The 72,089-nt window shown below is 41.4% G+C and overlaps 2 protein-coding genes and 1 pseudogene across 2 annotated transcripts; all 3 read left to right on the forward strand.

Moving 5' to 3' along the window:
• The first annotated feature begins 2,354 nt into the window (after window positions 1–2,354).
• PHAX (phosphorylated adaptor for RNA export) lies at window positions 2,355–15,946 on the forward strand. Its single transcript, XM_059916980.1, has 5 exons — window positions 2,355–2,605; window positions 4,260–4,873; window positions 6,955–7,075; window positions 9,410–9,493; window positions 14,673–15,946. The coding sequence occupies exons 1-5, from the start codon at window positions 2,510–2,512 to the stop codon at window positions 14,940–14,942; spliced, it is 1,185 nt and encodes a 394-aa protein (XP_059772963.1). The 5' UTR covers window positions 2,355–2,509; the 3' UTR covers window positions 14,943–15,946.
• Window positions 15,947–17,262: 1,316 nt separating this feature from the next.
• Window positions 17,263–21,430, forward strand: SPMIP10 (sperm microtubule inner protein 10). Its single transcript, XM_059916981.1, has 3 exons — window positions 17,263–17,348; window positions 17,921–18,029; window positions 21,221–21,430. The coding sequence occupies exons 1-3, from the start codon at window positions 17,263–17,265 to the stop codon at window positions 21,428–21,430; spliced, it is 405 nt and encodes a 134-aa protein (XP_059772964.1).
• Window positions 21,431–27,163: 5,733 nt separating this feature from the next.
• LOC132363754 (large ribosomal subunit protein uL24-like) lies at window positions 27,164–27,602 on the forward strand (annotated as a pseudogene).
• The last annotated feature ends 44,487 nt before the right edge of the window (window positions 27,603–72,089 follow it).

Here is a 72,089-nt window from a genome sequence, read left to right on the forward strand (position 1 = left end):
GAGGGATTTGATCTGATAATGCATGCTTGCCCCAAGGCAGCAGTAAATTGGAGAAATCACCAAGGATAAAATTTCATTATTGTAAACTCAGAATCTGATTTATCAGGGCATGAGTGAATGACACTAACTATTGCTCTGGGCAGGCTCATATTAATCAAGCTAACCAAAAAATGATGCTGCAACTAAAATGCTGGCTTATTACTTGATGGGGAAAATTATTCTCAGAAAGGACCAACCATTCACATTCTCTAATCACTGCATTCTCTCCCAGGGTACATACTACCTATCTAGTGGTTTAGGAGCCCAGAATTTAGAAGAAGAAGAGTTATTGATTAGCAGTATATGATTCCTGCATTCAGTGGCATCAGGCTAAGATAGTCTCCCCAATGTCCAAATTAAACTGTAGATTCAATGCAATCCCAACCAAAATACCAGAATTGGCAAGCAGAGTTTAAAGTTTAAATGGAAGGGCATAGGATCTAGAATAGCCAAAACAGTTCTGGTAAAAAAAAGAACAAATTTACATTACCTAATTTTAACAATTATTATAACAATTTTACAATTGTTATAAAGCTACAGTAATCAAGAAAGTGTCACACTGGTGTAAAGATAGACATAAAGATCAATGGAACAGAATAGGGTACTCAAAAATAAACCTTCATATATATAGTCGATTTTCAATGAAGGTGTCAAAGAAATTCAAGGGAGAAAGAATAGTCTTTTCAACAATTAGTGCTATATTATTTGGATATTCAGGCACACACAAAAAAGGAACCTTGACTTTTACTTCACGCTAGATATAAGAATTAAGTCAAAATGGACCATAGGCCTAAAGGTAAGAACTAAAACTCTAAAACTTCTGGTGGAAAACACTGGAGAAAGCCTTTAGTGTGAGGGGCTGTTCTGTGCATTCCACGGTGTTTAGCTGCCTCCCATACCACATAGTAAAATGTTAATAATAACATGAAAATGCACTCCTACCTCACACCACGCACAAAAATCAGTTGTAGGGGGATTGTAATTCTATGCAGAAAAGGTACAATAATAAAGCTGTCTACGAATTAGGAGACCTGGAATCAAGACGCAGGTCTTCAATAGCTTAGCTGTGTAAACTCTCTTCAGTTGTCAAAATAAATTGGACCAGGTGACTTCTAAATTCCTGTATAGGTATTAAATTCACATTTCAAAAATCTAAATTCATTTTTTTCATACAGTCTAGAGACATATCCTAAGGAAATAATAAAACAAGTTTGTAAAAAGACATGTTCATTGCAAAACACACCATCAGAGACTAAAAAATGAGGCTACCTTCATGCAATGGAAAACTAGGGAGTTATTAAAAAGGAGCTAGATCTTTATATTCTGGTATAGAAAGGTGTCCAGATAAACTGCTATATTGTTTTTTTTGGCCGCGCCTCGCGGCTTGCAGGATTTTATCTCCAGACCAGGGATCGAACCCAGCCTCCAGTGGAAGCGCGGAGTCCCAACCACTGGACCCCAATATTGTTTCTTTTTTAAAGTAGATTGCAGAATAGGAAAAGGTACAAATAACAAGATCCCCTTTACGCAAAAAAAAAAAAAAAAAATCAAATATTTCTTGACCATCTTTGCACACAAGAAGTCATGTATGTACGCAGATAGAAACAACAGTGAATAAAACTGACATTTTAGTGGGGAACTCAGACAAAAGATTTTAAAAATACACATGACTATTGATGCCATGAGGGGAAAAAAAGGGTTTGAGAGTGACAGGAGAGACCCTGTTTTAGTGAGGGTGGTTGAAGAAGACGTCTCTGAGAAGGTGGCATTTAATCAGAATCCTGAATCATGAGACAGCATAACCTGTGCAAGAACAGGGTGTCGGGGTGTTGGAGAGTCTGCCAGGCAGAGGGAACAGCAACTGCAAAGCCCCTGGGCCGGGAAAGGACAAAGGGTGCCTGAGGAACAACGTGAGCAGCGCCAGCGTGGCTGGAGAGCCGGAGGGGGACACCAGACAGAGGCACACACCCGCGGCCCTGCTGGCCGTGCTGAGAACTCAAGCCTTATCGTGCGGAGGAAAGCCCTGGAAGGTCTGAGCAGGGCGGTGACCTCACGTCCCGTCTGCAAGGCTCCCCGGGAAGCTACATGCAGGGTGGATCGCAGAGGAGCAAGAATGCAAGCAGGAAGGCCTGTCCAGAGCATCCAGGCGAGGGTTGTGAGGCCGAGGGACGAATCCCTCATGGCCGCCATCCGTGCGCATCTTTAGGTTTGCCGGAAACAGGTCGGTAGGGAACGCGCCAGAGTGCTGAGGCAGCAGAGGACTCATTCTCCCAGAGTAGCGTTAAGCGAGCGGGTTGCAATGATGACGCAACATCTGCGAGCCTCGACCCAGGCGTCTGGGTCCACCGGCCGCCGGGGCGGAAGCAACCCCCTCGCGGGGGCGCCCGACCAGTCACAGCCAGCCGGACCAGCCCGCCGCCCCGCCGGAAGTGCCCTCTCGGCCCGCTGCGCCGCGCCGCGCCGCGGGAAGATGGCGCAGGAGGCAGGAGACATGGAAGATGGGCAGCTTTCTGACTCGGATTCCGACATGACGGTGGCACCCAGCGACAGGCCGCTGCAGGTGCCGGTGAGTGCGGAGGCGGGGCGGGTGACTCTGGGCCGGGAGCGCGGAGCGTGGAGCCCGGGCTGCGATGAGGGGCGGGCGTCCCCGGGCCCGGCGCGCGAGCCGGCGCGGCGGGGAGGGTGAGGGGCGGGCGGGCGTGCGGGCGGGCGTCCCGTGGCCCGGCGCGAGGAGCGGGGGAGGCTGCCGGGGTAGGAGGCCGTACGAACCTAGCCCGGCGTCTCGCTGCGAAGCGGGGCCCGCGAGACGGGCTGCCTCCCGGAGGCGGGCTTGCGGCTGTCTCTTCCCCGCCTCCGGTGCTCCGCTCCTCGTTTTCTAAACCTACGGGCTTCCCCACTTCGGCGCCGCTGAGTTGTCCTGGAAGGGCATTTTTTTGCCGAAAATGTAGCACCTGGGGACATCGGCCCGCAAACAGCCTGTGGCGCTCATGTGCATGCTGAGCAGAAAGGGAGTGAGGACCAGGGATGAAGTTCATCACTTGCTCAGAGGCCTGGTCTTCCATATTCCCCTGGAACCTAGCTTCGTCATGCCATAATGTGGCACTGGGTTTTGTGTTAGCTTCCCAGGTTTCTAAATAGGTGTTTGTCTTGGCCGCCCTACTAAGTAGCAAGCTCTTTTGAGAAGGCTTTAGTGCCAGGCTACCCGCGTTCGAATCCTGGCGCCGCCACTGTGTGACCTGTGACAGGGTATTTAGCCTGGTGCCCCCACCTTAGAATAGGAATGATAATAGTACGACAGTAATAGGGTAGCTGTAAGGATTCAGTGGAGCCTGAGTAATGGCTGATAAGCGTTAGTGCCATTATGATTTCAAAATAGGAGGACTTACCTTCTAGACTTAAAATACCCCACCCCCATTTCTAGCACATATTAGGAACTTAACAAATACTTTGTTTAATGTTTAGTTGAAAAAGCAAAGGTGATTCCTTTTGCATAGAAATTTCTTAGGAAATCGGTACCAAAATATTTTGTTTTCAGTTTGTTTTACATAGATTGACCCATGACTTGGTAAACTTAATGCCACGGACTCTGCAGTTTTAAAAGTAATAATGTCGGAGATTCCTACACATAGGAGTTTACTGTCTAGTCTAAAAGGAACATAGTCATAAAACCATATAAAGGCAGTTGATGTAATCACATGCATAGCAGGCATCTTTGGAAAGGAAGAAAACAAGTTCTAAGTGCTGGTAACAATTATCATGTATGTCATTTTCAAACATTCTGACAATAACTGAAAAGATTGAAAATCTTCTAAAGGTGAGAATTAAAAGCTTTGGTAATTTTTTAAAGGGGGTCTTAGAACTAAGTGCTGCATTAGCTATGTAGAAATATGAATTTGTGGCTTTTAAAATGGAAATTCCAGGGAGTTCCCTGGTGGTCTAGTGGTTAGAATTTGGCGCTTTCACTGCCCGCCCAGGTTCGATCCCTGGTCAGGGATCAGGGATCCTGTAAGCTGCACGGCGCGGCCAAAAAAAAGGAAAAAAAAAAGGAAATTCCATGTAGACCTTTAGAAATGCAGGGACTCAGTTGGTTTCAGAGATCTTTGAAGATCATTTCTGCTTCAGAATGGTCCAGCTGAATCCCTAAATAATTTTTTAAAAAGCACATGGTGTGTGGAGTTAATGTGTTTTATGGAATTGATTGTATTTTCTTTCACTTGCAGAAAGCACTAGGTGGGGACTGTGCAGTGAGGCCCTTCCAGAGTACTGCAACAGTGTGTGCTCCGGTCTCACATTATCGGACTGTTAAAAGTGTGGATTCAAGTGAGGAGAGTTTTTCGGATTCAGATGATGATAGCTCTCTCTGGAAACGCAAACGACAAAAATGTTTTAACACTCCTCCCAAACCAGAGCCTTTTCAGTTTGGCCAGAGCAGCCAGAAACCACCTATTGCTGGAGGGAAGAAGGTTAACAACATATGGGGTGCTGTGCTGCAGGAACAGAGTCAAGATGCGGTGGCCACTGAACTTGGTATCTTGGGAATGGAGGGCACTATTGACAAAAGCAGGCAATCCGAGACGTACAATTATTTGCTTGCTAAGAAACTTAAGAGGGAATCCCAAGAGCATACAAAAGAATTAGACAAAGAGCTAGATGAATATATGCATGGTGGCAAAAAAACGGGATCAAAGGAGGAGGAAAATGGGCAAGGTCATCTCAAAAGGAAACGACCTGTCAAAGACAGACTAGGAGACAGACTAGAAATGAACTATAAAGGCCGATATGAGATCACAGAGGACGATTCTCAAGAGAAAGTGGCTGATGAAATTTCTTTCAGGTGAGCATTTAGATTTGTCTACAAGTGAGCACTTGACCAACTGTCTTCCATTTATGAGAAGTAACACAGATTCCAAATACACTGACGATGGTGTTCCTTTTTGAAATTTTTAAATTCAAGGCATGAACTCTAGGCTTATGTGGTTATATGAATATAGCTGGGTGTTCTTAAATTTGGGCAGACCTGATAGAATAATTTTGCAGATTTTTATGAACTTTTGAGCAACTCTTTCCATTTAGTGCTATAGAACTCTTCAGGTAAAAACATATCCTTTTAAATCATGTGGGTTTTTTGGAGTGTTTTCAAGCATTCATGATTTTTTTTTTTTTTTTTTACTTTATTGAGGCATGGTATACATGTGGTAAAATTCATCCATTTCAAGTGTTGATTTTTTTAGTAAGTTTATCAGTTGTACAACCATTACCATAAAGCACTTTTAAAACATTTCCATCACCCTATAAGATCCCTCATACCATTTGCCCATTTAAACTTTGTTCCTGTTCCTATTCCCATGTAACTGCTAATCTACTTTCTGTTGCTATCAATTTGCATTTTTGGAAATTTCATGTTAATGTAATCACAATATGTGGTCTCTTGTGCCTGGCTATTTTCACTTACTGCAGTGTTTTTCAGATTAGTCCATGTTGTAGCAGGAATCAACAGTTTATTTATTTACACGCATATGCATGCACACATCCATATCGGCTGTTACCCTTTTGGGAAATTATGAATAATGCTGTTATGAACTTTCACGTACACATCTTTGGACACAGATTTTCATTTCTTTTGGATAAATAGGAGTAGAGTTGCTTGATGTATGGTAAATTTACATTTCATGTAATTTTAACAAGAAATATTAAAAGTTAAAATTTTGGGAATTCCCTGGCAGTACAGTGGTTAGGACTTGGCACTTTCATTGCCATGGGCCCGGGTTTGATCCCTGGTCGGCAAACTAAGATCCTGCAAGCCGCTCAGTGAGGTCAATAAATAAATAAAAAGTTGAAATTTTGTTTACTTTTTATTAGTTCTAAATCACTAGTGAACAGTGTCACAAACCTGAAAACAGGTAAGGTTCAAGAGTAATATAGCTAGTAGGAAAACAAGTATTTACTTTCCAGGCAAGCCTGTCAATACTCGTACTGGATTTTTTTTTAAATACTGAGGGAGTTTGGAATTTGAGTGCTGGAAAGGAACTTAGAGATTTTGTAAACCAAAGCCTTCACTTTACAAATAGGAAACTAAGGCCCAGTAGTTGTGTGGCTTGCTCAAAGTCACAAATTTAACAAGTGTCAGACCTGGAACTAAAGTCTAGCCCCTTTGTTCCTAGTCTACTTCTACTGCTCTTTCCACAACAGAGAAGAAACAAAAGAAGCCAGGGCTGGTTAGGGAACTGGTAAGACTTCTGTAATATTAATGCTCCTTCATCTCTATGGAGTATGGGCTCTGATGTCAGAAGTGCTACCTACTTAGGCTCCCTGTGTTTTTATCTCTCAGTGGTAAAATGAAAATAATATCTGCTTCATAAGGTTTTTGAGAGAATTAACATATAATGCATATATAGTTCTTAGGATTGTGCTTATCCCATAATAAGCCTTTGGTAAATATTAGCTATTTCCTTGTTCTGAGGCACGGAGCCCATGAGGGAAAAATCCAATCCATTTTAAAGCTCTTACACATCTCTAAAGTTAGGAGAGCTAACTTTTAGAAAGCATGGTATATGTTTGCTATTTGTTTTGATGAGAGTAGACTGGTCGTATCTTCTTTTGCTTTTAGGCTTGCATTCCCCTTGCTGTGTGTGCATATTTCTTTTGAAATATGCCATAATCCAATAAGGCAAAGTGAAGATGCCAGTTATGAGACTTGAGTTGGAACCTTGAGGGTACGATCTCCTTGGGTGACCCAAGATAGGAATGTTTCCATGTCAGTGATTCCAAGGTTAAATATTGGGGATTTCGGAAAGCAAATGTTATTAGAATGAGAAGTTAATTCTAGCTAGGAACTAAATTGGAGACTAAGGTAGATCTCCTCAACTTTATGCAACAAATAAAGAGTTTAATATTACTTCATTTGTTCCTCATCAGGTTGCAGGAACCAAAGAAAGATTTGATAGCCCGAGTAGTGAGGATAATTGGGAACAAAAAGGCAATTGAACTTCTGATGGAAACTGCTGAAGTTGAACAAAATGGTGGCCTTTTTATAATGGTAAGACTAACTGCTTCATTCTTTCTGGTTTTGTATTATTTCCTGTGATTTTTTAATAAAATGCCCTTGTCTCTGATTGTTGGTTCTCTTATTTATAAGTTATTACAGTGTGTTTCAGACTTTAAAAAACCTTCATTAATAATTTAAAACTTCAGGGCTTCCCTGGTGGCGCAGTGGTTAAGAATCCGCCTGCCAATGCAGGGGGCAAGGGTTCGAGCCCTGGTCCGGGAAGATCCCACATGCTGCAGAGCAACTAAGCCTGTGCGCCACAACTACTGAAGCCCGCGTGCCTAGAGCCTGTGCTCCGCAACAAGAGAAGCCACCACAATGAGAAGCCTGCACACCACAACAAAGAGTAGCCCCCGCTCGCTGCAACTAGAGAAAGCCCGCACACAGCAGCAAAGACCCAACGCAGCCAAAAATAAAAATAAATAAAAAATAAATTTATAAAAAAAAATTTTTTTTAATTCAGTATGGTCAGTTTTTGCAATTAATACTTTACTTATAAAAAATATACCTAAATTGTAGCCTGTTAGTGTGCAATCAACAACAGATCTCTTACAGGATTCATTAAGGCTGAAATTTTAAGAAAAAGTTCTGGAGGGGGGAACTGGAAGCTCAGATTTTGAGAATATGGGTTTTGGAATTTGGGGTGCCTTGTTTTGAATTTTGGGTGTGCAGCTTACTAGATGTGACATTTGGCTAAATTATTGATACTTCTCAGACCTCAGTCTTAGCTATAAAATGGGATTAATCCTCTATTATAAGGATTAAATGAGATAATACATATAAAGTACTTATCACAGTGCCCAGAATTTAGTTAGTGGTGGTGAACAGAAATGTTACTTTTGGGGCTTCCCTGGTGGCTCGGTGGTTAAGAATCTGCCTGCTAATGCAGGGGACACGGGTTCGAGCCCTGCTCCGGGAAGATCCCACATGCTGCAGAGCAACTAAGCCCGTGTGCCACGAGGACTGAAGCCCACGTCCCGTAGAGCCCGTGCTCTGCAACAAGAGAAGCCACCACAGTGAGAAGCCTGCGCACCACCACAAAGAGTAGCCCCCGCTCTCTGCAACTAGAGAAAGCCCGCAGGCAGCAACGAAGACCCAGTGCAGCCATAAATAAATAAATAAATTTATTTTTAAAAAAAAAGAAATGTTACTTTTGGTTCATTTAATTCATGCATTCTTGGAACAGTTTCTTGGGAATAAAAAAACCAAAATTCTTGTTATGTAAAAAGCACAGATAAATACAAAGTATATCTGTGAGTATTAAAATTTCATGGGTGGTAGGAGTGAATAGGAAACAAAATGTCTAAAGAGGCCTCTGGGGTTGAGGAAGCAAAAATGAAAAAACAGTTTAAAAATACTTCATTGCTCCAGAATGGCATAAAGAGCACTCGTCTGGTTGGGGCCAGATCACAAGCAGTAGCAGTTTATCCCATAGAATGAATGGTTTTGCAAATCTCATTTAATTGAGCTTTCAGCACAGGGTGAGGATGAAGATTGAATGGCTTCCTTCTTATTTGTTCCTCATGAATTTGAATAATAACATCACAAGAGACTAAATATTATACTGTGGAAATGGAGAGAAAAGAAATCAGTTAGAAGTGATAGCACTGGGTGAGGAAACAGCCTGTGAACATTGGTTCCAGAAGTTAACAACAAAACAAATTATAATAATCATGAATGTACTGGCATCCCTGTTTGTGTCACTGTTTAAGGTACCTAGATTTTCATTCAGTTGAGCACGAAGTTATAGATTATATCGATATTTTACTTTTAAAAAAATTTTTTCTTAAATTTCTTGCTGTGCCACGCAGCTTGTGGAATACTAGTTTGCCAACCAGGGATCAAATCCAGGCCCCCTGCAGTGAAACCGCCAAGTCCTAACCACTGGACTGCCAGGGAATTCCCTATATCAAAATTTTAATACTGTAGTAATAAAACCAGTGAGCTAATGGAAATCTACTGAATGTTGGGAAGATGCAAATCCAAATTCACTTTCTTTTGGTGCATGCATTCTTTCCTTGTACAGTTATTTATTGCTGTGTGCCAGGCACTGTTCTAGACACAGGAAGCTTATGTTGTAGTAGGGGGTGGGAGGGAAACAGTCTGTAAAGAATAAATGTAGTATCTTCAAGTATGCTAGGAAGTGATACATGCCGTGGGAAAAGAAATAGAGCAAATGGAAGTATGGAGAGGAGAGAAGGACACTGTAGTTAAACTGGAGTGGTACTGTAGACCTTAATAGCTCCTTAGGAATGTCTCTAAAAGTTGCTTTGACCATTCACTGGAAGAGTCTTCACAGGATAATTTTTCTGTTCCTTTTTGTAGAATGGTAGTCGAAGAAGAACACCAGGTGGAGTTTTCCTGAATCTCCTGAAGAACACTCCTAGTATCAGTGAGGAACAAATTAAGGTAGAAACAATAATGTCCTTGACTTTTAAGATCCATCATAATTTAACTCCCACTCAGCCTCTAGCTCCATTTTCTACTGATCTCTATTACTGCTCTGCCTTGTACTGACCAATTTTTCATTGTCTCTTTTCAAGTAAACCTTGTGCCTTTGGTAAAGCTCTGCTGCCTCATTTTCTTCCCTTTCAGAGCCAAGGTCAAGATTTCTTTTATGGCAATTTTTCCTGGTCTCTTAGCATGTAATTATTTTTTTCTACTCCTACAACTTTTTATTAATGAAAAATTTCAAACGTGGAATAGATGAAAAAACAACAGGATGAATACCCATATATCCTTCACCTAGGTTCAGGGGTGGTTAACATTTTGACATTCCTACTTTACCTATACAATTTTTTTTCTGTACCGTTGGGAAATAAGGAGCAAACATCATGACATTCAGCCCTAATTATTTCAACAAGCATCTCCCAATAATGACAATATCCTACACAGCCACACCTAAGAAAAATAACAGTTTCATAGCATCATCCCAGTACCTATCTAGCCCTTGTTCTAGTTTCCTGAATTGTTCCAAGAATGTATTTTCTAGCTTTTTTCCTCCCCAAATCAGGATCCTATCTAGATTTCCATATCCCATTTGTTATATCTCTTTTGATCTTTTTAATCCTACATTTTCCTCCATGATTTAGACCTTTTGATGAGTCCAATATGGCTCTCTTATAGAATATACCACATTCTGTTGTCTGCTCACGCATTTGTTTTGTTTATTCCTCTATCTCCTATATTTCTTACAAACTGGAAGCCGGGCATTTTAGTATCATTTTTGTATTACCAGAATGTCATATGGGAAATCTTATACACTGTGGGTTTTTCACAGCTCAGAATTTAGTCACCTTTTAATTTGTTAATTAAGGAACATGACTCGCATTTAGCACATGTGATCAAAATTGAGAACTGTCTTCTTGCATAGGAAGGAGGTGGTACACATGCAACACAGCTACAATATTGGAGAAATTTTGTATTCTCTTTATTGTAACAGTGGGTGATAAAGGTCATAGGAATGTGCTTTAGCCGTACTAATGTAATGCTAATGATGACAGAAAAATAAAAACCTTTTCTCTTGAGCTGATGCTACATGTGAGCATATTTTACATTTGCTCAATGTTTTTCTTTTTTCTGGCTATTCACTTTTAGTCATTTTTTAAAAAATCTGTTACTGCAGTTCCTACAGGAAATGTTACTGTTGTTGCACATTTGAAATCTCTACTCTGTAACTACTTTTTTTCCTCATTGGAACAATTATTTTGATAATAAATTTCTAACAATGTGAATTTCCTTGGGAACACAACTTTTGAGTGGTAGAACAGAGCTTATACCTTAATGATGTTCTCCCTCCTCCCCCAATATAACCCCTGATCATAGTGTGTACTTAGAAGGAACATTCTTCTTGGGTCTTTGTTTGATAGCAAAATGTCACTCTTTTCAAAGATATAGCATGATGTGATGAAAAGAATTCTCTAAGATTCAAAATCTAGGTTTTAATCTTAATTTTGCCATTTAGTGATTATATGACTATGAGCAGATTGCTTACTCTCCCTCAGCCTTGATTTTCTCATCTATAAAGAGAGGACTTTAATATGTGCCCTGCCTATTTAATATTGCTATAAAGGAGTTAAATAAAATGATGTCTAGAAAAGCTGTTTGTTACCTAAACTTGGACAATTTCCAGAAGCGGGAGAGATGAAAATAACATTTATTCACCGTCAGCCTGGCACTGTCTATCATTGGGTATTACCCTGGTATGCAAATGCAGAGCAATAAAAAGGATAGGTCTGAGATCACACAGGAAGGACTCTGACTTCAAACCCATGCTGCTTTCACTGAATCACCTATCTTTGAAATTCATTTCTTCTAACTCATTATGGAGAAGGGGATTTAATGTTAGTAGATTTTTATCTTAAGCAACCAGAAACATTGCATTATAATAAACAATAGAAACATTTGTAGTATCTAATAATAGTGGAATGTTAACTAATAGGGACATTCTTAAAACAACTATCCTGTAGCCTCTATTTTTGTGAAGCAATTTTAAGAAAATTAGAAAATGCAATAATAACTGAATTTTTTAAAATGACAAAGTACAAATTTATAAAGAAAAAGAGGCATGGGACAATAGACTGGCAGTTAAAACACCAAAATGTTACCAATGATTTGGTCTGTTGTGAGGGGTTATAAATGTTTTGGCTTTTAAGATTTTTCTGGGGGTTTTTTTTGCCAAATTTTCTGTATGTGCATGGATTGACTATCTTTGTTACTAGAGGGAAAAACCTAAGGCAGATATAATTTTATTATAGGTAATTTCATGTGCCATCCAAATAATGGTGTTAAAATTATTCTTTTAGTCACTGTATTGCTAACAATCACAGTCTGTAGAACTTGGAAGCCAGAACTGAACTGAGTGGGCTTGTTTTCAACTTTTTCTCATTTGATTTTGTTTTGGTATGTGGCCTTATAATTTGTTTTAGAGAATACAAAGTTTGTGAAGAAAGAAAAAGTAAGAATAGTGAGAAGTTAATTTGCGAAGCGGGGGCCCCTGGAGTGCCTGGCCAAGGCCCCCTCGCCCACACCCACCCCGCCACCGACCCCCTGGGAGACCTCGGCCCCCAGACCAGCACCTCCCCGGGACGCTTGTCCCCAGATTTTGCTGAGGAGCTGAGGTCCTCGGAACCATCTCTGAGCCCCGATCTTCTGGGGGAGGATGGAGAGGTGGCCGTGGTGCTTCTGGGCAGGCCCTCTCCAGGCGCCGCGGACCCTGAGGAGGTGGCGCTGTGCAACGGCTGCTGCGGCTGCGGCGCCAGGGCCTGGCCCGGTGCCCTCCTACAGGGTCGGGGTGCTTCCCCCGACCTGGTGTGGGGGCCCTGCCAGCTGGCTGTCAGCATTTGAAAGAGGCCCCCCCACCTCAGGAGTTCAGCATTTTAAAGAGGTCCCCACCCCCCTCAGGAGGAGTTCTGGCCGCCAACTAACCGCCCCCTCCCCAGCCGGGACCTCCTGGCAAGACTGTAGCTAGTGGTGTTTGTGCAACCAAAGACTTTATTTTGTGGTTTAAGGAGAATAAAATTGACTATGTTTAAAAGAAAAAAAAAAAAAAGTTAATTAAGTCCACCTATAACGTTCTCCCTCTGAAAATAGTGTACACTTCAGGTTCTTAACTTGCAGAGTTAATTATACAGAGATATGGATGGGAGAAAAAAATTTGCTCTCAGATTATCTGTTGTCTGCATTTGTTGTAACAACATTAACAATATGCTACAAAGACATTTCTTTGGGTCATTCCCCAGTTTGTTCTGTTTAAATTCGTAACCCATGAGAATGACATTCCTTTTTAATAAGGATTGCCGTATTTGGAGGGAAAAGGGGAACTTCATAATTTTATTTAGTGTTGCCAAGCGTTGTACTAGTTAGAATTGTTTTTATCAAGTTGTTTGGATGTGCTTCCATATAAAATGAAAATACTTCTACTATTGCTCCACTTGAAGGTAAGTAGACTCTTGAAAAAATTGTGAATTATCACACTGTTGCTAAGGTTTAAGAATATGGATTTGAAGAAATCACTTATGAGTTTAGACTTTATACCTTTACCTGTTAGCTCTAATCTTGAGCCTCACTTTCCTCATCTGAAAACAAGGATAATCCCCACCTCATAAGGTTCTTGTGTGAATGAAAAGAGTTCACACCTGTGTAAAGTTCTCAACGTAATGCCTGGCACATAAAAGTGCTCATTCAGGAATTGGTAGTTGGCCTCATTTTCCTCTGAATTCACCCTTTTTGTCCTTCCTGCACTTTTTTCTCACATATGTACCCTCCTTCTCCACCCCCGTCCTCCTTTCTTTAGCAAATACTTTTATTCCTTCTCTTCATCAAAGCTCTTATATTCTGAAGCTTTCCCTTATTGCATTCATTTCATGGTTCCTTACTCCTTCCTCTGCTAATTCTGTGTGCTGCTTTTAGTATTTAGCGAAGCAGAGGACCCCCTTTATCTTACCATCCTCCATATTGTTTTTCATAAACAAGAAGGGATTTGCACTTTAAGAATGTAATAGGAACTGGCTTGGCTACAGCTTTTAAGAGTCACTTCCTAGAATATAATAGGATGTCAAAAGTGTGTCCTGCCTGTACTAGCTTCTCTTTTAAATCTTTGAATCTTTTTTGTATTAGCATCATCATTTTTGCCTTCTCTTTAGATCCCTGACCTTTTTTTTTTTGTACCCTCTAAAATTATATTTATCTATCTGTATCAAGGTTCCCAGAAGTTATTTTGTTTTTCCATGTAGTGTTTTAATGGAAATGTATTTTCTACTTGAACCATTCTCATTCACTGGCAGTTTTGCCTCTCGGAGGACATTTGGCAATGTCTAGAGGTATTTTTGGTTGTCACTGTTTGGGGGTGGGATGGGTGTGCTAGTGGGTAGAGGCCAGGTAGGCTGCTAAACATCCTGCAATGCACACAGCAGACTGCTACACAAAGAATTCCTTGGCTTGCAGTTTTAGTAGTGCCATACTTGAAAAACCCTGTACTAGAAGATTCTCATTTTCATGCTATAAAATCCTTTTTCTGGCACCCTGGAATCCAAGTGCTGACTATATCATTTTTATGCCTTGTGATAAAAGTTTTTGGCAGAGATTTACAGTCTCACATGTTAATTACAGCAGTGTTTAAGGGCTGGCATTTTTCTTGCATTGTGTAGGTTACATGATCATATTTAGTCACACAGTTTGGGCCTGGCCAGTTTCTTAGCATATGCAATCACATGTGGTTATGATGACATTTCAGAGTTAGTAAATTATCATACCAAAGACTTCTGTTTTGTTGTGATAAATTATATATTTTTAAAATCCTAAACAATATGATTCTCCTACTGTATATTTCTGTTTAGAAAACCTTTATAGATTGATGTATATGGTACAATAAGCATGGACCCTAGACCTAACAGTAGGCTGAGTTTGAATCATAGCTTCATCCTCTCCACTTGCAATGAGGATTTATTACATATCTTGGACTCTGTGTTCAATTATGAATCTAATATTTGTTTTTTGTGGAAAATGGAGATAATGTAAAGAGTCTGCCTTACAACAGGTTTTTAATAAATGGTAGTTCTTGTTTACTAAAGTTGTTCCTTCATCATAGGACATTTTTTACATTGAAAATCAAAAGGAATATGAAAATAAAAAAGCTGCTAGAAAGAGAAGAACACAAGTGCTGGGAAAAAAGATGAAACAAGCTATTAAAAGCCTAAATTTTCAAGAAGATGATGATACATCACGAGAGACTTTTGCAAGTGACACAAATGAGGCCCTGGCCTCTCTTGATGAATCACAGGAAGGACACGGAGAATCAAAGTTGGATGCGGAGGAAGCCATTGAGGTTGATCATTCTCATGATTTGGACATCTTTTAGGACATTTTGAGAAATAAGCCTTTCTAAGATAACATTGTAATAAACCATTTCTACTGAGATTGCTTTATTTTACTTTGCACTGATAAACCCAAAAATCTGGAGAGAACTGTTGTCTTGTTTTAAATAAAATTGAATATGTGGGAGATGAATGCAATAAGAACATTTAAAACTTTCTCATGTCTGACAAACTACTTAAAAGTATATAGCAGAGGATTTAATTTCTCAATCTGTTGCATGTGCTAATCATTACTAGTTGATAATCAGTTTTGTCCAGGTCATATAACATGCCATTCAAAAGTTTGTTTTCTTTTTCTGATTTATCTTTGCAGTGATTTATGATCAGTTTCAAACATTCCATTAAAAGATCCTAAGATATAAATTGTTAAGCTATTACAAATGCATTCAAATTTAGTTTTTCTGTGTTCTAAGAACTCTTAAGCAGTTTTAATAATAGAGACTAAAAATAGGTTTATACCAGTGGCTCTTCCCACTTGTTTGTCCAGAAGTAAATAAACATCAGAAGCTTTTCAAAGAAGTATCTGTTCTTAACTTTAACTTTGTTTTTGACCTCTTATTAGTTACCTTGGTCATATATTAAATACTGAATATGATCCATACCTGCATAATTACCATGACATTTAAAAAATTCCCAGTGACAGCCTAAGACTGTTTTACCTTATGTTAAGGAAGTTAGGTATTAAAAATGTTTCATCTGCATGATGTTTAAAATTATTCATTTTTATTTAAGGAAATAAAGGTAGTTTACTTAAGATGTTCCAGGAGTTGACTACACTTTACAAAATAGATTAAGCAAAAATATGTAGGGAGCAATTATTAACAATTCTTTGCAGCAATGTACTTGAAGTCTTTCAGTAGTTTCTGAAATACATGATCATTGAAGTTGGAGCTAAGTATCTAAGCAGGGAAAGAAAAGGAAATGGTAATTGGTTACATTTTATTCATAAAGAATGCAAAAATAAAATTGGAGTTCTGGCAGTCCTTAATGAGTTTCAAGTGATTTTATTTTTTAATCTCAAATGTTCTTTCATAAAATTGCTATAACCTAGGAAAGAAACATTTTAAATAGGTAAGTATTTAAACATTGTCCCTGAGATTTTTTAACCATTTATTTATTTACTTAAAGAATTTTTTAAAATTGAAGTATAATTGATTTACAATATTATATTAGTTTCAGGTATACAACATAGTGATTCATTATTTTTATGCCTTGTAAAATGATCACCACAGTCCCTGAGATTATTTTATGTAAGGTGATTTTAAAGGTATAGTATATCAGGAAAGATAATCAACATTCAGAAATCTAAATGCCACTTACTCATGTAAATACTGCTAATTTTTCTAGTGAAAGCTACAGTTTTTGAAGGACATTAATGCCTCAGGCTACTTCATCTTCAGTGGATTGCTCCTCCCTCATTCCCCCCTTCCCGGATTGTTTTCATCAATTGTTACTTCCTTAACATTTGCAAACCAGGTTTCTGGATTGTAGTACGTCCTAATGTTACATGTAGAAACCAATGCTTCAGTTTTTAAGGTTCTGTAAAGTTTTGTGTATTAACATTACTCTTCTCTAAACCTTTCTGACTATCCAGATCTAGGAAGTTCTCTCCAGACTGTTGCCAGATATGTATTCAGTTAGTACTCTCACCAAGGCAGTGTACATTGCAGTCATTCTTCCTGCTCAGCCTAACATTTTTCCTCCTTCTGGCTAGGAGTATTAGCAGTAATAACCCTCCATGTCTCTGGCCTAGTAATTAAGGTGCTCATCCTCACTCATAACCTTTCTTTATTAAAATGAGTTTTGTTACCTAAAATATTCTGCGATATAACTCAAATCTTAGGAGATAAAATGGGTTGGATTGGTTTGGGTTTAGGCAAGTTTGATTTACACCTTAAAAGTGTGTCTAAGTAATGGTGAAACATAAATGGGACACATATCAACCACGTGCAGTATGTAAAGAGGAAAATCAGCTAAGGATAAATAGTGTTAATTTGAAGTGACTATTTGTGAATAATAATTCTTTAGTCCAATATATTTTCTAGTATCTGTCAAATTTGTAATATATCTGCAAGCATCCTTATTTTTTAAGTGTTCATGATAAGAATGATGATGTACTCAAGGTGTATTAAAAACACCGGAAATAGCTCTAAGTGCCACACTCTTAATTAACTGCTAAAGTAACTGCTATGGGTTGCTATGAAATTAGCAAAACATTGTTAGAGCTGAGGCAGCAATGACATCATAATTAGACTAGTAGACTAGTGAAGTTCTAGATGAGAATTCCTGTCACTACTGGCAGTGATGGCTTCAGGCAAAGACACTTGTCCTATCTTACCTAAACTCACCAACAACTGTTCTGATGAGAATTCATATAAGCCTGCTATTAAGTGAGGACTTAAGGGTTCTGGGTTTTTGGGTGGTTTTTTTGTTTCTTTGTTTTCAATCTGGGAGCTACATAGATGAGGACGCTAATTCTGTGCTTCCCCTTGGCATCTATATAGAAAGCTTTATGTTCCAGAACAAAACAATGTGTGTGCAGAGAAAGCAAGTCTGACCTGAGTGTAGGGCATGTACTAAATTCAGAAGCTAAATTAGTTACTGATTTTTGTGACTGGCCAGTGATTCCTTTAGGTAATGAGTAGGCCTGTGGTAGATCATGGTGTGCTGTCTTCCCCCTTAAAGTCAGGCCAAAATGAACATCGTGAGCAAATTGTAAAGGACAGCGTGCAGTTAGAGCTACAGATACCCAGCCCAGACTCTTGATCTTGGTGATACTCGGGGATTTAATGGGTTGGTTATCTGCTAGGTGAGCCTCAAACAGTGACACAGCTCTGTCCTGCAACTGCAAGGGTCCAAACCTCACAGACACAACACAACTGCTTCCATTCCATAAAATGAAGCTAAAATAATTGAATTTAGCTCACAAGATATCCTTTCTTCTTGCTTTCCTAATCTTCAGGTGTAGTGAGATTCATTTGCCACGGTTTTCATTAAAGCAAGGGATGATCCCAAGACGTTATGTAATGCCTTGGAAACAGAACATGAAATTCAGGAATGTGAATCTGAAGGTATTTTCCTATAGGTATTTATAATAATAAACCTATACTATTTAATATATCTGTGAATAGATATATATAACTCTACAAAAGCTGCTTTGAAATTTATTTTTCATTTTTTCAGCTTTATTGAGGAATAATAGACAAATATGATTGTGTACATTTAAGGTTACAACGTGATGCTTTGATATACATTGTGGAGTGATTACCAAGATCAAGATAACACATTCATCACTTCACATTGTTGACTCTTTTTTTCTTGCAGTGAGAATGCTTCAGATCTACTCTCAGCAGCTTTCAAGTATTTAATACCGTATTATTAACTGTAGTCGGCTGTGCTGAACACTAGACCCTTAGAACTTACTCTTCTTAAAACTGAAAATTTGTACCCTTTGTCTCGTTTCTTCCTCCTCCCAGGCCATGACAACCACCATTCTATTCTGACAAAAACTATTTGATGCACCTTCACATAAACTTGCAAACAAAAGTTAAATAGCAATATCTATTCAAATAACCCAATTACAAACTTAAAGTAGATAAACCAAAAGATTTCATAAATACGTGTCTACCTTTTTCTCTACATAATGGCAACTCACAGCTGTTAAGAAGTTCATCAGAAGTAGGCGCCATTATCATTAAAGCTACAGTACAGAGCATGTATTTTTTTTTAATTGAAGTATAGTTGATTTACAATGTGTTAATTTCTGCTGTACAGCAAAGTGATTCAGTTATACATATATATATGTATATTTTATATTCTTTTCCATTGTGGTTTATCACAGGAAATTGAATATAGTTCCCTGTGCTATACGGTAGGACCGTGTTTATCAATTCTATATATAATAGTTTGTATCTGCTAACCCCAAACTCCCAATCCAGCTCTCCCCCATCCACCCTCCCCCTTGGCAACCACAAGTCTGTTCTTTACAGAGCGTGTATTTTTACAGTTGTACTGCACGCTCAGGTTGAGAGCTATGGGAACAGTTTGGCTAGATTTACAGATAAGACTCCTTGCCCACTCAATGCTCTGATTCAGTAGTCAATAGTTTCAAAACATTTTCCAAATTCAGATTGATTGACCATTCACTTGTGAAAAGGTAAGTTGTTTCTTTAAAGGTGATGATAATATTTTGTAAGAATCAGTAAGAGGAGATTTCATGGTAGGATTCCTAGGAAGAAATGTGTTTATATAACTAATTTCCAAATTTCTAAAGGATAAGCAATGTTGAATAAGAATATACTTTGTGAAGACAGAGATATTACAAAGTGTGAATATTATATGATATATAAAATATATCAAAAATATGGCTCAATTATTTTTTTATAAAATGCATACATACAATGTAATAAATGAGGCTGCCATTTGCCTTGAGATGATTATTTTATATGTATTTTTATCTGATATTTTGAAAACAAATATAAAACTAAGGAAATAACGATTCAAATAACAGACTTAGGGCGTCCCTGGTGGCGCAGTGGTTGAGAATCTGCCTGCTAATGCAGGGGACACGGGTTCGAGCCCTGGTCTGGGAAGATCCCACATGCCGCGGAGCAACTAGGCCCATGAGCCACAATTACTGAGCCTGCGCGTCTGGAGCATGAGCTCCGCAACAAGAGAGGCTGCCATAGTGACAGGCCTGCGCACCGCGATGAAGAGCGGCCCCCACTTGCCGCAACTGGAGAAAGCCCTCGCACAGAGACGAAGACCCAACACAGCCATAAATAAATAAATAAATAAATAAAATTAAAATCTCAAGCTAAAAAAATTTAAAAATAGAAATAACAGACAAACATCAAATTTGTATGGTTATTAAGACTTTCTAATATCTTAATATTGGGCTGTATTTCATGTAACTTAGTGGCTTATCAAGTCATTTTCAATGTCCTAACTAGCTTTAGCATGGTGACAACATTAGTACTGACTTTGTATTTTTCATTTACTAGAACTATAGGGTATAAACTTTGAGTTGAAGTCAATAATGAAGAACTGTTTTGAATGCATCAAAACACTTCCGTTAGTCTTGCCCTTACTCTTTAGAGCTATAAGTCAGCATAATTTTTTCATTGTTATTTCACTTCTGTAATTTAGTTGACAGTGTTCCTAACAATTTAAAAAATATAATTAGCGACTGGTGCATGGAATATTCTACCTTACAGAGTAAAAGTGAAAATTAAATGAGAATTACAATGAAGTGAATGTGCACTGAATAAATGCTAGCTATGCTTTCTTTTCATTTTACCATTTTTCCTATAGGAGATGATATAGCTCTTTAACAACATAAAAACGAGAACACAGCATAGGAGAGAGGGAGCAGCAACCCAAGACCAGGCCAGACTGCTGTTCAGCAGTAAAACAGAGTCAGAAATAGATGTACAACTAAGATAATCTTAAGTAGCTGTTATCTATGCAGCGCAGGTGCAACAGCAGCCGCATACTGTATAGCTATTTCACTTAGTAGTTGGCGAAAGTTTTTTCATTCACATAGAATATTTTATTCAACACTCAAAGAATCCTTTAAAAATTCCCATTTTATGTTTGAGGAAACTGAGTCTCACGGTAGGTAAATGACTTGTACAAGAACACAAAAGTAGTGAAGCTAAAAGCCAGTGATCTGACTCCAAGTTTATAGTCTGCAGCCCACACCACTGGCTCTTCCTGTTGGTCGGAAGACACCAGTGAGAGAGCACTGCTTTTAAAAAAGGGATATTGCTCTGCCCACTAGACCTTCCTTCTCAACAGGAACAGTTAGAAAAACTATTGGGCAACTTCCATCTTAATCTAATAAAGTGTTTTTTTAAAAAAAATTAATTAATTTATTTATTTTTCTCTGCGTTGGGTCCTCGTTGTCGCACGAGGGCCCTCTCCAGTTGCAGCAAGCGAGTGGGGGCCACTCTTTGCTGCGGTGCGTGGGCTTCTCATTGCGGTGGCTCCTCTTGTTGCGGAGCACGGGCTCTAAGAGCGCAGGCCTCAGCAGTTGTGGCACGCGGGCTCAGTAGTTGTGGCTCACGGGCTCTAGAGCGCAGGCTCAGTAGTTGTGGTGCACAGGTCCAGTTGCTCTGCAGCATGTGGGATCTTCCTGGACCAGGGATTGAACCCATGTCCCCTGCATTGGCAGGCGGATTCTTAACCACTGTGCCACCAGGGAAGTCCCTAATAAAGTGATTTTTGGTGTGATATACAGCAGATTTTTTTTTTCTTTTAGCATGCAGAAGCATGTGGGATCCATGCCGGCCCTTTGGAAGACTCTCTGTTTTTGAATCACAGTGAAAGGCTTTGCCATGGGGAAGATCGTAAAGTTGTCTTGAAGAAAGGCCCACCAGAAATAAAAATTGCAGATATGCCTCTGCATTCACCTCTCTCCAGGTACCAAAGCACTGTGATTTCCCATGGCTTCAGGAGGCGACTGGTCTGATGAAAGAAGAATAAAATGATAAAGTATTTCAGTCTCTCCCTCTCTCTCTCTCTCCCATAATGTTTAAGTCCTTGTACATTTGTATTTTGTCTATAGGTTCAATTTGTTCAAAGGCTATAAGTCAACTGCATACTTTTTTATATTATAATAGCTTAGAAAGAAAATAGGCTCTGAGAATATCTTGAGATGACGTGGGGGAACAAGGAAAACTGTCTCACTGAAATTAATTTCACACCAAGTAGTTAAGAAACAGCAGACGGATCCAGTCCTACCATCTAACCTCACCACACTCCTCTACCTTTCTCTCCTTCTCATTCCACCCTTATTATTCATCCCCTCCAAAACTCAGTGTCAAGAAAGCCAAACTGAAATAGAGTTGCAGGATGTGGGATTATTTTTGCTTCTTTTCTAACTGCTCCAACACCCTTCCTTCTGCTCCACTGCACCAACACACACCCCTAAGGCTACAGAGACCAGCAGCTAATCAGCAGTTATTAGAAGTGTTCGGTAGACAACTCTGTGATACATCATACAATTTTAGCTGAGACATATGTTTCCATATTGGTTCAGTGTATCCAAGTGTCAATTTCCTATAGTGAAGGATTGATTCACATAACTTAAGACATAATAATCAGTGTATGCAAAAATGATACACCACTGTGGAAGACAGTATGGTGGTTTCTCAAACAATTACACTCAGAATTACCTTATGATCCAGCAATTTCACTTCTAGGTATATGCCCAGAGGAATTGAAAGCAGGGATTTTAACAGATATTTTTACACCAATGTTCATAGCAGCATTATTTATAATAGCCAAAAGGTGGAAACAAGTCAAATGTCCATCAACAGATGAATGGATTGTTGGGGAGGAAGAAATTTTCCTCTACCCTTCTAGATTCTTCTTACTGGCTTAAAAATTGAATTGACATGAGACAGATTAACAGGAGAAAGTCAAACAAAAGTTAAACAACATGTATACATGGGAGAGGTCCAGGAAAACTGAGTAACTCACCAAAATGACTGAAACCCTCACTTTGTTTTTAAATTTTATTTATTTATTTATGGCTGCGTTGGGTCTTCCTTGCTGTGCGTGGGCTTTTCTCTAGTTGTGGTGAGCAGGGGCTACTCTTTGTTGCAGTGCGCGGGCTTCTCATTGCAGTGGCTTCTCTTGTTGCGGAGCAAGGGCTCTAGGCGCACGAGCTCAGTAGTTGTGACACACAGGCTCAGTAGTTGTGGCTCGCGGGCTCTAGAGCACAGGTTCAGTAGTTGTGGCGCACGGGCTTAGTTGCTCTGCGGCATGTGGGATCTTCCTGGACCAGGGCTCGAACACGTCTCCCTTGCATTGGCAGGCGGATTCCCCACCACTGAACCATCAGGGAAGTCCCTGAAACCCTCACTTTAAATACCGTCTTCAGCTAAAGACAGAAGAGGATTTGGGAATAGTGATTTGGGACTTCAAAGGGAGGAAGGCAATTGACATGGAGATGGAAAAGCAAACGTTTGCTAAATATTTCTCTGGGCCTGCAGAGGCAGTGGGACACAGGGTGGCCTGTGATCTCTAAGAGTTTCCCCCACCACATCTAGCTCATGTTCTTTGCAGACATCTCTGGTGATAGCTCTATTCCTGTAATAGGCCCTCTATCTAAATTCCTTTAGGTACTTAGGGGCAAGGTCAAAAGTTCTTCCTGAGTCTTTTGGGCCTTGATTGTTTTCAGCTTGAAATAATCCACATGCCAGAGACATTTTAGGGTGGCAAATTTTGTTTCCTACAGATAAACAAAACATGGTATATGAATGTAATGGAATGGATTATTAGTCAGCCATAAAATGAAATGAAGTTCTGATACATGTTCTAACATGGGGAACCCTGACAACAGGCTAAGTGAATAAATCAGACATAAAAAGACAAATATTGTGTGATTTCACTTATACGAAATAACTAGAATAGTCAAATTCTTAGAGAAAGAAAATAGAATGGTAGTTAGTTACCAAGGGCTACTGAGGAGGGGAGAATGGGGAGTTATCATTTAAAGGGTACAGAGTTTCAGTTGACATGAAAAGTTCTGTAGATGGATGGTTACACAACAGGGTGAATGTATTTAATGCCACTGAATTGTACACTCAAAAAGGGTAAAAATCATTAATTTTATGTCATATATATTTTACCAGAATTTTTTTTTTAAAAAAGACCATAGGGCTTCCCTGGTGGCACAGTGGTTGAGAATCTGCCTGCCAATGCAGGGGACACGGGTTCGAGCCCTGGTCTGGGAAGATCCCACATGCCGCGGAGCAACTAGGCCCGTGAGCCCCAACTACTGAGCCTGCGCGTCTGGAGCCTGTGCTCCGCAACAAGAGAGGCCGCGATGGTGAGAGGCCTGCGCACCGCGATGAAGAGTGGTCCCCACTTGCCGCAACTAGAGAAAGCCCTCGCACAGAAACAAAGACCCAACACAGCCAAAAAATATAAATAAATAAATTCCCTCCGAAATACCTGGTGGATTCTGTTTAAAAAAAAAAAAAAAAAAAAAAAACCATAGTGGGTCTAAGCTATGCTTCATTCAGCCAAGTGTTCATATCTGATAACAGCACCAAGGAAACTATTACAAAAAGATAGAGCTGTCCATCTAATATCAACTTAAAAATCAGTAAAGAAAACATAAATAAAGTAAATTATTAAGGAAGACAATTTAAGTGATACTGAACAGAAATTGGGTCCACTTGACAATTTACTGACACTGGGTTGTGGTGAAGGGAAATACAGCATTTATTGTAGGCACCAAGCAAGGAGAATGGGCAGCTCATGCTCAGAAGAACCAAACTCCCTGATGGCTTTCAGGGAAAGGTTTTTAAAGGCAACATTCAGGGTGAGGGTTGCACTGGGTATGACTTTCTTCTGATTGGTTGGTGGTAGTTAACAGGGTGGTGTTTCAGGAATCTTAATCACCAACCTGGTTCCAACCAGTATGGGGTCTATATGCTTGTGGTCAGCATGTAGTCACCATCCTCAGCCTGGGTGGGAGTCTTTGTCCCTGCAGAACAACTCAAAGATATGTGTCAGATTGTTGTATATATCCCTTGAGGAGGAACTAGGACTCTGTTTTATCACTGAACTATTGTTTCTTGACTGCTTTTCCTGTGTTTCTGCATTCCATCACTTCCCTAATTAATAACTGCTTGTGCCTGCTCCTTGGAACTTGGGGAAGGCCTAGGAGACCAAAGCCTTTTTCTACAAACAAGAAATGGGAGACACAGAGGGGCTTTTGTACCTAGGAATGCTCTGCAGGGTCCTGCTTGGTTTCAGCTTCAGGTCTTCTCAGCTTGTCTCTCCCAGTGTGGAACCACCACCTTATGATCTGGGACAAGGAGAATTAGGGCCCCAGTGTTCTCAGAGCCTCTGTGCCCAAGGCAGAGCTTCCATCCCATGAATTGGGGCTGAGCAGAAAAAGGGAGTCTCCCACCTTTTGGCCACACTTGCATAGAACTTAGCTTCAGAAACAGGTAGCTGGGGTCAGGATGAGAAATGCTGATATCCTGCCCTGCCTGGGAAGACAGCCCTCTGCCTGGGATCTGTGGGGAGAGGAACCCTGTGCCCTTGGCTGCACCAGTCTGCAGTAGAGTTTCCACTATGGTGAGCTGGGAGGGGAGAGGGGAGAAGTGGGTCCTGGATCAAACACCTCAGGGTTCACTGAGCTTTAGGAGATTTCATTAAATAAATATTTCTTCATTTGCTGTATGCACCCAGGACCATGTCCAGAGACTTTAAATGGCTGTCCTTTTATAATTATTACTGATTTTTTTTGGTAGTGAGTCTGAAGAGCTCCTCACATTGTCATGCTGGAAGTGAAACTCTAGCCTTTTAAAAATTGTTCTAAGGAATCCTGTGGTCTTTTAGATCCAAGTTCTCAAGAGAACATAAAGCCCAGTCCAAGGAACTAGAAGAGATACTAGAATATATCTGTCTTGGACTTCCCTGGTGCACAGTGCTTAAGAATCCGCCTGCCAATGCAGGGGACACAGGTTCGATCTCTGGTCCGGGAAGATCCCACATGCCGTGGAGCAACTAAGCCCGTGTGCCATAACTACTGAGCTTGCGCTCTAGAGCCCGTGAGCCACAACTACTGAGCCTGCATGCCACAACTACTGAAGCCCACATGCCTAGAGCCCGTGCTCCCCAACAAGAGAAGCCACCGCAATGAGAAGCTCACGCACCGCAACGAAGAGTAGCCCCCGCTCGCCGCAACTAGAGAAAGCCGTGCGCAGCAACGAAGACCCAACACAGCCAAAAATAAATAAGCAAATAAATTGAAAACAAAAACAAAAACAAAACAAAACAAAAAGAATATATCTGTCTCCTCAACTGACAAGTACTAGAGCCTAAATAAAGGTATGTGAGGAAGAAAACTGTGAAATATAATTTATATAATTATGTCATTCTACCCACACTTCAGTCCAAACTTGAGAAATTGCCAGGAGGACAATTTATACATCTAATTTAAGAAAAGAAAAAAAAAAAGCAGTTCTGAATTTCTAAAAGCTATTTAGGATAAATTGAAGATTTTTGCTTCCTATAATTCCCAACTTTGCCTCTAAAATAGACCTGAGCCAATTAACCCACTTCTTCTCAAGAGTAAGCATTGACAGGACTATGTTCCTGTCAAGTATTTCTCCATTATTTTCTCTTCCATTGAAAACAAAAGAAAATTTGGCTGGTGATGGGATAATTATCAACAAGATTTTTAAGTTAAAATTCGAGATACTTCTCTGTGTTTATACCACTCAACTAGAATTTAAAATCCAAGGTGACACCTGAGGCTCAATTTCATAGCAATAAGGAATAGTAATGCTGCAGGACATCCTGAAGTGTTCAGCTCTCTATGAAGGGGTGCCTAGAGCTGCAGAAGCTCATTTGAGTAGGATCTTTATACATCTCTAGGAATAAACTGAAAAAAAAAATCTTCAAGAAAAGAGTTGCACTGAGCAATGTACAGTGCTTGGTTCTTGCCTCATGAAAACACCTGAGTATATTGTTCACATCCAATTGTGCTAATTGTGAGGTCTGGCCCAGTGACAGTCGCATCACCCTATGGTATCAATTATTCTGTCCTACTCAATTTTCTCTAATTTTGTGTGACCCCTAAGTTACGTCCCAGGAAGTGATTCTCTTCCAGGTTATTCCTCATCTAATTTCACTCTCTTAAATGTAAATTCTAATTTGTACCTTTGGCTCCCTCCTTTGAAAACTCCCCATTCCACTGTGGTTTAGTTTAAGACTGTAAATTTCCTTGCAAGAGAGCAGATTATCATGCTGCATCTTGGCCCAGGTGGGTTAGTCCCAGTGACTGGGAAATCTCTGGGATTTCCAGGGTCAAAAATGCCAGTGGATATATTTTTCACATACTGAGAATATAGGTGATCATATTTGGCCTTTACTGATTAGCTTCCGGCAGGCTGAGGGGCCACCAAGAGCAGGTGAATAGGTGTACCCCACACAGGGGAGTCTGGCAGAGAAGGTGAGCAGCGGCTGGAATGGAGCCAGCACTACGCTCCCCAAGCTGTGTGCATCTCAGTGCATAACTGGGGCCCCAGCAATGTGGGGACCAGTACAAAAGTCTTCCCTGAAACTTCTCTGGCTTTTATGTGATGTACCAATAAAAGCCTTGCTGAGAAAGCATCTTTCTTCTTTTAAGAATGTGACCAAAACATTGACCATTGCTGAAGTACCAGCAGCCAAAATGAAGTTCAATCCCTTTGTGGCTTCTGATCAAAGCAAGAACCAGAAAAGGCACGTCAATGTACCTTCCCACATTCACAGGAAGATTATGTCTTCCCCCTCTTTCCAAAGAGCTGAGACAGAAGTACAGTATTCAATCCATGCATATCCAAAAGGATGAGGTAGTTCAGATTATGCAAGGGCACTGCAAAGGGCAGCAAACTGGCAACGTAGCCCAGGCTTACGGGAAGAAGTATGTCACCTATACTGACTGAGTGCAGCGAGAAGAGGCTAACGGCACAACTGTCCATGTGGGCATTCTCCCCAGCAAGGTGCTTGTCACTAGACTAAAACTGGACAAAGACCACAAAAAGATCCTTGAACATAAAGTCAGATCTCTCCAGGTAGGAAAGGAAAAGGGCAGACGTAAGAAATAAACAATTGAGAAGATGCAAGAATAAAGTAATCTTATATACAACTTTCCTTAAAAACTGTTAAAATGAAAAAAAGGAGAATGTGGCAAAGTGTGTGTGATAGAACGCTAGATGAAAAAGTCAGGGTGTACCCAGTGTGAATAAAAAGAATGCATATGACCAGAAAACAATGCTGGAAGCCAGTGCATCAAAATGTTTACAATATTAGTTTTGGACAGTGGAGTTATAAATGATTCTTATTTACATCCTCGTATCTTTTAAATTACAGCAAACATGTATTTTTCTCCGCATGTGTGGAAAGCACTCCTCTCTGTTCTGCTGTCAGAGTTTTATATCCAACATAACTGTCAACTCTTCTATGAAACCTATTTCATATCCTATTTTCTCCTGTACCAGTTCTCTCCACCTTAACCTTTCCCAAGTTGGTTCTCTGCCTAAGACTTCTCCTTCTTGACCAGAAGAGGTCTCTGTTGCGTCACTCAAAAAAAGACAAAGCTTTCTTTTTCTTTTTTTCTTTTTTTTAAAAATGTTTTGTTGGTTTGCATTTTTTTAATAAGGTAAAAATTCTTCAGTGCCTCTGAAACTAACAAAATTTTCAAATAGAGCATTTTATCAACGAAGGGGAGCTTAAACCCTTTGGGTACCCTCATCAGTGCCTTGCATTTTACTGAGCCCCAGAGCAATTTCATCTGATATGTAAAAATTTGAAAACTAAAAAAGAGAAAACAAGGGAGAACACGTTTAAACAGGAAAACATGTCTTTTCTAGGGACAAATTAAAAGCCATCAGTAAAGCACTTCCGAGAGCATGGACTTCAGGTAGGCTGACCTGGCTTTGAATTCTGACTTCACTACTAACTGTGTGGCTTCAAGCAGCTCCACGCACCATATTCCTCTCTCTCAGTTTGTCATCTGGAAAATGAGGCTGCAGATAGCTCATTCATAGAGTTGTAAACAGTCTGTTAGGGAACATAAAAGCGCTTAGCGTGACACTAAATAACGATGTTTGGATTCTTATTAGGCCTGTGGATAGACATATGGATTGGGTTAGGAGTTAAATTTTAGCCATACCATGGCTAACTCAGTTGCAAAGTAGCTTTTTCCCGAGAGGAAGAATATAGGAATAGCAGGAAATAGGAAATCCCCTCAAATGGGAAGAGGAATGCTTTTCATCAACCGTCTTTGCTTCAAATAGCACCACTAAGAAAAAAACCAAAAATTCCTATCTCTAATTTCTTTTAGGGGCTAGGCTAGAATTTCTATTCCAAGCTGCATCTTTCAAATAATTGTCTCACCAGGAGCCTCACATTCATCAGATGAGCTCCTTATCTTCCCCACTCTTCTTCTTTTCAGGCCTACTGTTTTCTCCTGACTTAACTATTTCTACAAGTTATATAACGTTGGTAAATACCATCACCTAATAACGTCCTGTGTTCTGGGTTCTCTGGGTCTCAGAAATCACATTAGATCCCGTCTGCTCCCCTTTCCCCTCCCCCCCAAAGCCATTCAATCATACCTGTTCCTTGTAGGTAGATGGTAGTACCTTTAAGAGCTGTCCCCTCTTTCATTGCCCGTGAAGAGCTACTCTCCTCCTTGCACCACATTTCTTACGGTTCTGAGATGGGGCCCCCAGATTTGCATTTTTAGCAAGCTTCCAGGTGAGGCTTATGTGTGGACCACACTCTAAGTACTGTCAACATGTCTAGGAGGTGCTGCTATGCAAGAAGCATATGTAGAACTTCCTTAAACATTATAGTTTGTCCAAATGTAATCAAAGGCCACAACCCACATAGCTGATACAGATTAAAGAATTTGGATCACAGGTAAATGGTTTTCACTACCTATAAGCCGCTTTGGTGCTGCTGCTATTTCATCAGTTCAGGCTGTTCCTTTTTATTGCTGAATAGTATTTCATTGTATGAATGTACTACAATTTATTTATTTATTTATTTATTTTTATTTATTTATTTATTGGCTGCATTGGGTCTTCGTTGCTGCGCAGGGGCTTTCTTTTTTTTCTTTTTTTTTTTTTTTAATTTTTATTTTTGGCTGAGTTGGGTATTTGTTTCTGTGCGAGGGCTTTCTCTAGTTGTGGCAAGCGGGGGCCACTCTTCATCGCGGTGCGCGGGCCTCTCACCATCGCGGCCTCTCTTGTTGCAGAGCACAGGCTCCAGACGCGCAGGCTCAGCAGCTGTGGCTCACGGGCCTAGTTGCTCCGTGGCATGTGGGATCCTCCCAGACCAGGGCTTGAACCCGTGTCGCCTGCATTGGCAGGCAGATTCTCAACCACTGCGCCACCAGGGAAGCCCCCAAGGGGGCTTTCTTTAGTTGAGGCGAGTGGGGGCTACTCTTCATGGCAGTGCATGGGCTTCTCATTGCGGTGGCTTCTCTTGTTGGGAGCACAGGCTCTAGGCGCCTGGGCTTCAGTAGTTGTGGCACACGTGCTCAGTAGTTGTGGCTCACAGGCTCTAGAGTGCAGGTTCAGTAGTTGTGACACATGGGCTTAGTTGCTCCACGGCATGTGGGATCTTCCTGGACCAGGGATCGAACCTGTGTCCCCTGCGTTGGCAGGTGGATTCTTAACCACTGCGCCACCAGGGAAGTCCCCACAATTTGTTTATTCATTCACTCATTGAAGGTCATTTGCCTTGTGTGTTAGAGGTCCCGAAGACCACTTCCAGTTTCAATAATTCACTAGGAGGACACGCAAGACTCAGCATGTAGTCATACACATGGCTATGATTTATTACAACAAATGGGTATGTTACCAGACCAAACTTGGGTCCACTTGCCGGCCAACCTACTGACAGGCCAATCTATTGACACTGGGTCGTGGTGAAGGAAAGTGCAGCGTTTATTGCAGGCCAACCAAGGAGTTCAGGCAGCTGGTGTTTAAAAGGCCCAAACTCCTTGAAGGTTTTCAGGGAAAGGTTTTTAAAGACAGGGTGAGGGCTGGAGTCCTGGGGTGTGTGATCAGCTCATGGACATTCTTCTGATTGTTTCATGGTGAGGTAACAGGGAGTCAACATCAACATTCTGGTTCCAACAAGTCTGGATTCTACATGCTTGTGGGCAGCACACAGTTAACTTCTTCCACCTGGTGGAGGTTTCAGGGTCTGCAAAACAGCTCAAAGGACATGGCTCAGAATATTATATATAGCCCTTGACTTTGGTTTAATGGCTAAACGATTATTGTTTTGTCTTGCTTGACTCTTTTCCTTTCTTTCTGCATTTTCTCACTTCTCTGGTTAAATTTACTCTTTGGAATTTTGGGAAGGCCTAAGAGGCTAAAGTTTTTCTACAGACAAGAGGCAGGCAGGGGACATGCAGGGGTGGGCAGGTTCTGTTCTGGGAGGGCCCCCTAGGGTCCTGCCCAGTTACAGATACAGAGCAAAATCAGCAAAGGAAAAAGGCACATGGGGTGAAGTCCAGAGGACAGCGAGCCCTAATTTCCAAGAGTCCTCTTTCAGTGGAGTCAAACGGGGCAGACGGACTTAATTCCCCCAGCAATGAGCTGTGACAACTCTGTTTTTAATTTGATCAGGAAAAGTAATTTGTTCATCCTTTGATCTTCCTGGAGATTTAAGAGAATACTTTGCAGGTACAGCAAGGTTCATTGTCATCCAGGTATTGGAAGACAAAAGTCATGTTTGCATCACAGTTTTCTCAAGCAGTCGCAGGTGCATTTTATCCTAAGTGATTACTAGATGATCAGTCCTCGACTGATGCTACCTTCTAGAAGAGAGCTAAGCTTTAGAGAGTCAACAAAGTCAGGGTGGTTTCCAGGAGGATGCAGATTTGAGCGACGGGTACGATGTGAGCCAATGAGAACTAGAAAGGACTTTCTACACATGGGAAAAGCATAAATAGAGGCAATGAGGAAGGGAAAAGCCACTGCAGTTACAGAATGGTGAGAATATCCTTGGCAGAGAAAAGTTTCCTGGTGGGAAATAAAAGAAGGTAATCTTAGGAAAAGGGATCCAGCTTATCGAGGACTTTCAATCCTCAAATTAGTGATCGAAATAGATTACTATAGAGAGTTATGTTAATGATCATGACAGAGTTTGAGAAAAATTAATCTGGCAACACTTCAAAGGATGGATTGGAGATTAAGCGTTAAATAAACTTGTTTGAAAATAAACCCAGGTGAGAAGCCCCGATTAGGATCAAAGATATGTGGATGGGGAATAGGGGGCTCCCTCGAGACAGTTTATATTGGGGTGAATGAAGCACACAAGCAAGGCTTGAGCACATGGAAATAAGGTCAACCTATCCTGGAGAGGAGTTTAGTTGCACTTGGTAAGTTACCTTTATAAATGAGGTCAGTAAGGCACTAGAGAGCCTTTTTTTTTTTTTTTTGGCCGAGGCTGCTTGTGGGATCTTAGTTCCCCGACCAGGGATTGAACCCCGGCCCTCGTCAGTGAAAGGGCAGAGTCCTAACCACTGGACAGCCAGGGAATTCCCTATTAGAGACATTTTAACCTCCAAGAAAAGTTATAAAACACTTTCTACTAGAAAGACAGATGATAATGCAGAGGGGGAAAAATCAATGTGTGGTATAGAAGTAGCAAGAGGTGCAGTGTTTGAAGTATTTTAAGAAAGCCATGTAGTGTGACTAATCTGTTTTCCCTTTCAAAGATAGTTCATTTCAGTATAGCCTAATTAGGAAGGGTTAAATAAGACACCCGAGGTCAAGACTGGACCTGCTTTGTTAACTTATAAAAATTCACGAAAGCAGTAATATCTAAGAGCTCATACATTCATATCTGAGATCTGATACATTCGGAATGAGCTATGAGCTGATGTGGGGCTGTATATTTTTAACGAAAGCCGGAATGACATTTTTTAAAAATTTTATTTTATTGAAGTATAGTTGATTTACAATGTTGTGTTAATTTCTGCTATACAGCAAAGTGATTCAGTTATACATATATACACATCCTTTTTCATATTCTTTTCCATTATGGTTTATCACAGGATATTGAATACAGTTCCCTGTGCTATATAGTAGGGCCTTGTTGTTTATCCATCCTCTACACAATAGTTTGCATCTGCTAACCCCAAACTCCCAATCCATCCCTCTCCCTCCCCCCTCCTCCTTGGCAACCACAAGTCTGTTCTCTATGTCTGTGAGTCTGTTTCTGTTTTGTAAATAAGCTCATTTGTGTCATACTTTAGATTCCACATATAAGTGATATCATATGGTATTTGCCTTTCTTTTCCTGACTTTGCTTAGTATGATAATCTCTAGGTCCATCCATATTGCTGAAAATGGCATTTCATTCTTTTTTATGACTAAGTAGTAAGGAATAACATTTCTAATCATGCCACCAACTCAAATTTTCTCAGTGCAAAAACAACATTAACATGCTTTGAAGATGTAAAGTGTCTTGAGGAAGCGGTAGTCAGAGTAAAAGCCAGCTGCTGCCTGTGTCGTGCTGCTCTGTCAGACTCACAAGCTCAGTTTCTCCCTTCCTCTCCTCCTTCACCCCATTCCCCTGGCAATGGCCTTCCTTCTGCACTTCAAACATGCTAAGTTAGTCCCCATCTCAGAACTACCTGCAGTGTTCCTCCCAAGATTTTCCTGTGGCTGCCTCCTTCTCATCATTTCAGATTTGTTTGTTTTTTTAAATAAATTTATTTATTTTATGTATTTATTTTTGGCTGCGTTGGGCCTTCGTTGCTGTGCGTGGGGTTGCGGCGAGCGGGGGCTACTCTTTGTTGCGGTGCACGGCCTTCTCATTGCGGTAGCTTCTCTTGTTGCGGAGCATGGGCTCTAGGCGTGCAGGCTGCAGTAGGTTTTGTTCGCGGGCTCTAGAGCGCAGGCTCAGTAGTTGTGGCACATGGGTTTAGCTGCTCTGTGGCATGTGGGATCTTCCCGGACCAGGGCTCGAAGCCGTGTCCCCTGCATTGGCAAGCGGATTCTTAACCACTGCACCACCAGGGAAGCCCCATCATTCAGTTTTTAAACGGTATCCTCTCCTCAGGGAGGGATAGCAGATGCTGTTGGGGGCCCTGCCCATATGCCTCTTCACAGGCTGTGCATTCATCCCCCAGATGCTGTGGGTGTTGGCTGCTCATGACTCAGGCCTTTGTCCTTTTATGGGGAATCGCCCTTGGCCGGCAGGAGCCTCCTCACCTGGCAGTGGTCCCGGCGACAGTGGCGGTAAGTTATGTCCCCCACCCAGGGGAGGGCGGTGGACAAAGGCTAAGTGATGAAAGGATGTAGCAGCCTCCTCACCTCTGGGTGGCACAACTTCTGTGGTGCAATTCGTGATTCAGGGCTTCCTATGGGATCAGGCTGAGATTAGACTTCTCCTAAAGCCATATCTTTGCCGAACTTCATCCCCTGCTGTCCCCTACTTTTTTCACCTAATAGGTTCCTCCTTAAGATCACTTAAGCGGGAATTCCCTTCTTAGGTTCTGTTCACAAGAAAGACAGCTGGTGAGAGAAGTGGTCCTAGGAAGCCAACTGGATCTAGATTTGGCATTGGATAACTCATCCACTAGATGGCAATGAGAACCCTGTCATTGGTAGTGAGTGAACTATTGTTAGTGCTTGACTTGCTGTAGGGGTGCAGTTGCTAAGATTTTCACCTGCAGAGAACTAGGACAAAATATAGGTAGAAGAAGCTGCATTAAATTGTGCAATGGCTCTGGTATTTAACATGTATCAGGAAAACAGGGGAAAGCTTGGTACACAGGAATGCTTGGACTATTTTTGCCACTTCTTGGGAGTCTGTAGTTATTTCAAAACAAAAAGTTAAAAATGAAAAAAAATGAACAGCAATAATGTAAAAATAATATTATATCCTAGGTGGAATGGTAAACATTAGTACCATCATTAAGGACTTCAGGGATACAGAAATAATGGTTCCCATATACCCCCATTTGATTCAATAGCTTGACCTCTTCAAAAACCAAATTAATTGTGGCAGATGACATGCACTACCTGAAACTCAACCAAATAACCCCAATTGATGCCACTTCATTGAATGTGGTACCTTTATTAGAACAGATTAACATAGACTTTGGTATGTGGTGTAAAGCCCTAACTGACATCTATATCCTTTTCTATTCCCATCAGAAAGGTGAATCAGTAAAAGTTTGCATTCACAAGGAATGGATAATAGTATATACAGTCACAACTTTGCCTTAGGGCTACTTTAACTCTCCTACTCTCTGTCATAATGTAGTCCAAAGGGATCTGGATCATGTGGACATTCCACAGAATTTTACATCGGTCAACTATATCGATAGCATGATGTTAAGTGAACCTGATAAGAAGGAAATGGCAAGTGCTCTGCGATGCTGAAGTACACTTCAGAAGGTGGGAAAAAAATCCTAAAAAAAATAAAGGAGGCTGCCACATTGGCAAGGTTTCTAAGGGCACAGTGTTCTGGTACATCCTAGGACATCTCCTCTCTGGTAAAGGACAAGTCACTGCACCTTGTGACTCCTGCCACCAAGAAAAAAGCACAGAGCATGGTAGGCATTTTGGAGACAGTATTTATGACATTTGGGAACACTGCTCCAAGCTATTTAGTGGGTGATGAGGAAGTTTACCAGTTTAAGTGGGACTCAGAGTAGAAAAGGGCTCTGTAGTGGATCTAAGCACTGCCTCTTGGGCCATATGACCCCAAAGATTCTAGGGTATTCGATGTATCTCTGGTAGATAAAGATGCTGTGTGAAATACTTGGGAAGCCCAAATATGAGAATTGCAGGGCAGATCTCTAGGGTTCTTGGGCAAGGCCTTGTTACTTGTAGGAGAGAACTATATACCATTCACAAAACAGCTTCTGACACACTATTGGGACCTGGAAGAGACTTATCTGATTACGAGACATCAAATGACTATGAAACTAGAGCTGCTCACCACAAGCTGGGTTTGGTCAGACCTACCAAGTCATAAGATTGGGTACACCAGCAGCATCCGTCATAAGCTGGAAGCAGTACATCTGAAACTGGGCTCAAGCAGATCCCCAAAGCATAATAAAGCTGTGCAAACAAGTAGATCAGAACAACTACTACTTCCATTTCTCTTACATAAACACTTTTCCTTCAGCTCATAGCTGTAGCCTCTTAAAGTTTTCCTAGGACAAGCTGATAGAGGAGGAAAAATCTTCTTCTTGGTATATGAATACACGTTGAAAAGAGACTACTAGTATACTATAGCCCACTTGTGCTGAAAGACGGTGGTGGAGGAAAATTATCTCAGTGGGTAGAGTTTCAGATGGTTCTCCTGGTTATCTACTTTGTGTGGAGAGAAAACAGGCCCCCAGAAAAGTTATTCACAGATTCATGGGCACTAGCAAATGGCCTGGCTGGTCAGTCAGTGGCTGGGAAAGAGCAAGACTGGAAGATCATAGAGCAAGTCTGGAGAGAGCTTGGGAGTGGATCAATGGGAGTGGGCAAGAAGCACCGGTTAATGTCCGCCAGGGAGTGTCGGCTGCAGGTGAGGCACTAGCCAACCAAGGCACGGGAAGAGTCACCCAGCAGACGTCAGCCAGCTTCTATCCTCAGCCACACCCGCCCTTCCACAGTTGGCTTATGAACAGAAGAGCCATCAATGGGGGTTATGCATGAGTTCACCAGCAGGGGCTCCCGCTCCACAAAGCTGATCTAGGACTGCTGCTGCTGCATATCTAACCACCAGTGATGAAGAGCAATGCCGAGTCCCCCAGACAGCCCAGCCTCTTGAGAAAACCAGCCGGCTATATCAGACACCCTTCATGCTGGGAAAGAACAAGAATCCATGGTTGTATTTATCATAACCTGAGGACCACCTGCAATAGTCAGAGTTGTACTTTGTTCCAGTAACTCTTCTCTTATAAATACCAGAAATTGCACCAACCAGAATGTTGGAGGACCTGCGACCAGATGGAGTGACATTACTATGAGAAACAAGTGGCTCTGAGTGGTCCAAAGTGTAGACCGTAGCAGATGCAACGGGTGCCTTCCTAAATCCCCTTTACAGGCTGGTGTGCCAGTGTCGGCTGCTAATGGCTCACACCTGCACTCTGCCCCAGGGGCTTGCATTTGGCTGAAGGGAGGTGCCTAAGTCAGAGATGACTCTTTCTTCCACAGTGTACAGAGACATCTGTCTAGCCATGACTACATTTCCCAGCTTCTCTTGCAACTAGATGGGGACATGTGAATAGTTCTCACTGAGAACTATTGAGGTACATTCTCTCAAGACCAAGATTAAGAAGCTTTCTCCATTTGTTCTTTCCCCTTCCTCCTCCTGCATGCAAAGGGCATGAAAACCCTGGCAAGAGGAGGCCACAAGATAAAAGGAGCCTGGGTTCCTGAGTCACCATGTGGAAGCTGCCACCAATCAGGAACACATGTATTGTTAAATGACTGTGGGTTCTTTTGTTACAGCAGCTGCATTACTCTAATATCCTCTACCTGTGAACTCTAATGGGATTCCTGACATACTATGAAGTGGGACTGGATGCTTCTGAAGGCCCCTTCTGATACAGATTCTCTGGTACGTTTCTTCTGAAATTTATGAATTATTGTACTTGAAGGTTATGTTGTTAAATAGTATCATTTAATTATCCTATAGTAAACATAGTAAAGTTTAAAACCACTGGGTCAGAAGAACTGGATTCCAGCTCTGGCTCCTCTACCAGCCTGTTATAGAGTCTGGAAAATATAACTTTACCTCTCTGAGCCTCAGTTTCATCAACTGTAAAATGCAAATAAAATGCAATGTGAATGAGGACAATATGACCTCTAAGGTCCTTTCTAGCTCTTGTAGTCCTTGCTTCTCTGTATAGTATTAAAATAAATCTCTTCAAAGAATGTACAGCAACAGCTCTTTATAGCCTGGGAGAAGTGGGAGCACAGAACTTTAGTGCATTATATATTGCACTAAACTTAACCTATAATAAACCCTTTAATCACAGAGTTATCTTTTATTATTGGACTTCAAAATTTGGAGATGAGTCAAAGACACTAGGTTCTTTGCTTTTGGCTCTAGATATAGTCAAATTGTCTTGAACAGCTCAAATACTCCATTCAATTGAGGCAGTAATTGGGGATGATTTGTATCAGAAGTAGGAAATAGGACCAAGTGAGTCCAGTGGGAAATGGCTGTTTGGCAATGCCAAGGAACACTCCAGGGCACTGGGCCATGACCATGTCAGTGACACATAGCCCACACTGACAGTGAATCCAACAGTAAACCATAAGCTGATTGAAGTTTTGTTTCCTTTATAAACAAATAGGCGTGGTTGTGTCCCAATAAAACATTGCTTACTGGTTTTGGTTATTGTTTTTTTTTAATTAACAAACATAAAGAAAATCACTTAGAACAGGGGTCCCCAACCTCCGGGCCACGGACCGGTACCAGTCCGCAGCCTGTTAGGAACTGGGTTGCACACACAGCAGGAGGTGAGCGGCAGGCAAGCAAGTAAAGCTTCATCTGCCGCTCCCCATCCCTCTCCATCACCGGCATTACCGTGTGAACAATCTCCCCCCCACCCCCCATCCGTGGAAAAATTGTCTTCCACGAAACCGGTCCCTGGTGCCAAAAAGGTTGGGGACCGCTGATTTAGAAGGCACAAAATTATTAAAGAAAAAGTTCTGGAAGCTACTACAGATAAATCTGTTTCCCTGGTAAATATCAAGTCTTTTGACATTCTGTGTCTCTGAACCACATAGTTTTGTTTTGTTTTGTTTGTACTGGACAGAGCATTTAACTAATCTCTTGGTGTTTGCGTAAGGAACCTGGGCCAACTGTAGATAAGGAAGGGATTGGAAAATATCTGGGGCTTTCTCTGACCTTTTTCTGGGCTGCCTTGCGTCTTATCCACTGTAGAATATGCTGATTTTCTCACAGGTGAGGATGATGAGCAATTCTCAGAGGTTAGAGGAGCTGCTGCCTTCAATCTAGGTTGTTGGATTGTATCTCCCTGAATGGCCATGCACATTTTTGTCAACTTCTAGGGGTGAGATGCAGCTCCAGCAATGATATCTGGTAAAGCACCTCAAGGGACAGAAAAGGCGGATGATCTCCTCAGCCACTTCACCAAGCATCTGGCTCTGTTCAGCTCTGCCACAAACCTGGCTCCAGTGTTGGGCTGTCCTTGCACACCTAATATCAGTGTACAGAGGATGGTTATTTCCTTAAGCACTGAGAGCTAAGGCACTGCTGGCTTTCACTGCCGAGGATCTGTGGACAAGTCTGATGTCTCCTTACATACAAATACATCAGACCACGAGAGGACATACTGAAGGATCCATAAGGTGTCTCGGACATGCTGTAAGCACCACCCAGACTTCAAATCTGAGCACCGTCAGTCCCCACCCCGTGACCGCCTTTTACCTTCTATAGCTAATCATTTGCCAATTTATGTTTATTCAACATACACAAGGTTTTTCATTCCTTTCTAGGGCTACTCTCACTTACTTCAGGCCCTCTCACTGACACTGTAATATTAAATTCTAAACTGCATTTCCAGCCCCAATGCATCTTAGACATGCTAGCAGACTAAGCATTTGAAACCCGATTCCCATCGTGTTAATTTCTGCTCAATCTTTCTCAGTGGTTTCCTGTTGCATATATAATTATGGGTAACCTCAGCCTGGCATCTCTTAAAATTAAGCTCAAATTTGCATTTTCCAGCCTTAATTTCCTAGTACCTATTTCATACATTCAACTCTAACGTAACAACCCGGAAAAGCTGAAACTTTCTTACATATGTGCCGTTTTTCATATTGTGCCTCAGTCCTCCTTTGAAACTTTTTCCACGTGAGTAGGAGCCGGTTTTGTTTTCCTTCACAACCTCCACTACTCCAAGTGCAGAGCCATTTACATAGCTAGTTTTCAGTACACTTTTGTGAAACTGAATTAGAAAATGAAGTTCTTCAGGTACAATCCAAGATCCATTCTCTCATAGTTATGTGTCAGGTATTGTTCTAGGGCTAGAGATAAAAAAACTGAACACAACAACGGGAGTAAATTTATGCCCTCATGAAGCTCAAATGGGGGAAGCAGGGGTAGGAGATGAAGACATTAAACAAATAAATAAGCAACATACTTAGAATGTCATATGAGATGTGAGCTATAGAGAAAAGCAGAGTGGGGAGGGGGATGGGAAGTACCAGAAGTGGCTGGGTTGGGGGGAGAAATTTTAAATGATGGTGATCACAGAGGGTCCTTCTGAGAAAGTGACATTTGAACAAAATACTTAAAGGGTAGGAACTCGTGGCTACTGAGGGAAAAAAGCATTCTAAAGACAGGCACAAGACAGGCAGAGGCCCTGAGGCAGGAACTTTTGGTGTTCTAGTAATAGGTAGCAAGGAGAGCAGAGTGAGCCAGGAAGCGTGTGGTAGATGAAGGTGAGGGTCTCAGTGGACCCTAAGCTATTATGAAGACTTTGACTTTTACCCTAAGTCAAATGCAGAGACTTTGCAGGGCACTGAGCAGAGGAGTTCCATGATCTAAACTGATAGGCCAGGGTAGAAGCAGAAAAACCACTTAGGAGCATCTATGATAAGCTAAGATGGTGACTTGGACTAGGGTGGTGGTGAAGGGTTTGAAAGGAGGTCAGATTCTAGAGGTATTTTAAAAATAGAGACCTCAAAAGAGTTTTTGTTTATGTGGGTTTTATCTATTGATATTTACTATGTTAGACATTGGAACCAAAATGAAAAATTAATTAAATAATAATAAACTCATATGTTAACATAATGTTTTTAAGAAAAATAACTATTTTTCTTAAATATGAGAGAGGGACCAAATCGGTACATCCTGTTAATGTCTTGTTTAATTGAAGGCAGCTGGAGTCTCATAGCTACTTGTGCATTGACACTGTTGCCATATCACCTAACATGCAGCCTTCAGAAAACTCCGTGGTACACTAGTGCAAGAATGAGAAGGAAAAAGTCAAATAATGTCTTATTATTATGCAAATAGATTTGACTTCCTAGATCCTCCCCAAAAGGTCTTAGGGAGCCTCAGGTGCCCCAGGATCCCACTTTGAGAACGGCTGCCAGATAATGTGTGTGTATTTGGGAAAGCTTGCCCACATGTGAAAGTGAGAGAGTGGACCCACCTGACTCAGAAGCATGGAGACACAGTGACCTCAGGCGACTGGCCAGTACTACATCCCACAACGTTTACAACTACCACAGAAAGGGTTCCTCAGAATCTGATCTAAAGAGAAAAATTTTACCCTTGCTGTCTTAGTCTGTTCAGGCTGCTCTAACAGAATTCCATTGATTGGGTGAATTAGAAACAAGAGAAATTTATTTCCCGCAGTTCCGGAGGCTGAGAAGTCCAAGATCAAGGCACTGGCAGATTTGGTGTCTGGTGAGAGCCTGCTTCCTGTTTCACGTCAGAAGTCTTTTCCCTGTGTCCTCACAGTGAGAAATGGGTAGGGAGCTCTCTGGGCTTTCTTTTATAAGGGCACTAATCTCACTCATGAGGGCTCCCCCCTCAAGGCCTAATCACCTCCCCAAACCTGCCCCCCCTCACCCTGGCCAAATACCTTCCACATTGGTTAATTCACATTTAGCACATCCATTGGGGCTGGGGGACACCAACATTCAGTCTATAGACCTTACCTAAAAAAATATTCTAACTGAAGTTTTAAAAGGTTTTAAAACAGAGATTTAACATGCTCTCATGACAGAGTCTTTTGGAAATTTAAACAATATTTAATAGTAAAGTTTTTGTTTAAGGCTCCATTTATGACTTTTATTGTCATATATTTTATTTGTCCAACATCTAAAACTTTTATTTTCCCAGGTAATGCTTGGCATAGTTTGTGGTATTAATCTTTCCAATGCATTATTTTTTCTGCACTTCTTATTATGGGGTGGTATTTGTTTCCATTCAGTAAGACATATTTAAACAAGCAGCTTTGGTCAACATTCCGCTACTAATGCATTATATTTTTAAAGTAACTTTTATTTATTTATTTCTAATTATAAAAGTAAAACATACTCATTGAAAAAAATTTAGAAAAAGAAAAAAAACAGAAAAATATAAAGTGCAAAATAAAGATCACATATAATCCCAGCTTCCAGAGACAACTACTGACAATATTTTGTGGTCTAGTCCTCCAGATTTCATTCTATACATCACATCAATTTGTCATCACAGTACATAGATAGATGTCTGAAAATCAGATGTAGCAAACAATTAAAATGTGGCCCATTTGCTTTAATGTTTGGTGTAAATTGAACAATGATGGTGACAGACTTTGCAAAAATACATGGCTTTAGTTTATACTAAAAGAGCATCTTGTGAATCTAGGCACTTAGTGTCAGAATATATTTTTCATAATTTACTAAGGCTAGGAAGAGTTCATTTATTGATGATACTAATCTATCTAGATTTTGGTCTCAAGATCATATTCTTCCTTATGGACAGATAAGCCAGAGTTTACCAATTTGTTGGCAAGACTGTAATTTTGTAAATTACAGGGCCTGATAGAACATCACATAATTTTACACAGATGCTTCAGTAAAAGAAGCATCTGATGAGACCTTCTGAATTAACCAAACATGTTCTTGTATGTCTCACTGTTGTTTAGCTTACCACGTTAATTACCCTTTTCATATATTTACTCTGAGGTGCTCATCCAGTTATTCTCTGAACAGATGGTCCCCAGAAGTTACCTCATTCAGAATAGGGTAATTAAGCATGAAAATTATGATACGAAGTATAGTCCCGTTTTCCACAGAAAATGCTACAAAATCCTGCAGACGGGGTGGATTTAAACAAAGTGTCTTCAGGTGTTATGCTTAGAACAGAGGGTGAAGGAGGCCCATACTTGGGTAAAACAGGTTACAAGAATAGAAGCTGTTGTTCGGGTATTTCCAGTTAGTAAGGGAAGAACTTTCAGAGCTCACTGGCTATCCAACTCCCTGAGGTTTTTAGTGGTAAATCCCAAGTGAATATGTCAGGTTTTTCTAGGGCCTGATCTTTCTGCAAGAAACTTTTGAATTACAAGACAGTTATGAAGTATTTTTTGCTTTGGTATATTAAATGTCTGGTTTTAATTCAGACATTTGGAAATTGTATGAAATCTTCAAGATGTAAAGTTTAGTCCAGTCTAGTGGATGATCTATACAGTGGTGGTTAACAGGTCTAAACCCCTATCCTAAAGTGTGTTTTGGAAATTTGTGGGGCTATTTTTATCCCTCACAATGATTGGAGGATGCAACACTAGCATTTAAAGAGTGGGGACCAGGAATGCTAAACCACCTGCAGTGTGGAAGTATCTCCCACAACAAAGAATTATCCTTGTTTTGCACAACTGTCCAGTGTTCCACCAGACTAAACCCACTACAAATATAAATCAATGGTAATTTGGTAGATTTTAATAATGAAGAGCTTGTTGCTGTTATTGTTGTTGTTACTTTTACAAGAAGTTACAAAAAATACCCTGTGATTTAGGGGAAGGTGGTGTGAAGAAGGAAACATGAACAGTGAAAGACATAGTCTTTGAATAATTTACCAACTCTGATCTTCCTTCCTACGTGATGCATGATTATAATTCTAAAAAGAATTGACAGTAAATAAACTGGAAAGGGAGCTACTAGTACTGATTGAATAATTTCCCTTTTTAAAGACATTTTTAAAACTTGATAGGCATCCCAATGTGTCGCTTGTAGTAGTGTTGAAATTATGTAATGGCATACGTGAAAAACTGTTTAGCAAATCTGTAGATTTAAAAGTCTGATAGCCCTGGTGGGGTGTGAATATTAATACCATTTACTTATTCATTTGTGGGAATAACTTACCTCCTCATTTTCTCCACTAAGATTGTATGTTGTCTTGGCACATGATCCTTAAATTTTCTTCTCTGATCATCTACAAATATAGACCACATTTGTTCCCCTGCTCTTTCATTTTCTGCTTTTCTTTTATGGAATATCTTCTGAGCCTCTTCCTTCTCTTAAATCCAGTCCTATCGATTACAAGGAGTTGCAAGGATCTGACTATTTCATGTCTTCCAGGGCTTCACCACTACTCAGAAGTATGGTCCAAGGACGAACAGCATCAGCCTCACCTGGGACCTTGTTGGAATTGTAGAATCTCAGGTCCTTCCAGAACTACTGAATCAGGATCTGTGTTTTTTTTTTACAAGATCTCCAGGGCAATCGTATGCATGACTAAAGTTTGAGAAGCACTGTGAGAGTGTAGCCATGCCCGATGGTTCACTTACTGAAATAGTGAAAAATTGCATAATATTTTATTATAAATTATGTTATGGGCTGAATTGTGTCCCCTTAAAATTCCCCCTCAGAATGTGACTGTATTTGGAGACAGAGCCTTTACAGAGGTGATTAAGTTAGAATGAGGCCCTTAGCATGGGACTTAATTCAATCTGAGTGAGATCAAAACAGTATGATACTGGCATAAAAACAGACTCATTGATCAGTGGAGCAGAAAGAACGCCTAGAAGTAAACTCACACATATATGGTAAATTAATTTATGACAAAGGAGCCAAGAATATACAATGGGGAAAAGATAGTCTCTTTAATAAATAGTGTTGGGGGTTTCCCTGGTGGCGCAGTGGTTGAGAGTCTGCCTGCCAATGCAGGGGACACGGGTTCGGGCCCTGGTCTGGGAAGATCTCACATGCCGCGGAGCAACTAGGCCCGTGAGCCACAATTACTGAGCCTGCGCGTCTGGAGCCTGTGCTCCGCAACAAGAGAGGCCGCGACAGTGAGAGGCCTGTGCACCGCGATGAAGAGTGGCCCCTGCTTGCCGCAGCTAGAGGAAGCCCTCGCACAGAAACGAAGACCCAACACAGCCAAAAATAAAAATAAATAAATAAATAAAAATTAAAAAACAAAAAAAATCGTGTTGGGAAAACTGGACAGCTATATGGAAAAGATGAAACTGTACCCCTATCTTATACCATACACAAAAATCAACTCAAAATGGATTAAAGACTTGAACATAAGACTTGAAACTATAAAACTCCTAGAAGCAAACATGGGGGTAAGTTCCTTGACACTGGTTTATATCGCGCCTTTCTCTTCTACTGGTTTAGAAAATACACATGCAATTTATTCTTCTCATTGGTAATTCCTAAAATTTAAATATATTATTTGACAAAGTAAAAAACTGATGACTTTGTTCCCTCCTTGAACAATTCAAGAATTTCAGTGTACTTTAACTTAGAGAGCACCACTCTCACCTTTACTTCTTTTGGTTGCCTAGTATTTTAGTATATGGCTCTTGATCTAAGAGTTACATGAGAGAATTTGTTTTCTCTATTTTTGTGTAGAAGGGCCTTTATTTTGTGATGATGTTAGTAAGTCTAGTTTTACTATATTGTGATTAGGGAATGTGGCCTGTATTATTACTGTTCAAAATTTGTTCAGGTTTTTTTGTGGACCAATGTATGGTCAATTTTCAATGGACACTTGAAAATGAAGTGTATTATCTATCTTAAGGAGACACAGTATACCATGTTTTGTTGCATCTAGTCACAATTTCTTTCTTTTACATTTTAAAATCCCTGCTTGAGATTCATCTTTCAATTTTGGCACCTTATAATTACTTTTGGCCAGATGGCAATCATAATGCAGTTCTTATTGCTGGCACTGGCATAAACTTGGTCACCGCTATTTACATCATTGACACTTCCAACTGAATTATGTTTACATTACTGGATCTATACATGTTGGGTTTAATTACCATTGAAAATGTGGTTGAAAAGATTACAGTGTATTTTGGCATTGAAACCAGGAGTTATTGGGTACACAGAAAGGTTTGAAAAGGTGTAAATTTGATACTAGTAAAGCAAATATTATTTTTTTTTTAAATTTATTTATTTATTTTTGGCTGCTTTGGGTCTTCGTTGCTGCGTGCGGGCTTTCTCCAGTTGCGGCGAGCAGGGGCTACTCCTCGCTGCGGTGCGCAGGCCTCTCACTGCGGTGGCCTCTCATTGCAGAGCACGGTCCCCAGGTGCCCAGGCTCAGTAGTTGTGGCACACGGGCTTAGTTGCTCCGCGGCATGTGGGATCTTCCCGGACCAGGGCTCAAACCTGTGTCCCCTGCACTGGCAGGCGGACTCTTAACCACTGCGCCACCAGGGAAGTCCAAGCAAATATTATTGATGGAAGAATTACTATAATTCCACATTTTCTTGCAAAAAACAACCAAAGACTCTACAGAACCTTAAAGCAATCAAGGACAATAACTATGAGTAGATGAATCTGCGGGATGTTTTGTTCCTGAGGCAAGTACAAGAGGCTACCCATTGCACACCAAGTAAATCAACTGGATTTAGAAGAAATTGCCAAATCTCTCAACATAGATGAAATAAATTTCACAACAAGCAGAGAAGAGTGAGACTTCATGCATTTTGCAGACCATAGGCATGTGTCATAGTTTAACTGAGAGCATTTATTTTCTTGGTGCTCTATTAAAAAATGACATGTTTTACAGTTGACTGCATCTTACATTCAATGAAATGTGATATATTGACCAGCTCTACCTTATCATGTTGCTTATGTTGTCTATATCCTCACCTCATTTTAAAACTGTCTGTGATCTGCCTTGGACCAAGAGATGCAAATGAAAGTCTCTGAATATAAGCGTATCTATTTCCCCTTGTTATCTCCTGTAATTTCTGCTCTTTGAATATTGCTACCATGCTTTAATTGCATGTATATCACAACTGTTATATCATCATCATCATTTAAATCTTCTAAGTTCATATTATAAGTAGCCCTACTTGGTCTCGTTTTATGGTTTTTTGGTATGAATTTCTATTGCCTGATATTAAGATCGCAAATCCTGCTTTCTTTTTATTTGCATTTGCCTAGTTTACTTTTGCCCATCCTCTTATTTTCAACCTTGTGAATCACTTTGTTCTAGGTGTGTTTCTTTTATATACTATAAAGTTTGGGTTCTCGCCTTGTGCTCTAATCTGAAAGTCTGTATATTTCTAAAAGATAAATAAGCACATTTTAAAGAATTTGACTGACATATTTGCCTTTCTTCTGTTTTTTTTGTAAGTTTTAAATTCTTTCATGATGTAATTTGTTTTCTTTGCTTTTTTGATAATCTGATATTTGGGGAAGTTCATGGCTTTGTGGCCTTTATAATTTAAAATTGTTACTCAAGAAAATATATGCTTTTGTAAATAATGTATCTGATAAAGGAATTGTATCCAGAATATATTAAAGACTCTTACAAAGCAATAGTAAAAGACAAAAACTCAATTTTAAAATGGACAAAGTATTTGAACAGATATTTCCCCAAAGAAGATAAACACATGAAAAGATGCTCAGTATCATTAGTATTAGGGAAATGCAAATCAAATCCACAGAGATACTACTTTATATTCCCTATGTTATGGACCAAATGTTTGTACCCTACCAAAATTCATATGTTTAAGCTCTGACCCCCATGTGTCTAAATGTGGAAATAGAGCCTGTGGATGTGGAACCAGGGGTATGGAGGAACAGCGGATACAAAGGGCTGACTATAAGGTACATGCAGATTTTTGACTGGGAGGGGCGGCACTGCACCCCCTAATGCCTGCGTTGTTCAAAGGTCAATTGTAGTATTCAGAGAAAATTAAGAAAATGGGGAAAAAAGGTAATGATTAAAGCTAGGATAGTGGAATGGAGGTGGGGCAGGGAGGAATGCTATACAGGAAAGGGAGAACATTCATTCATTCATTGTATATCACCTAGCTCAGCTGTGAATAGTGTTTACATAGTCATTGTAATGAAATTCTGATTATTTATATAAGCAATCTTACAGTATAACTCTGGAGACAAGGGGGATGAGAAATTGTGTGTGTGTGTGTGTGTGTGTGTGTGTGTGTCTGTGAGAGAGAGAGAGATACAGAGATAGAGATAGAGACAGAACTAGAAGTCATGTCAATCCCTTGTCTCCCCATGGTGTGAAATCAATAGATAATACCTAAAATTGGGAATTCAAGAAGTGATATTATATGCGCATTATTTAGAGACACAGAGGTTAACTATCAAAAGAATGAGCAAAAACAGTTAAAAAACATTACTCTGGGAAATGGGAAACAGAAGTGGGATGTTGCAGGGATGAAATGTTGGGGGGTGGGGAATAGCTGGGATTTTAAAAATAATAAACCTTACAAAAATATTTGACTCTACACTGTATACATATAATTTTTTGTAAAATAAGAATGTATGGGGACTTCCCTGGTGGCGCAGTGGTTAAGAATCTACCTGCCCATGCAGGGGACATGGGTTTGAGCCCTGGTCCGGGAAGATCTCACATGCTGTGGAGCAACTAAGCCCGGGTGGTACAACTACTGGGCCTGCGCTCTAGAGCCTGCGAGCCACAACTACTGGAGCCCAAGTGCCACAATTACTGAAGCCCGCGCGCCTAGAGCCCGTGCTCCACAACAAGAGAAGCCACCGCAATGAGAAGCCCATGCATGGTAACAAAGAGTAGCCCCCGCTCGTGGAAACTAGAGAAAGCCTGCGTGCAGCAACGAAGACCCAACGCAGCCAAAAAAACAAAACAAAAGAATGTACAGTCAACTGTGTTGAATGTCACTAAAAACAAACAAACAAAAAACACACACACACAGATTCACTAACAGGAATTAAAAAAATAGATATTAATAACACTTGCCAACATTAATTTTCCTAAGAATTGCATATGTTTTGTTATCTTCTTTTTTATGTGCTTTCCCTCATTTTATTTATGTATAGAACCTAGAGGAACTACTCATATAAATATTTTTAGTTCATTATGAATTACAGGTTATCCATTGGCATTCTCTTTAAAATCATTTGGTTGCAGGAAACTTCAAAGGATAAATAATGTGTAATCTCCATCCCTTCCCACCCAACGGACTCTCACTGAAATTCTTCACCTGTACCTTGAGTGCCTCTCCCAGCAGCTAGATGTCAGTCATTCTTGCTTCAGGGCATGGGTTCCATTATTGGCATGTTAAAGTTATAAAGCCACTGGTTGAGGTGAAGACTGAAAAAGTCAGATACACATTTACAGTTCCCTACCCACCTCTCCCCACCCACCCCTTCTGACCTTCTGACCAAGTTAAGATTCCACTGGAGGAAAGAAGAGAAAGAGGGGAGAGACCACACAGGAAGAAGTGGGTGGAGAAAGGCATCAGTGTTCAGCCTGAACAAGGAGGCCCAGTGTCAGCGGCTGGTCAGCTCCCAGAGGCCATCCAGTCTCTAGACACGTGCTCTGGTCCACTTGCTCTGCTGTGTTGCCGTGTTAATTATCCTCGTCTTGTCACTCTCCTTCCCCTCTCTGACACCCAGAGCAGTCAGCATACCACGCACTGCTTGTCTGTCAGGAATGACCAGCCTCTTTCCCAACAGAGGACTTGCCACCTCCCACCCCACAGGCTCCACGCGTTCAGCTGGCCTTTCTGTGGCCGTCATTGACAGCCCTCATCTGAGCAAGACTGGACCAGATACAAGGGAGGAGCTTTCTCCAACTGAGTGGGGTGTTGGGGAAACACTTCCCATTGCATCCCTAACTGGGGTTGGGCCACCTGGAGGGGGCAGAACTTAAGGACAGGGAAGGATAGAGGGGGTCTGCATTTACTTCTCAGCTCACATTTCAAAGACCACCAGCTAACTCTGCAAACTCTACCTCCAGAGATGCCACCCAGGACCCTGGTCTCCAGGTAAGGTGGGGAGGAATGGCCAGTCCTGGATGTACCCTGTCTACCTGCATGTCAGTGAGTAAAACAGTTGTCTTCTTGCAGGGTGACTAATTTAACATCAATAGTTTTGTTCTATTATTCAGTATTTTTTAAAGAAGTTTTCAAATGAAACCCTTTGCCTTTCTCTACTTTGAGCAAAATGAAATATTTCAAGTATAAAAACACCAAAGTTGGCCCCCCAAATTCTGTAATCTTTCCTTTATGGCATTACATGTTGGATAAGGTTATGATTAGCTTGAGGCCAAATGTGATTTAAAATACCAAAAATGATGAAGTATGAAGTAATTTGTTTTGAACTAATAAACTAGTTTCAGCTGAATTATTAGTAAGATTTTTTTTTTTAATGACCCAAATAGGCTTTTAAAAAACCTAGAAACTCGCATACTTGTAAGAACTTGACAAATTCCACTTCCTATGCTAGACAGATATGCAAGCACTGGCAGTTCTGAGCACCATAATCTCAGCACTGACACTTTGCTCGTGTAACATTGATTTCTGAGGTTTTAAACACTTATCAAAGCTAAACTTAAACAAAAGGGCAACAATTTAGTGCTTTGAAAAATACGATAAGGTTTCTTACACATTGCTGACTCTTACTTTAATTTTAATCTTTTTCAATCCCTTAAAGACTAAAAGCTGGGGGCTTCCCTGGTGGCGCAGTGGCTAAGAATCCACCTGCCAATGCAGGAGACACGGGTTTGAGCCCTGGTCTGGGAAGATCCCACAAGCTGCGGAGCAACGAAGCCCGTGTGCCACAACTACTGAGCCTGCGCTCTAGAGCCTGTGAGCCACAACTACTGAGCCCGCACGCCACAACTACTGAGGACTGAACGTCCAGAGCCAGTGCTCCACAACAAGAGAAGCCACCACAAAGAGAAGCCAGTGCACCACAATGAAGAGTAGCCCCCGCTCTCTGCAACTAGAGAAAGCCCGTGCACAGCAATGAGGACCCAACGCAGCCAAAAATAAATAAATAAATAAATAAATAAATTGTAAAAAAATCCTAAAGGCTGAATTATAATTTTATATTTTGAGTTAGACTTTGTAATCAGAAAAGTAGCTATTTCCCTGACAGGATCTCAAATATTAGTCTTTAAGCTTAATACAAATATTCTACTATATTCTCCTAAGAATCTATTGTTTTCAGAACTGAAATAGTAAAGATATTTCTAAATTGAATCTAAATTGGGGATTTTCCTGGTGGTCCAGCGGGTAAGACTCCATGCTCCCAATTCAGGGGGCTTGGGTTCGATCCCTGGTCGGGGAACTAGATCCCACATGCATGCCGCAACTAAAGATCCCGCATGCTGCAACGAAGATCCCATGTGCTGCAACTAAGACCTGGAACAGCCAAAATAAATAATAAATGAATAAATAAATAAATATATTTAAAAAAATAAACTGAACCTAAATTTTATGTGAAAACCAAAAAATGGCTATAACTCTTATGCTGTTTCTACATTTGCACAGCAAGGCATAATAATTGCTAAAACATTAGAGAAACTGCCATTCTCCCCGGCATTTTAAAAGGTACTTAATCATTCTTTTGTGGAAGGATACAACTCGTGACTGAAAACGTTAGATTGTTTTGAATCTGGAGACACAGATTTAATAATGTTGGATGGACTATTTCCTCTGTTCTAGAACTTACCCCTAAGGGCATCTGAGTCTCACATGAGTACAGCAGCTGCCTTGAGCAAAGCAAAAGCAGGTTTAGCAGTAGCTCATGTGAAAATGATTTAGGGAATGCAGGCAGCATTTATATCAGTATACACCCATTTTGAGGTTTCCACCAAAAAAGCGACTATGATCTTGGTCTGCATTAAGAGAAAAGCGGTGGTGACAGTCGCTCTCTCTCTACCCCAGAAACATGACATTCAGTTCTGGATGTCACGTCTCATAAGGAAAAGAGACAACTGCAAAGTTCTCAGAGAAATCAGGAGCACGAAGGGTCCTGACACGTGTCACACAAGGAACAGTTGCACAAACAACCTGAGCGTGTTTAGCTTTGAAAAGTGATGTATCAGGCTGACTGCCTTTAAATTTTTGATGGGTATTTTGTGGGGGATGGATTAGAGTTAGTCCTTATTGCCTCAGGTTGTAGAACCAAAGAGTGAACATTACACAGAGACAAATTCAGGCTTAATCTTCAAGATACTATTTTATTAATGTTTCCAAACGTAGAATGAGGTGCTTCAGAAAAGAGTGAATTCCAGTCTTGAGCTCTGTTGAAATAGGTTGGACAACTCCTGGCAAGAAGATTTAAATACTGGGTGTATCGTTAATAAGCCAATCTTTAAAGTCATCTCCAAAGTCCAAAGTGTAGATTCCAGGACCTCAGCACAACAGTATAAATGCCCAGTCCTCTTCAAAATGTAACTGAGGGGGCTTCCCTGGTGGCACAGTGTTTAGGAATCTGCCTGCCAATGCAGGGGACATGGGTTTGATCCCTGGTCCGGGAAGATCCCACATGCCGTGAAGCAACTAAGCCCATGCACCACAACCACTGAGGCCCGTGCTCCTAGAGCCTGTGCTCTTCAACAAGAGAAGCCACTGCAATGAGGAGCCCGTGCACAGCAATGAAAAGTAGCCCCCGCTCGCCACAACTAGAGAAAGCCCCACGCAGCAACGAAGACCCAACGCAGCCAAAAAATAAATAAATTAATTTAAAAAAATGGAACTGAGGTTACATATGATGATTTGGGGGTGCAAGCAATGCTTCCCACTTGCTATATCCTCAGATTATCAGCAAGTTCAATTTCTTTTTTTTTTTTAAATTTTTATTGGCGTATAGTTGATTTAGAATGTTGTGTTAGTTTCAGCTGTACAACTGTAAGCTCAATTTCTATCCCTCGGCCCCCATGCCCCTAACCCCATTATGTTTGGGAACCTCTCAAAGTGCTGTTACCAAAACGAGTTTGTTTTGCCTGGCGCCCAGCAAGCCAAATGCTGAGACACCAAAGTTTGAAGCAAATAGAGGGTTTATTCACAAGGCAGCCAAACAAGGAGAAGGGAAAACAAGTCTCAGATCTGCCTCTCCAAAACCAAGGCGCTGGGGTACTTATGGGACAAAAAATACAGCAGCAGGGTGGTCTGAGGCGAAAGCAGAGGAGCATGGCAAAAGGTGATTGGGAAAAGGTGTGTAATCGTTCTGAACAGGGGTAACTCATCTCCAGGCCTCTGCATGTTAAAAATGGAGGCACTTAGCACGCTCTGAGGGTGGAGTTTTGGCCCTCTGATGTCAAAAGGTCACTGAACGGACACCTGTGCATGCTCAGTTGGAGGGTTGGCAGTCCTAGCCAGTCTTAACGAGCTCAGCTGGAACTAGACACAGCTGACTCCAAATTCCTGGAAAACAACTCGGGCAAACATCTTTAGGCTATGTGCTGCTTGGAGGGCATGCAAGTCTTAAAACGACCTTGGTTAGTGAAGGCAGGTGAAACGGACTTGACGCAGGGTTTCAGTGCTTCTTCATTTCAAGGGGCAGTCCTCCTTGCTCATGTATCCCTGCTGGAGCCAAAACTCAGATGCCCACCCTCCACTCCCCTCGTGTGAGCCTTGGAGACGTCCACATCTGAAGACAGTTGCTCTAGAGTAGGAGCCTCCATGCTGCTATTGCTGTAGCCAGAGGGAAGTGGTATCCCAGCTGAAACCTAGGTAATCAAAGAGCTCTCTACTTACATCTGTTGCCATCACATGCCATTGCTAATCATGTCCAAAGCAACATGGCTGAAACTGTGGCTCACTAACACAGACCCTTCTCACACTCCTGGCAGTTCTGCAAGGTGTTTTAAAGAGCAAGGAGGTGGGATATAGAGGGTGGGAGGGAGACGCAAGAGGGAGGAGATATGGGGATATATGTATACATATAGCTGATTCACTTTGTTATACAGCAGAAACTAACACACCATTGTAAAGCAATTATACTCCAATATAGATGTTTAAAAAAAAAAAGAGAGCAAGGAGGAGCAATATTCACCCTGGTCAGTTATAGAGCCTGAACTCCCAATTGAATGGCCTTTTAGACTCAAATCACCAGCTAAGTTCTGGTCTATATGTCCCCAAGACTTATTCTCTTTACGTTACACTCGGCTGCCAGGAGAGATTTAATCAGGAAATGTGGAAAGACTTGATGCGTCCCCATGAAGAGTGCTGCTAAAAAGGGAAAGGATTCCCATATCACGTTATCAAACCAAGTTAGGAGAATGGGAGTCACTTTGACCCAAATGACTCGTTAAGTTTATTCTGGATTTATTAGCCAACTGGGAAATTGCCGCTTAGTGGTTAGGACTGAGGGTTCTGGGGCTGTTCTGCCTGGGTTCATATCCCAGTCACATTACTCCTCGAAGCCTCTGCTTCCTCATCCTTGTATTAGAGATTATAACAGCATCTGCCTCACTGGGCACTTGTGAAGATTAAATGAAATGATCCAGATAAAAACAAGGTTAAGAAAATAGAATTCAATAAATTTTAGCTTTAAAACAGATTCTTCGGGACTTCCCTGGTGGTGCAGTTGTTAAGAATCCACCTACCAATGCAGGAGACACAGGTTCAAGCCGTGGTCCGGGAAGATACCACATGCCACAGAGCAACTAAGCCCGCGAGCCACAACTATTGAGCCCGTGTGCCACAACTCCTGAAGCCCACACGCCTAGAGCCCGTGCTCCACAACAAGAGAAGCCACCGCAAGGAGAAGCCCGTGCACCACAATGAAGAGTAGCCCTGGCTCGCCGCAACTAGAGAAAGCCCATGCACAGCAACGAAGACCCAGTGCAGCCAAAAATAAGTTAATTAATTAATTAAAAACAAAACAAAAAAACCTCAGATGCTTCTCGAGAAGATTCGCTGTGCTGGGAATCCTAAGATTCCCAGGTACAACCTGGGAATACTTGAACAGAAGGCTCTCTGCTAAAAACTTACATTAGTAATTTAGGGAGTCATTTTCTACATTATCTAGTTATTTCCTATTTCTTACTACCATTTTTTGGACTGTACTCCTTCCTTAGACTTATCTTTAGTATACCTGTACTCAGATATCCTTGTACACATAACAAGACTGCTGAACTCACAGGGGAAACAAAGCTTAAGATAGATCATCTTTGAAAAGCTTTTTTGGATTTGATCCAGTACTTGAACCAGACCTCTCCTGATAGGTCCCTCCCTGTCCCAATTCCCCCTTCAAGTGTGCTCTGTGTACACTGGAATTCCCTGGCCAAATTGCCTCAAGAAGCTCATTTTTGAGGCCTGACTGACTGGGCCCCATCTTTGGTCCATTCTCCCAAGAACGGGCCACACCACTGGTATGCTTGCTCTTAGCCCGGAGGGGTGGGCAAGCATGCGGATAGAGCTTGGACATGAGGATGACATGTTCCCACAGGTGCACACAACCCCCTATGGCCAGAATAGAGCTGGGAGGAGGGAAAGTAGATGGGCCATGCGGGGCCCAGAGCTGGGGCTGGACTGGCTCTTCCTCTTTCTCCAAGCTGGGGAGAGGAGGATGAGGAAGAGGAGGAAAAGGAGGAGGAAGATGGAGAAAAGAGGAGTGGAGGGGAAAAGGAGAAGAAAGAGAAAGTAGTTTCCTGCTTAAAAGACAGACTACTTGCTGTCTATTGGGGCCGGGTGCAAATTTTCTTCCCTTTACACACACAAGTCTTTGTTTTCAGCCCTGGTTATTTTCTTAGGCCAAATCCCCAGAAGTGAACTGCTGAGACAAGGGTAAGAACATTTGTTAAGCCTTTTAAGATATAAGATATATTATCAAGTTCTCCTGCTGCAGCTCCTGTGGCCTGGTATGTGGTGCTCTCTCCTAGACTTGATTCAGGCCTTCTACTGGCCACTCAGCTTGCCTTGCCCGTGCCTTGTTCACAAGACTTTCGTGAGATAAAAGCTGTTCCCTGACACTCTCTCCCTAAAACAATCTAGAGACTCCTGTGGTAGATGAGCATAGACATCACCTTGCCGTATTGCTGGCCTTAATGGGATTGTTTTCTGGTGTTTTACCATTAAATAGAATGTTGACTTTTGGTTTGAGATATACACTTTTTAAGTCAGGTCAAGAAGATATTCATCTTAGGGCTTCCCTGGTGGCGCAGTGGTTGAGAATCTGCCTGCCAATGCAGGGGACACGGGTTCGAGCCCTGGTCTGGGAAGATCCCACATGCCGCGGAGCAACTGGGCCCGTGAGCCACAACTACTGAGCCTGCGCGTCTGGAGCCTGTGCTCCGCAACAAGAGAGGCCGTGAGAGTGAGAGGCCCGCGCACCACGATGAAGAGTGGCCCCCACTTGCCGCAACTAGAGAAAGCCCTCGCACAGAAACGAAGACCCAACACAGCCATAAATAAATAAATAAATAAAATTAATAATAATAAATTAAAAAAAAAAAAAAAGAAGATATTCATCTTGGACTAGTCAAAATTCTTGGCTTCAAGATCCCAAACAGAATCTGGGTAACTTATGGGAAGAAAATATTTGGTAGCCCATGGAATCTCTGGGAAAGCTGAAGTTCCAAACTTGGCTCATAAGAACAAGAAAGATTAGGAATTATAAAATTGGGGGTTCTTTTGAAATTTGGGGTTTTGCTTATTTCTGGACTGAGAAACATCCAGTAATAAATCTCCAGTTTGCAAATATGAGTTCATCTGGTCCAAGTATCCATCTGATATTTGAATCTTCACTGCAACATTCCTATCAAGTGGAGATCAATTAGCCTCTGGCTAAATGCCAGTAATGGTCTTGCCAATTTTCTTTGACTTCCTATAGCATTTACCCATTGTTACTAATTTTATGTCTTGGGTTATCAGAACAAACCCAATGCATTCTGTTCCCTCTACCAAGAATGCTTTTTTCCCACCTTCAAAAGAAACAATAATACGGATCTTTTAAATGTAAAATAAAATTATATCTGTTCTAAAAAAAAAAAAATGCTGGGAAGCCAGACTGCAGACAAAATTAGGCCCCAAGAGGAGTCAGGTTGAGACTGCCTCCTGCCGCCCCTGCAGACCCTGAACACTGCCCTTCTGCTGCCATCAGACGGTTCTATTCACCTGTACTTCTTTGCATTACCCACTTCTGACTCAGAGTACCAGGTGAGGGTCTCTGGTTGACCAGGTTTGGGTTGGTGCTTGCACTGTGTCTCCCAGGGTCAGGAAAAGCAAGTGCCTGGCTTTTCTAGTGGGACCATGTGTCCCACCAAGATTCACACAAACTCCATACCCCAGAATAGGAAGCTGATGCTGGTTAGCTAAAAATATAAATGACAAGTGTCTACCACTCATCTATTCTGACTTTACTAAAAAATTTCACCAGGACTCAATACTGATTACCTTTCCAGCATTTGAAATGACCATATGATTTTTTTGCTTCAGACCTATTACTATAGTAAATGTATTAATAGATTTCACTGAACTATCTTTCCAATTTTGGAATAAAACCCACTTAGTTGTGGTATTGTATTCTTTTAATGTACAGCTGGATTCTATTTGCTAATATTTCATTTAGGATTTCATGGTTAATTCATAGGTGAGGTTGGTGTGCATAATCCTTTTCAGGATTTGATATTCATATTTTGATTCCATTATAAAATACTTTGCATGATTTCCCTCTCTATCCTCTGGAACAGTTTAAATACTTGCAAACACATATATTACATACTATGTACTTCTAAGTGTGTTACATGTATTAATTAATTTAATCTCTGCAACAACCATATGAAGTAAGTACTGTTATTTCCATTTTACACAAGGAAAAATTGGGAGAGTGACTTAGTAACTTGCCCAAGGCCACAATGGTAATCAGCATCAGGATGACATGTTCATTGAAAATTAGAAAGATTTTACCTGTAAGATATATCCAGGAATGGTATTTACTTGGATAAGGAGCTCTTTTAAAATTTAAAAAATGAATTCCAAAACAGGGGGTCTCACAGTGTGATCTTCAGACCAGCAGCATCAACATCACTTAGAAAGAGACCTGCTGAATCAGAAACACTGGGGTGGTCCCCAGCAATCTGTGTTTTAACAAGCTCTCCAGATGTTTCTGATACATGTTAAAGTTTAAGAACCAATGAGCCAGAAATATAACCATATCAGTCAAACGTTCAATAGAACATGGCTGAACCAAAAGGTAAGGGCAGATCTGAATTTGGAATCTTCAGGAATGTCTTTTGGTTTTGTCTATGTAAAAAGCTCTTCCTTTGCGGAACTCATTCTCTCCCACAGCAATGCAATCGTGTGATTTTGGTGGGGCTGCTAAAACCAGGACCCTGTTCCACAGTGAGCACAGAACATTCCTGATATCCTGCTTACCTGGCTTTAGTAGGCAAAGGCATGCAACCCAAGTCAGGCCAATGAAAATCCCTCCGGGATTTTACATTTAGAGTTGGAGGGGAAAGTGCTTTGCTTTTCGCATTGTGGAGGTGTGGGCAGATGTTAACTGGGGGACATTGTCTGATAATTTGCCTGCCATGTGGAAGAAGCCCACTTGCACAGAAGAGAATAGGTCGAGAACAGTGAAAAAGCATAGTTGAGAGACCTGACAAGTTCATCGGAGACCTTGGATCTGTCATCCTGAAACCAGCCATAACCCGAAATTACCAGTTACAGTAAACTTACCAGTAAGTTTTTTTTATTTACTGGTAATACCAGAAATCACCAGTAAACTCTCTTATGCTCAGACAATTTTACGTTGGGTTTCTGTCACTTGCAAAGGAAAGCATTCTGCTTAGTACACTAGAGGCAGGGAGTGTATGGAGGGTGTTAACGTATTTCATAATCACAATATTTTAATTTTCAAATCTACTAGTATTTTGGCTACACCAAAGGGCTTATCTAAATTATGCTTTTATGCTACTTCATACCGTAAGCATTGTGTAACTAAGGTAATTTGCTTTTTGTATATTGTTGGTCCATAAACTTGCAATTTTTTTTGAACCCAAGCCATTACTTCCATCTGTCACCAGTGAGCTAAGACACTTTATTTCCCTGCAGCTGGCAGCTGCTACAGAAAACATCAAGTCTAAACTGTGGACTCCTTTGGGAGTTTGTTCACTTGGAAGAAAACTGAACAGGGCAAACCTTGGCAGCTCTCTTTCCTCTGTTTGGCTCAACCAAAAAGAAAACCCTAACACATAGGAAGCACTCAATAAATATTTACTGAATACATGAAATAGAACCCGGTAGAAACTTAACAATTAAAAATGAAAAACACTGCAGCTAAATTTAGTATCCATGCATGAATTTAGGAAATTTATTCACTTCGGCAAATGTTAAGTATCAGGGGTGAGTGTAGTTACAGTAACAGAGATTGGATCATGGTGTCTTGAAGCCTTAGACAGGCACAACCAGGACACGTGCGCTTCACAGCCCGGCGTCTGGGCTTGTCAGGTGGGAGGTGAACTATAAACATTCAGCCGGCGTTGCTTATCTCTGACCCAACTTCACCCTCGCAGCTGTCCAAGTGGATTACTGTATTGTCTTGGCTCCTAGCCGAGGCTGGCTTAGATGTGTATTTTTGAAAGGTTTATGGCTGGTGAGATTCCAGCCTGAGTGGTGCTAAGCATTTACTCCGCTGAGATATCATTCCTAATGGGATAAACATTCCAGTGAAAAGGAAGCTCAGGGAGACCTATTCATTCCCATTGGAGTACTAGAAAGATTCCCTTCACAGTTGTGGTTTTCTTTGGGTTTCTGGCATTTTTGAAAATTGGCCTTGTTAACAATTAGGTCTCCTGGCAAATTCATTTGTTTTTTTCCTAAAAGCAAATTTATTTAACCTCCAAATATAAGCATCCATTGGCTACCTGAGTCTAAAAAGTAGATGCATTAAAAAATGAGCCCTTTGAAAAAATCCATAACTGAAACTTTTATATATTCCAGCTGTAATTTGGTAATCCTTTCTGGGCATTCTGGACGTTCATAGAAAAGAAAAGAATATGCCTCATGTTTTGAATCAATCTGTTTTTTAAAAATTTTGATGAATTGATGCTGCCACTAAATCAACACTTTAGTCTGCTTTTGATGTTTCCTTTGGGTCATTCCTTTAAATATCCTAAGGTTTTGATTCTAAATGGATTTAATTAACTGAAAGATTCCAAATATTTAAAACATGAAACCTAGCCAATATTCTTCTAGAGTTTTCATTGGATATCATAACTGTAATGGTCCATATAGTAGACCCTCAATATTTGCAGAGTCGGTCCAATTTCTTTTTCTTTAATAAATTTATTTATTTATTTATTTATTTATTTATGGCTGCTTTGGGTCTTTGTTGCTGTGCGCAGGCTTTCTCTAGTTGCAGCAAGCGGGGGCTACTCTTTGATGCGGTGTGTGGGCTTCTCATTGCGGTGGCTTCTCTTTGTTGCAGAGCACGGGCTGTAGGTGCGTGGGCTTCAGTAGCTGTGGCAAGTGGGCTCAGTAGTTGTGGCTCAAGGGCTCTAGAGCGCAGGCTCAGTAGTTGTGGCTCACAGGCCCAGTTGCTGCGCAGCATGTGGGATCTTCCCAGACCAGGGCTCGAACCCGTGTCCCCTGCATTAGCAGGTGGATTCTTAACCATTGTGCCACTGGGGAAGTCCTGGTCCAAATTCTTGACTCAAGCAGATTATACAAGTGGCTATGTTTGAGAGATTTTCTGTAAATCCCACCTCAACACAACCAAATTGATACAGCTCTCTGATGACATTTATCTTTTGTTAAGATAATAAAAAAATAATCCTGTAGATCTGTTTCTGCAGACTGGATTTTGTTTGATTTTGGGGAGTAGACAATTTCACCTTTCTTTAAGTAGTTGAGAAACAAACAGAATCACATTATTTATCATGGACATATACAAGCTCTAATTTGCCAAAATAAAGTGTCTGACACATAGCGGGGAGGTTTTGACATGCCCTAAAAATGCTGTTGGCCTTCTCTCTTTATACATTTACCAAATGATCATGGGTGTCTTCTGAACCATGTCACAGACACACCCTTTTGGGCATGGAAAGCTTTGGGAACATAAACTAAGAAAACAAAAACAACACCTCTTCTTACAGAGTATTTTACATAGATATGTACTATTACAAAATAGAAGTCAGTTCCTTTTTAAAACTTTGTCACATAATACCAAGGATGATGACAAAAGATTTTTAAGAAAAAAATTTTACTTTAAATACAAATATCCAATAGATGCACTTCTTTAATTATGTATACTAGCTGTCAAGCTGAGTTCAAGAACTTTAAACCTACATAAACACTTTTTCCAAACTTATTAGAAGTTACTGACTCAATCAGCTCTCTCAAATAATTGAATCTAATTCTTTTTTGGTTTGTCAGAGCCACTTGCCTCTGCTCCATTCTACACTATGTTTTGTGACATTGACCTCAAAACCTCTTTTAAACTTTCTTATTCTTCCTATGTGTTCTATTCTGGAACATTCCAAAGCATTCAGCCTGACCAAGCAACATTCTATTAGTAGAATGTAAAGCTCTGCTTTAGGCAATTACTAAAGCCTCTGAAATTGCTCCAGAAGTTTCTCATTCCTCTGCTGTATTGGAGGCCTTCCTTATTCTTACCTTCTCTGGCATCTGACTTCCCTGGCTCTGCACCTCTCCCAGTTCCTGTCTCGGGCCACTTGCTCGCTCTGATAATTCATTCTAGACGCACCCTCCCGGATGGTGCTCTCTTAGAGGGACTGGATCCATACACTGTAGCTGGGGGCGAAAAGTGCTCATCCCCAACCTGACCCTGAGACCAGCAGGACCAGAAGTTTCAACAGATCAGCCCTCCCCAGCTCTTTTGGATGCTCCGCCTTTGCCCTTAGCTGTTTCTAATGAACACTGTCAGGCTCTTTGTGAGTGAATAAGTCAGACCTTACCGTTTAAAAAGTAAGATAAAATAAATCACACTACATAACACAAAAATTACAAATTAAACATAGATTTCTTTAAAATACCTTTTATTGTGTTAAGAAGAGCTAAAAGGGATTCCAAAAGGTAGTCGATACATGTGAATAAAACTGAGCTACAGATCTCATTCAGATTTTTCCAATTGTCAGAATAATGGCTTTTATAGCAAGAGAAAATCCTAGATCATGTATTGCTTTCAGTTGTTTTGTTTATTTAGGCTCCTTTAATCAGGAACAGTTCCTCTTTTTTTTTTTCCTTTCATGATAATATATATTTTAAAAATTTATTTATTTTATATATTTACTTTTGGCTGCACTGGATCTTCATTGCTGTGCGCGGGCTCTCTCTAGTTGCGGCGAGCTGGGACTACTCTTCGTTGCAGAGCGCGGGCTTCTCATCGCGGTGGCTTCTCTTGTTGCAGAGCACGGGCTATAGGCGCACGGGCTTCAGTAGTTGTAGCACGCGGGCTTAGTTGCTCTGTGGCATGTGGAATCTTACCAGACTAGGGCTCAAACTCATGTCCCCTGCATTGGAAGGCGATTCTTAACCACTGCGCCACCAGGGAAGCCCCATGATAATATTTTTGAAGGGCCCTAGTCATTTACTTTGCATAGTGTCCTTCAGTTTGGGTTTGCCTAGTGTTTCCTTAAGATTAAAATCAGACTAGGGGGCTTCTCTGGTGGCACAGTGGTTAAGAATCCGCCTGCCAATGCAGGGGATGCGGGTTCAATCCCTGGACCGGGAAGATCCCACATGCTGCAGAGCAACTAAGCCTGTGCGCCACAACTACTGAGCCTGCGCTCTAGAGCCTGTGAGCCACAACTACTGAGCACGTGTACCACAACTACTGAAGCCCAGGCGCCTAGAGCCCATGCTCCCAACAAGAGAAGCCACCACAATGAGAAGCCCGTGCACCGCAACGAAAAGTAGCCCCTGCTCGCGGCAACTAAAGAAAGCCTGCGCGCAGCAGCCGAAAATAAAACAAGTAAAAATGAAATAAATTTTTTAAAAATTCAATAAAAAAAAAAATCAGACTAGGTACTTTGGGCAGAAATTCCACAGATTTCTCAGTGCGCTATATCAGGAAGCACATGATGTCAATTTGTTCCCTATCTAATGATTTTAACTTTTATCCCTGGATAAGAAGCTGTTTGCCAGTTTCCTCCACTGTAAGGTAACTAATATTTTTCTTAGTAATTAAGATGCATATTGTAGGGACCTACGTGTCTCAACCGCCAAGCCCAAGCTCCTCTTGGGCCAGGTGGGAAGCTTAACGGTGCATAGGGGGCCGCTCCCGCAGCTCATCTGCTTCTCGGCCCCGCCCAGCCTGTGCCCCGAAGTCTCAGCCCCGCCGGCCCTTCCCCCCGCGGCTGCGCCCTCAGGGTCCACCACCTTCCTTAGCTTTCAAGGCGCTCTGCTTCTCCACGCTGCCCGGCCTGTGCTGTCATTTGTCCTTCTGTAAATGGTTGCATAACGGTCAGTAGACTGCTCACTTCTTGGGGGCAGGATTGGGTTTTATTTATTTGTGTGTCTTGGAATATGTTAATTTGTTGCTTTTTTCAATGAATGGGTGTTTAGGTAGGGAGAGACCCAGGAAAAGTGATTTGCTTGGTTTTCAGTGCTTGTGTCATGTCACTGGGCCTTTAGACTTACTGAATAGTGAAATGTGAAAGCAGCTCTTTTGAAAGGTAACAATAAAGATGTAAATGCCTCTTGCTTTTAAATCAAACAGTTTACTTCTTGTAAAGACCTAGGTGACCAGATATTCCAATCCTGGAGTTTTACTTTTTTTACAAAGGCGTAGAGAGGTTAAAGGATCCCCAAGATGAAGCACAGCTGGCACTATAAACTCAAGATTCCGAGTCCAGGACTTCCTCACAGTGCTAAATTCCTTTCGGTCTTGTCCAGCCCTTTACAGACACAAAGCAGGATGGACAAATTTCATGATCCTGGAAAGATTTTAACAGCAAATTAAGGTTGCTCCACTGTTTTTTTTTTTTTTTTTTTTTTTGGCCACACCGTCCCACGTGTGGGATCTTATTTCCCTGACCAGGGATCAAACCCGTGCCCCCTGCAGTGGAAGTGCAGAATCTTAACCATTGGATAGCCAGGGAAGTCACCCCACACCTTTTTTTTTTAATTGGGGTAAAATTCACATAACATAAACTTAATTATTAACGATTTTAAAGTGTACAGTTCAGTGGCATTTGCTGTATTAGGTTTTTGTTTCTTGTTTTCTTACTTAAAAAATATCACATGTGAGATCCCATTAGACCTGGTCCCACTTAAACTTCAGATAGAGTTATTTTCAGAGACAGATGAGTGAAAGCTTGTGTAGAGAAGGAATGAAGTCAGTACTCCTGCTGCCCCCCTCCTCTCACACAAACTACAGGGCGGGAGAGACGCTGAGTTAAACCCTTCAGTAGACACTTGCCAAAGACAATAAATGCCACTCCTTCGAGCGCACTATTTTATTATGAAGGGTTTGGGGTTTTGGGGTTTTTTTTGTCTTTTTATTCTCCCTGTTATGCCTTAGGTGCAAAAAGAACGGAGGGAAAAATCCTAGCAGCTTTGATGACAGTTTTGGTTTGACTCATCATCCAACAGACGAGAGTGGGGTGGTGACCATTTAGGAAGCTCTGTGGAGGTGGGAGTGGTCTGACTCTCATCCAGTCACTTCAGTTTCAGTGGGTTCCACCTCTCACCTGAGGCTTTCTTCGAAATCTCCAGCCCCACCACCCCTTCTCTGGGGACTACTTATCTGGTTCCAAGTGCAGAGCTCTGAGCTTTTGAGTGGTCTTTTTATATACCTTGTTTAGGTGCTACAGTTTGACTGAAGACTCTATTTTTGAAATCTCTTTGTATTTGCCAAACTTACTACTTTTTCTTTTTAAAAAATTTTTTATTTTTGGCTGTGTTGGGTCTTCGTTGCTGCACGCGGGCTTTCTCTAGTTGCAGCTAGCGGGGGCTACTCTTCGTTGCGGTGCGCGGGCTTCTCATTGCAGTGACTTCTCTCGTTGCGGAGCACGGGCTCTAGGCGCGCGGGCTTCAGTAGTTGCGGCACGCAGGCTCGGTAGTTGTGGTTCGTGGGCTCTAGAGCACAGGCTCAGTAGTTGTGACGCATGGGCTTAGTTGCTCTGAGCATGTGGGATCTTCCCAGACCAGGGATCGAACCCTTGTCCCCGGCATTGGCAGGCGGATTCTTAACCACTGCGCCACCAGGGAAGTCCTAGTTTTTCTTTAATTTGATAAATATGTGTTGCGATATGTCTTAACTTCTTTTCCTGGGCATGAAATTTGTCTGTATTGCATGGAATCTAAAGTATAAGTCCACATTGTTCTTACTCCCTTTGAGAACTAAATTCTAATAGGAAAGATAAATAAGATATGTTCATTTGACAAATATTTATTGAGCTTCCTGCCTAATAGCCTACATGATGGCAGGTGCCAGGGATGCAAAGATGAATTGAATGGCACTCAAGGACTCATTCACAGCGTGATGAGAATTGGCAGTTTGGGCTGACAATAAGTTCACTCCTGAACTTAACCAGGGGACCCCTAGGACATGTTTGAATTTCTCATTTAGACCAGGGAAGGTGTGGTCTTATAAGACATCTTCACAAAAAGGTAGGCCTAAGAATTCTTTTAATATCTTCTCTTATAAACAATTACTTGAGTGATAAAGAACCTTAATGAACTGGTGGGAGGGGGTCAGGGTCAATAAAAGGATGTTCTAGTTAGGGACAGATTGGTACTCTAACTCAAGTCACCATGTCTAATCTTACCCAACACTGCCCCCAGTTTTAGGCCATTTATTTTTGGGCAAAAAAGGAGATCAGATAAATTCTATGATGCCTACTTGTGCCCTCAATGGAGATTTTTCAGGTACAGAAAGATAGTGCTGCTTCCAGAAGAAAGGGGTGGGCCTGGGAGGAGCAGAACCGTGCAATTAGTTTTCATGAGAGAGATCCTGAAGAAGAACCCAGAGGTGCTTGCTCTGATTTTAGTTTAACTGGAAACACACCCTGAATGTTAGACAAAACCAAAATGGTTCTTTCATCTGACCTTGAGAAGAATTAAAAGACTCTGGGTTTAATTACACTGCCCACACCCACACTAAACAATATGCACCTATTAATTCTCCCAGAGTTAACTGGGCCTATGAAACAATATAATCCAGCCCAGTGAATGTGGCAGAACAGGATACTATGTATTTTTTGGCTGCTACTGTAGTCTGCATGTGTTGGTAAGAGTTCTGCTCTATTTCCTACTTTTTAAAATTTTTTGGAAACGTCACTGCCAGGTAATGACTTAAGACTTTTAAATCCTGAGTAGGCGAGCAAGGACATTTATATCTGGTGCTTAAGCCAAAACGAAGACTCTCCTTTGGTTATGGGAAATTGAATGGCTTTTAGTGATAGTTCACAAATAGTCTTCTGTGTGATCCTGGGATTCTGAAAGGAAGTCTAACAGACTTTTTTTTTTTTTAAAGTTAGTGTTCAAGTTAACAAGCCCCACATTTCCCTACAAATTCCTTAAATCATTTTCTGTCATACTGCTTTAACCTACTTCAAATAATTTGGGGTTCTTCAGAAAGGACAGTGTCAGGTAGTGTCAGTGTCAGATGAAAGGTGAGTCTATGATCTTCATTCTACCATAAACCATAAATTCCAGGTTAGCACTGAAATAATGTCATATTAAGTATGTGCGTTGTGTTGTGTTAAATTGAATTTCCTCTGTTTACAAGTGAGCAAAAACAAAGAGAACTTAAGCAAAAAAACCCTGAAGGGTGGAGGCCCTTGTGGGAGAATACTCGAGCATGGACTTGAATGCAGGGAAGAGTGGGTAGCAGCATAACCAGGGCATCTCTGGGGACCTCAGTGAACCCAGACACAGTCAGAGACTTTCTCCTTAGAGGGCTTGCTGCTTCAAACACTTCTTGGTCAAAATGTACTTCCTGGGGAAGAGAAGCTGGTTGTCCCTCTTTGCTCAGGGTTCTGCTCTGGACTGGTCAGCTATTCTCGTAGGACAGAACCACACAGCAGAAACAAGACTTAGGAGAACCCACTCATCTGGGGACAGTGGGAAGTTCTTTTTTTTTTAATTGTTTATTTTATTTATTTATTTATTTTAGCTGCGTTGGGTCTTCCTTGCTTCGCGTGGGCTTTCTCTAGTTGCAGCGAGCGGGGGCTACTCTTCGTTGCGGTGCACGGGTTTCTCTTTGCGGTGGCTTCTCTTGTTGCAGAGCACAGGCTCTAGGCATGCAGGCTTCGGTAGTTGTGGCGCACGGGCTTAGTTGTTCCGTGGCATGTGGGATCTTCCCGGACCAGGGCTCGAACCTGTGTCCCCTGCACTGGCAGGCGGATTCTTAACCCCTGCGCCACCAGGGAAGCCCAAGTGGGAAATTCTTAAGAAGAACGGTGGTGAGGGAGGCAGGGACGGGGGGTAGGGTGGGGTGGGGAGCAGTCCACTGCCCACCACACGTGGAGTTTAATACAATAACCACATATTACAATTAAAGGCAAGCTTTGTTTATTTTCCATAGCAGAGGGATGAACACATTAAATGATCTGTTCTTTCCTAATACTCCATTTTCAAGACTTTACAAAATTAAGGCTTAGTGCAGTGATGTGAGTCAGAGGCGTGACCAATGGAAAATAGAGGATGAGTCTGGCATCTTGATATGCAGTGGAAGATATGTGAGAGGCAAACAACTTGCAGTTACAATAAACATACAATCAAAGACAGATCTCTTATTTAATTAGCTTTTTTAAAAAAATTGTATTATTATTTGGCTGATTCAGGTCTTAGCTGCGGCACGTAGGATCTTTGTTGTGGCATGCGGGATCTTTCACTGCGCCACGTGGGCTCTTCATTGCGGCACGTGGGCTTCTCTAGTTGCGGTGTGGGCTTCTCTCTAGCTGTGGTGCAGGGGTCTAGAGTGCGTGGGCTCAGTAGTTGTGGTGCATGAGCTTAGTTGCCCCGTGGCATGTGGGATCTTCCCTGACCAGGGATGGAACCTGAGTCCCCTGCATTGGAAGGCAGATTCTTAACCACTGGACCATCAGGGAAGTCCCTAATTAGCTTTTAAAATAGAATTTAAAAAATTTTTTGAAGGTCTAAAATGTATCATTATTGTTCTATGCCACAGATGTTAATTGGCTTCTATTCTTGAATATGTGTATATACATATAGACACATGTACATATATTTTAACATCACTGTCCTTCATCACACCCAAAAATTATGCTATGGGCTTCCCTGGTGGTGCAGATGTTAAGAATCTGCCTGCCAATTCAGGGGATACGGGTTTGGGCCCTGGTCCGGGAAGATCCCACATGCCACGGAGCAACTAAGCCCGTGCACCACAACTACTGAGCCTGCTCTCTACAGCCCGCGAGCCACAACTTCTGAGCCCACGTGCCACAACTACTGGAGCCCATGCACCTAGAACCCACGCTCCGCAACAAGAGAAGCCACCACAATGAGAAGCCCACTCACCACAAGGAGTAGCCCCTGCTCACCGCAACTAGAGAAAGCCTGTGCGCAGCAATGAAGACCCAACGTAGTCAAAAATAAATAAATAAAAATAAATTTATAAAAAAAAACACTTAAAAAAATTATGCCATCTACAGTCTTTTTAAATATACAGATGGAAAACCATAATTAACAATGCCTATATTATGTACATGTAAATATAGCTGTTGGAGTCACTAGTTTGGTAGCCTGTGCTTGTCTAAAGACCCTTTTTTTTTTTTTTTTTGTCTCACACAAATGTCCTAAGTCTGTTTCCCACAGCTATATGATACATTGGACATGATACATCTAATGCAAGTCCTGAGGTGAAAAGACTGTCAAAATGTTTTTCTGGAAATCCAGAGAACGGCTCAGCATGCCTGCAATGACCCCAGATTCGAACACTTCATTACTAGGAACGGGATTGTGTCAGCCCCTCTCCATCCCCAGTTCCTGGTGCTGTTAGAAACTGTGAACGAGGCCGAGAATACACAGATAGCTTCCTGCTTGGTTAATAAGTTGTCTTCATTTCTAGAGACACATATAAGAAAATGTTTCTCCCTCTCCCAGAACTTAATATACATGGGAGTCCTGGAAATCCTCACTCCAGACGGCAACAAACACTGTATTTCACATAAATAAATGAAGATGTCGTTTCTTGAACTATTTATCTCATCATCGCATTGGCTAGGATTTTTTTTTTATACTTCTCTAAAAAAATTAACTTTGGGGTTTTTTCCTTTTTTTCCCATTTAGTAATAGAAAAGGTACCTATTTTATTCCCTGTCAACCTCAACCCACAGACTGAAAACACATTAGTCACGCAATTTACACCTCTGAAGGAAAACAAAACACCAAATAGAAAAAAAAAAATCTATCAAAGCACATTCAATGATTCTTAGATCATCAGATTTTTCCAAACAAAGTTGTCATGTTTGTACCTCAACCGCCAGACTGAAATCCCAGAAATCTGGGGTAACAAAGCAAAAGAAAGTGACCCATGTTCTCATTGGAATCTGCAGTGTTCATGGGAAAGCTCAGTCTTGGAGTCTTTAGCTCTGTACCTACGGCTCCCAGGTTCCCCAGGGAAGCAAGGTTAATTTCTCCCGCAGGCCTTATTTTTGCCCTTTGTTCTTGCAGTTATTTTCCAGGAGGGCCTACAGAGAAACTGGGGTTTTCCTTCAAGCAGGCCTGGATTCCAATTGCCCCTCACACCCCGCTGCTGTGAGGCTCTGACTGTCCTGTCCTTAGTATTCGCTTCTTCCTTAAACTGGAACTAGCAATATTTGGTCCAGGACCGTGGCAGGATGGTAAGCAATAGTGTCAGTGGCACCGGGAAGGAATGCTGGAAGTGATGGTGGCCGCTAGTGGTAACCCTGGGTTCTCCCTGGAGACACCTTCACACCTGGGGGGTGCGGGTACAGTAAGTGCCACCCTGAGAAATTTAACACTCGTTCCTCATTCCATAGACTCCTGAGACTTAACTTTATTTATTTATTTATTTATTTATTTATTTATTTACTTTTTGGCTGTGTTGGGTCTTCGTTTCTGTGCGAGGGCTTTCTCTAGTTGTGGCAAGTGGGGGCCACTCTTCATCACGGTGCGCGGGCCTCTCACTATCGCGGCCTCTCTCGTTGCGGAGCTCAGGCTCCAGACGCGCAGGCTCAGTAATTGTGGCTCACAGGCCCAGCTGCTCTGCGGTATGTGGGATCTTCCCAGATCAGGGCTCAAACCCGTGTCCCCTGCATTAGCAGGCAGATTCTCAACCACTGCGCCACCAGGGAAGCCCGAGACTTAACTTTTAAGAAGACAGTGGGAGATGGGGAGGGAAGGCCTCCTGCTCTGGCATTTCTTCATTTGTGTTGTGCCACAGAGAAATGCTTTGAAAGGGGTTACAGGCAAATAGATCAATACCAGAAGTATTGACGCCTCTGCCCTGAGGGAGGCTGCACGGATGAGGCTGCAAGAGTCCAGGGACCCGTTTTCTTCTAAGGAGCAGCGTCATTGTTTCACCCCAGGGTGCTGTACAAATACTCACATTTTCATGCCAAGTGCTGGTGGCCCTGTAGGCCTCTAGGAAACCTTATGTACAGCTTCTAGATGAGCGTAGGCAGTCTAGAGACCAGTAGAGGGTACATCATTGTGATGAATGTCTAGGTACCCTATGACCCGTCAGTTCCCTCTCAAGGGGCACGTACGAGAGTGTTTACCATGATCAGGTGTTCAGAGACAGGGAGCCGTGCAATCAAGGTGTGTGTCTCTCGGGATGGGTGCTAATGTAGGAGATGCCCACCAAGAAGTCCTGAGTAACAGACTAGATGCGCACACAGCAACACTCTGGGTCTCCAACGCTGTGCTGAGGAAATGAAGGAAGAAACAGAATGAGATCTGCATCCTGACATCACTTACATAAATTAAAAATGCAGGAGTACAAAATAACACTACACTTTACAGTAAAACAGAAAACAAAATAATATACATTAAACATGTCAAAATGGTTGCCTATGGGAACTGGAAATAGGAGTGGGGAATGGAGATAAAAAGGGATAGAGGGATGGATGGATGAATGGTTGAATGAATGAATGAATAAATAAATATGCTCCCTGTGCTGAGGGATTGGGGATATGGTTGACTCAGCCTTTTGCTTCTGTATTCCTAAATAAAAAATTATTTTTATTGGTGTGACTTTTAAAAGATTGGGAAGCAGCTGTTCTAGGTAATGCAAACATTTCCTTGGAAGCCACCAAAAGTAGCAATTAATAGCAATTCAACAAAAGTTAAATGTCAAACCAGGAGAGAAAAAAATGTGCATACAAGGTGTTTTTCTCATAATATTTAATTATAGAAGGACTTCCCTGGTGGCGCAGTGGTTGAGAGTCTGCCTGCCAATGCAGGGGACACGGGTTCGATCGCTGGTCTGGGAAGATCCCACGTGCCGTGGAGCAGCTGGGCCCGTGAGCCACAACTACTGAGCCTGCGCGTCTGGAGCCTGTGCTTCGCAACAAGAGAGGCCGCGATAGTGAGAGGTCCGCGCACCGCGATGAAGAGTGGCCCCCGCTTGCCGCAACTGGAGAAAGCCCTCGCACAGAAACGAAGACCCAACACAGCCAAAATAAATACATAAATAATTTTTTTTTTTTAAAGGAAGGCCATGATATTAAAAAAAAAATTATAGAAGAATAATTTGTAAAGAGAGGCCCTTACTTTGAATTAAGATGTTAAAACCACTAGCTACATAACATAGGTATTTTAAAAATGCCTTCTTTGATATTGAAAGAAGATCATCGGGTGATCTAGGAAGTCTAAACTTGTAGAATGGTAGGGAGCAGTAGGGATAGTATTTTCTCTTAATACAATTTTGTTGGTCTCCCCCCTGCCGGCGATGAGAGTCATGTTTCACTTCTGATCTCCATTCCCTACCGCCTGCCTGGTCAAAAATATCTGAGAGATGTGTCTGCAATCATCCCTTTGAAATCAATTTGGTTTGTCTCAGCAGCATCCCTCCTGCTGGGCCCTAGGAAAGGAGAGAATGCTATTTTGGCTGAACCTTGAGTGATCAGTAGGGTTGGGAAGTCTGCTGCTAAGTGGAAAGGACATTCCAGGTGTAGGGAACAGCATGAGTGGTGGCACAGACATAGGAATGTCCAGGGCAGATACAGGGACGGGTCTGGAAATGAAGAAACTACTCAGCAGCTGTGATGCTTGGCAGGCCTGGGTTCCCGCCGCAGCTCAGACCCTTCCAGCTGCGGTTGATCCAGTCCTGGGAGCTTGCGAGTGTGCTGTGTTACATTTTGTGGGCCTGGAACCAGCAGCTTCTCCTTTAAACCTCATAGATTTAAACAAACAAACAAAAAAAGCAGCCAACTACTGCCAAGTGTGGTTTTCATTTTCACTTGAATATTCTCAACTTCCCTCCGGCAGTGCTGCCAATTTCTAGGTGAGCTGTCCATCTCTGCTAGATTCTTGCGATTCGTTACATTTTATTTCTTTTCAATGATAAACCTCTGATGTATTCCAAATCTTGGGATGTTTGTGCTACTATTGTCCCAGATATATGCCTCTAACGTGCTGTGAAAGGGAAGTGACTGGTTATCCATTAGACAGGAGGGACAATTTCTCAGTTCCCAAAAGGTTGCAATGTTCAGCACCAAGTGCCAAATGTTTAAAAGTGAAGATCCCTAGACACTTAGAATAATTTTTTAACCGCTTTTTTGAGATATAATTCACATATGATACAATTCACCCATTTAAAGTGTACAATTCAATGGTTTTGGTATATTACATTATTAATTTTTTTAAAAAATTTATTTATTTTATTTATTTATTTTTGGCTGCGTTGGGTCTTCATTGCTGCGTGCAGGCTTTCTCCAGTTGTGGTGAGTAGGGGCTACTCTTCGTTGCAGTGCGCGGGCTTCTCATTGCGGTGGCTTCTCTTGCT

Source organism: Balaenoptera ricei, chromosome 3 (assembly GCF_028023285.1).
Source record: "Balaenoptera ricei isolate mBalRic1 chromosome 3, mBalRic1.hap2, whole genome shotgun sequence".
Classification (NCBI taxonomy): Eukaryota; Metazoa; Chordata; class Mammalia; order Artiodactyla; family Balaenopteridae; genus Balaenoptera; species Balaenoptera ricei.

Bases quoted from the DNA above. Each gene is read 5' to 3' on its own strand.
- PHAX (XM_059916980.1), top strand. From the start codon at position 2,510: ATGGCGCAGGAGGCAGGAGACATGGAAGATGGGCAGCTTTCTGACTCG. The intron at 4,874-6,954 runs GTGAGCATTTAG...GTTCCTCATCAG, and splicing joins GCTGATGAAATTTCTTTCAG to GTTGCAGGAACCAAAGAAAG. The intron at 7,076-9,409 runs GTAAGACTAACT...TCCTTTTTGTAG, and splicing joins ATGGTGGCCTTTTTATAATG to AATGGTAGTCGAAGAAGAAC.
- SPMIP10 (XM_059916981.1), top strand. From the start codon at position 17,263: ATGGCTTCAGGCAAAGACACTTGTCCTATCTTACCTAAACTCACCAAC. The intron at 17,349-17,920 runs GTGAGGACTTAA...CCTAATCTTCAG, and splicing joins TCATATAAGCCTGCTATTAA to GTGTAGTGAGATTCATTTGC. The intron at 18,030-21,220 runs GTATTTTCCTAT...TTTTTCTTTTAG, and splicing joins TCAGGAATGTGAATCTGAAG to CATGCAGAAGCATGTGGGAT.